Source organism: Elephas maximus, chromosome 17 (genome assembly GCF_024166365.1).
Source record: "Elephas maximus indicus isolate mEleMax1 chromosome 17, mEleMax1 primary haplotype, whole genome shotgun sequence".
NCBI lineage: Eukaryota > Metazoa > Chordata > Mammalia > Proboscidea > Elephantidae > Elephas > Elephas maximus.
Window position 1 is genome coordinate 21,724,027 of NC_064835.1, and position 72,089 is coordinate 21,796,115.

The following is a 72,089-nucleotide window of genomic DNA, read 5'->3' on the forward strand; positions in this document are numbered from 1 at the left end:
GCAAACAAACTGAGAAGGGTCACATTATTTGCATAAAAATATGCTTGCTTCTGGAGGATGTGCTGGGGATACAGGCCTTAATATGCATATGTGGAGGAAAATGAGGCATGGTCTTAAAGAAATGCTACCCTCTTTTAAGAACTGCCACGCAATCAGCTACTCTTAGCTTTCTGTTAAGGAGAGCATTTTCAGAAAGTCAGGTGGGTAAGATTTGGCAGCAGAGGACTCAGGTGATTTTATTTATAGTCTCAACAAATAGGAAATGGAAGTCCAAGCTTTGAGATTTGTTTTCTCCTCAGAGGATGCTCCTGCCCCAACTTGTCCTCCTTCTGCACTTTGTTCCCAAGTGCTCTCAGAACTGAGGAGGACTTAAAATCCAGTCACTGGTATGCTGGGCATCTGAAATTAGGCTCCGTTTGTTGGGGGCAACTTTTGAAAATATACTTGAAGCTGATTTAGTTCCATTTGCATGATTCGTGTATAGTGGTTGGCTGTCCAGGGTAACTGCCTTGGAGAAAACTAATGCTTACTACAGATCAAGACCTCTTTATTAAGACAGCATCATGCACATCAGTGACTCAACTCTTGGAAACGTTTTAGGACAAATTAAAAAACTGAAGTTAAAATAGCACATCCATTTTTAAAGGAATCCAAATCCAATGTTGCAAAGTTCCCTTTGTTTTTCTGTTACTGATTCAACTAAACGTAGTTTTCCTCAGAGATTACATAGCTAATTAATTTTGATCTCATTTTTAAAGGTAAAATCCTTTTGGGTTTTAATTATTAATTTTTTTATTAGTGAATCATTAATTAGTGGCTTGCTATTACCGGAGTAAGGAGCCCTGATGGTTCAGTGGTTAAGTGCTCAGTTGCTAACCAAAAGGTCAGCGGTTCAAACCCACCAGTGGCTTTTCAGGAGAAAATAAACAGAAGCCTGATTCCTAAAGATCGCAGCCTTGGAAACCCTAGGGGGCAGTTCTAATCTGTCTTATAGAGTCTATGAGTCGGGTTTTTCTTTCTTTTTTTTACTACCAAGGTAAAAACATGTGTTTAAGTCCTCATTTCTTCCAGTGTGCTCTGAGTTATGCTTGCTCTGCAAATCTCTGAGATAATTCACAGTCACAACAGAAAAGCCCCTATGGCCCTTGTTGTTATAGTTTGCTCAAAAGAGAGTGGCACAGGGTGCTTTAGTTCTTCCTCCCTTTTTATTAAAAACAAACTTTTCTATGGCAACCACCAGTTTGTCCCTCCTTTCATTTGAGCAGTTCTGATTAGTCAATACAATAATTAGTTTTGGAAGGAAAAATCAGGTCTAGTATAGTAACTCCCAGGGCTTTCACCCAATTCCTTTCCCCTAGGTACCCACGAACAATCTGAAAATTCTTTAAGTAAAAACAACTTTCATTTCAGAAATATTTAAAATCACATTAACAAAGAAAAACATTTATAAGACAAGTTCATCCAGCTTTTTCAGGAATTTTTTCTCAGAGCCCTCATATTAGGAGCTGCTGTGAGGCCTGAGGCTGACAGTCTACAATGTAAACAATAAAACCCAGCCTTCTTGTTGTAGTTGTTGGTTACTGTGGAGTCAGTTCCGACTCATGGTGGCCCCACGTGTGCTGAGTAGAACTGCTCTATAAGGTTTTGAAGGCTGTGATCTTTCCGAAGCAGATCTCCAGGCCTGTCTTCTGAGGTGCCTCTGGATGGGTTTGAACCTATAACCTTTAAACTAGAAGTTGAGGGCATAACTGTTTGTACCACCCAGGGACTAGCAATTTTCTTTAAAAAGAATTCAGACCCTGTCAACTCAGCAATATTCTTCTCATTATAATGACACCAGGAAGAGAAGCACAAAATGTGTATACCAAGTCAATCTTAATTATTTCCATAAAGGAACATTCTCAATCAACCTGGTCAGAACACTATTCCAAAAATATCTTTTCATGCCAGATATTTTGCCATTAAAAAAAATATGTATCTTTACACATTTTACATTCTTTTTTCAATAGCAAATTCCCTAGGAAGTAACAGAAATGAGATGATATCTGGCTGAGAACAAGAGATGTTTGTTTACGGTTGAGAGAAGTTAGAAGAAGGCTGATGACAAGGCACATAGACACATTTTTCTCTAGATTTCAGTTTGGCCAAAGGTCAGGCCTGATGTCCCCAAATCCCTTTTCCCACAAAGCACCCTGCAGAAATAATAATTCAGTCATTATTTATTGAATGCTTGTTTTGTAGCAGACACTGTAACTTATTGCAAATACTATAAGGATGAACCCAGCCCCTGCATTTAATGAGTCACCTCCTTCTACTAGGAGTTGACTCCCTCAAGTAGAGAGAGTAGATAGTAAATTCAGACATAATAGAGTTGTCCATCATAAAATGTGATAATAACAATAGAGTATACTTTTAAAGATTTACCATGTACCAAATATTATTCTTAAACATTTTTATTATATTAACCCATTTAATCCTCACCACAATCCTATGAAGTAACATTATTTTTATCCCCATTTTATACATGAAAAAATTGAGACACAGAAAGTTAAGGCATTTACCCAGCAAGCAGAAGCCCAAGGATGAAGAAATTGAAGATTTTTACCAACTTCCAAAGTCTGGAATTGATCGAACATGCAGTCAGGATGCATTGATAATTGCTGGTGATTGGAATGTGAAAGTTGGAAACAAAGAAGGATCAGTAGTTGGAAAATGTGGCCTTGGTGATAGAAATGATGATGAAGATCTCATGATAGAATTTTGTTTTCCTGACTAGATCTTTATTTTGTTTTCATTTTTTTAAGGATACTTTTACTGGATATAGAAATCTAGATTGACATTTTTTTTGAGCTTTTTAAATATATCATTCTACTGCCTTCTGTCATGCATAGTTTTGATGAGAATTATCTATTCTTTCTTATCTTTGTTCTGTATTCAATGTGTATTTTTTAACTTTGCTGCTTTTAAAATATCTTTCTCTTTATCATCATTTTTTTAAATTGGAATGTACTGCTACATTGCAAAATACAATTTTTTGTTTGTTTTTGAACATTTTATTTTGCTTTAGGTGAAAGTTTACATAGCAAATTAGTTTACCATTCAACAATTCATACACAGATTTTTCCCTGAGGTTAGTAGCTATCCAGGCAATATATCAGCACTCTCTCTATTTCCATCCCTGCAGTTTCTCTGCCCCTCCTTGCCTTCTCATCTTTGTTTTCAGGCAAATGTTACCCATTTCTTCTCGTATAGTTGAAGAAGCACATTCCTCATGGGTGTTATTGTGTACTTTAAAGGCAATCTATTCTTTAGCTGAAAGATAACCTCTGGGAGTGGGTTCCATTTCAGGATAAAACAGTGTCTTAGGGTGATAGTCTCAGAGGTTCCTCCAGTTTCTATCAGTGCAGTAAGTCTGGTCTTTTTTTCTGAATTTGAGTTTTGTTCTACATTTTCCTTTCATTCTAACTGGGACTTCTGTTGTGTTCCTGGTCAGAGTGGTTGGTAGTTGTAGCTGGACATCATTTAGTTCTCCTGGTCTCAGCCTAGAGGAGGCAGTGGTTCATGTGGGCTAACTGCTTCCTTGAGTCTTTGATTTCCTTCACTGTCTTTGCTTCAGGCAGGAAGAGATCAGTAGTATCTTACATGGCCGCTCGCCATCTTTAAGACTCCAGATGCTACTCACCAAGCTAGGATATAGAACATTATTTATGAACTATGTTGTGCCCGTAGACCTAGATGTTCCCTGAGACTACAGTCCTTAGTCTTCAAGCCCAGTAACTAAGTCCCATGAGGTGTTTGGGTATGTCTAAGAACTTTCCATAACTGACCCTGGGTGTTCCATTATATATATGAATACATATGCAGGATATACAAATGTGTATATAGAAATGTCCACAATTATACCTATATATGTATGTGCATGTACTCTTGTACACGCTCCCACACCTGTATAGATATGTATCTGTCTATGTAATTAACTACTCATAAATTTTTGGTTGTTTTAGAATTATGTATGTTATAGCATTTACTGTAGTTGTCCTTTATTCTTGTGTACCTCTTAATGGCTTCATTCACCTTGGCCACGTATTGCTGACATAAAACATACCCTTGATAGATATTTGTATACTAAAATTTTTGGCAGTACGATATTATGTCTTGCATATTCTTAACATTTATGCCAATGTGCATTTTCATGAATTTCTCTGGAGAATTTCTGTATTATGAGGAAAACATTGTCCACTTTATTTGAAAATGATGAAGCATTTTCTAAAGTAATTCTGAAAATTACACTACCTTTAGCAATGGGAAACCCTGGTGGTGTAGTGGTTAAGTGCTACAGCTGCTAACCAAAATGTCAGCAGTTCAAATCCACCAGGCGCTCCTTGGAAACTCCGTGCGGAAGTTCTACTCTGTCCTATAGGGTCACTATGTGTCAAAATTGACTTGACGGCAGTGGGTTTTTTGGGTTTTTTTTTTCGGCTTTAGCAATGTGTGAAAGTTCTGCATGCTGAGTAACGAATGATTTCTTTTTATTGTAGTAAGTATATTTATATATAAAACAGAACATTTACCATTTCATCTTTTTTTACATGTATAATTCCTTGACAAGTAATGGATGACTTTGACATCTACTTGTAGCAACATTTTATTGCAATTTTAATTTGTATTCCCTTAATTTTTAAAGTGATTGAGCTTTTGTTTATTGATTATTTGTGTTTCTTTTGTGAAGCCTTATCAAGTCATTTGCCTGTCTTCATATTGGAATGTTTGTATAAATTTTAGGAGTTCTTTATATATTTTTGATATGAGTCCCTGTTAGCAATGCTACATTTCATTTTTCTGATTTTCAATTTCCTCTTTTTGCTTTTTTATTATTTTAATGATATTCTCAATCCTAATGTAACCAAAATCATCAGTGATTCTCTTATTATTTCTATATTGGGTCAAAAGGATTCCCTCCCCACCAGTTGTAAAAGCGGTATTGTTTGCCTTAACAAACTTAGTTACAATACAGCTGGAATTGATTTAGTGTTGTGTGTAGTAAGAGATTAATGTTATTATTACTTTAATTTAATTTTTTCCTTGTTCATCCAGTTATCCAAGAACAATTTATTGAAAAAATATTTTCCCACGATCTCCCATGCCACTTCTGTCTTAAATCATTTATCCATATGTGCACAGGATATGTTTTTATGCACTTACTTCTGTTCTATTTTGTCTGTTTGTCCAACCCTATACCAACACCCCGTCGTTTTCATTGCATGGAGGAAAATAATAAACAGACATTTGTCAATATACTTAGCCTTTTTTTTTTTTTTTTTCCCAGTGTCCACCTGATTTAATTAGCTCTCTCTTCATCGGCATCTCTCTCCCCCCCACTGACCAGTCCTTTTCATGCCTGATGATTTGTCTTCGGGGATGGTTCCTGTCCTGTGCCATCAGAAGTTCTGGGGAGCATTGTCTCTGGGATTCCTCTAGTCTCAATCATACCATTAGGTATGTTCTTTTCATGAGAATTTGGGGTCTGTATCCCATTGGTCTCCTGCTCCCTCAGGAGTTGTCTGTTGTGCTCCCTGACAGGGCAGGCATCGATTGTGGCCGGGCACCAACTAGTTCTTCTGGTCTCAGGATAATATAGGTCTCTGGTTCATGTGGCCCTTTCTGTCTCTTGGGTTCTTAGTTGTCGTGTGACCTTGGTGTTCTTCCTTTGCCTTTGCTCCAGGTGGGTTGAGGCCAATTGATGTATCTTAGATGGCCGCTTGTTGGCATTTAGGACCCCAGGCACCACAATTCAAAGTGGGATGCAGAATGTTTTCATAATAGAATTATTTTGCCCATTGACTTAGAAGTCCCCTCAAACCAAGTTCCCCAGACCCCAGCCCCTGCTCTGCTGACCTTTGAAGCTTTCATTTTATCCCGGAAACCTCTTTGCTTTTAGTCCAGTCCAATTAGGCTGACCTTCCTTGTATTGACTGTTGTCTTTCCCTTCACCCAAAGCAGTTCTTATCTACTGATTGATCAATAAAAAGCCCTCTCCCTCCCTCCCTCCCTCCCCCCTTTGAAACCACAAAAGTATGTATTCTTCTCCGTTTTTTCTATTTCTCAAGATCTTATAATAGTGGTCTTATACAATATTTGTCCTTTTGCAACTGACTCATTTCACTCAGCATAATGCCTTCCAGATTCCTCCATGTTATGAAATGTTTCAGAGATTCGTCACCGTTCTTTATCGATGCGTAGTATTCCATTGTGTGAATATACCACAATTTATTTACCCATTCATCCATTGACGGACATCTTGGTTGCTTCCAGCTTTTTGCTATTGTAAACAGAGCTGCAATAAACATGGGTGTGCATATATCTGTTTGTGTGAAGGCTCTTGTATGTCTAGGGTATATTCCGAGGAGTGGGATTTCTGGGTTGTATGGTAGTTCTATTTCTAACCGTTTAAGATAACGCCAGATGGATTTCCAAAGTGGTTGTACCATTTTACAATCCCACCAGCAGTGTATGAGAGTTCCAATCTCTCCGCAGCCTCTCCAACATTTATTATTTTGTGTTTTTTGGATTAATGCCAGTCTAGTTGGTGTGAGATGGAATCTCATCGTAGTTTTAATTTGCATTTCTCTAATGGCTAATGATCGGGAGCATTTTCTCATGTATCTGTTGGCTGCCTGAATATCTTCTTTAGTGAAATGTGTGTTCATCTCCTTTGCCCACTTCTTGATTGGGTTGTTTGTCTTTTTGTGGTTGAGTTTTGACAGAATCATGTAGATTTTAGAGATCAGGCGCTGGTCTGAGATGTCATAGCTGAATATTCTTTCCCAGTCTGTAGGTGGTCTTTCTACTCTTTTGGTGAAGTCTTTAGATGAGCATAGGTGTTTGATTTTTAGGAGCTCCCAGTTGTCTGGTTTCTCTTCATCATTTTTGGTAATGTTTTGTATTCTGTTTATGCCCTGTATTAGGGCTCCTAGGGTTGATCCTATTTTTTCTTCCATGATCTTTATCGTTTTAGCCTTTATGTTTAGGTCTTCGATCCACTTGGAGTTAGTTTTTGTGCATGGTGTGAGGTATGGGTCCTGTTTCATTCTTTTGCAAATGGATATCCAGGTGTGCCAGCACCATTTGTTAAAAAGGCTATCATTTCCCCAATTGACTGACACTGGTCCTTTGTCAAATATCAGCTGCTCATACGTGGATGGATTTATATCTGGGTTCTCAATTCTGTTCCATTGGTCTATGTGCCTGTTGTTGTACCAGTACCAGGCTGTTTTGACTACTGTAGCTGTATAATAGGTTCTGAAATCAGGTAGGGTGAGGCCTCCCACTTTCTTCTTCTTTTTCAGTAATGTTTTGCTTATCAGGGGGTTCTTTCCTTTCCATATGAAATTAGTGATTTGTTTCTCTATCCCCTTAAAGTATGACATTGGTATTTGGATTGGAAGTGCGTTATATGTATAGATGGCTTTTGGTAGAATAGACATTTTACTATGTTAAGTCTTCCTATCCATGAGCAGGGTATGTTCTTCCACTTAAGTATGTCCTTTTGAATTTCTTGTAGCAGAGTTTTATAGTTTTCTTTGTATAGGTCTTTTACATCCTTGGTAAGATTTATTCCTAAGTATTTTATCTTCTTGGGGGCTACTGTGAATGGTATTGATTTGGTTATTTCCTCTTCGATGTTCTTTTTGTTGATGTAGAGGAATCCAAGGGATTTTTGTATGTTTATTTTATATCCTGAGACACTTCCAAACTCTTCTATTAGTTTCAGTAGTTTTCTGGAGGATTCCTTAGGGTTTTCCATGTATACGATCATATCATCTGCAAATAGCGATAGCTTTACTTCCTCCTTACCAATCTGGATACCCTTTATTTCTTTGTCTAGCCTAATTGCCCTGGCTAGGACTTCAAGTACGATGTTGAATAAGAGCGGTGATAAAGGGCATCCTTGTCTGGTTCCCGTTCTCAAGGGAAATGCTTTCAGGTTCTCTCCATTTAGAGTGATATTGGCTGTTGGCTTTGCATAGATGCCCTTTATTATGTTGAGGAATTTTCCTTCTATTCCTATTTTGGTAAGAGTTTTTGTCATAAATGGGTGTTGAACTTTGTCAAATGCCTTTTCTGCATCTATTGATAAGATCATGTAGTTTTTATCTTTTGTTTTATTTATGTGATGGATTACATTAATGGTTTTTCTGATATTAAACCAGCCTTGCATACCTGGTATAAATCCCACTTGATCAGGGTGAATTATTTTTTTGATGTGTTGTTGGATTCTATTGGCTAGAATTTTGTTGAGGATTTTTGCATCTATGTTCATGAGGGATACAGGTCTAAAATTTTCTTTTTTTGTAATGTCTTTACCTGGTTTTGGTATCAGGGAGATGGTAGCTTCATAGAATGAGTTGGGTAGTATTCCGTCTTTTTCTATGCTTTGAAATACCTTCGATAGTAATGGTGTTAAGTCTTCTCTAAAGGTTTGGTAGAACTCTGCAGTGTAGCCGTCTGGGCCAGGACTTTTTTTTGTTGGAAGTTTTTTGATTACCGTTTCAATCTCTTTTTTTGTTATGGGTCTACTTAGTTGTTCTACTTCTGAATGTGTTAGTTTAGGTAGGTAGTATTGTTCCAAGAATTTATCCATTTCTTCTAGGTTTTCAAATTTGTTAGAGTACAATTTTACGTAGTAATCTGAAATGATTCTTTTAATTTCATTTGGCTCTGTTGTGATGTGGTCCTTCTTGTTTCTTATTCGGGTTATTTGTTTCCTTTCCTGGTTTTCTTTAGTCAGTCTAGCCAATGGTTTATCAATTTTGTTAATTTTTTCAAAGAACCAGCTTTTGGCTTTGTTAATTCTTTCAATTGTTTTTCTGTTCTCTAATTCATTTAGTTCAGCTCTAACTTTTATTATTTGTTTTCTTCTGGTGCCTGATGGGTTCTTTTGTTGCTCACTTTCTATTTGTTCAAGTTGTTGGGACAGTTCTCTGATTTTGGTTCTTTCTTCTTTTTGTATGTGTGCATTTATCGATATAAATTGGCCTCTGAGCACTGCTTTTGCTGTGTCCCAGAGGTTTTGATAGGAAGTATTTTCATTCTCATTGCTTTCTAAGAATTTCCTTATTCCCTCCTTGATGTCTTCTCTAATCCAGTCTTTTTTCAGGAGGGTATTGTTCATTCTCCAAGTATTTGATTTCTTTTCCCTAGTTTTTCTGTTATTGATTTCTAGCTTCATTGCCTTGTGGTCTGAGAAGATGCTTTGTAATATTTCGATGTTTTGGATTCTGCAAAGATTTGTTTTATGACCTAATATGTGGTCTATTCTAGAGAATGTTCCGTGTGCACTAGAAAAAAAAGTATATTTTGCAGCAGTTGGGTGGAGAGTTCTGTATAAGTCAATGAGGTCAAGTTGGTTGATTGTTGTAATTAGATCTTCCATGTCTCTATTGAGCTTCTTACTGGATGTCCTGTCCTTCTCCGAAAGTGGTGTGTTGAAGTCTCCTACTATAAATGTGGAGGTGTCTATCTCACGTTTCAATTCTGTTAAAATTTGATTTATGTATCTTGCAGCCCTGTCATTGAGTGCGTAAATATTTAATATGGTTATGTCTTCCTGATCAATTGTCCCTTTTATCATTATATAGTGTCCTTCTTTATCCTTTGTGGCGGATTTAAGTCTAAAGTCTATTTTGTCAGAGATTAATATTGCTACTCCTCTTCCTTTTTGCTTATTGTTTGCTTGATATATTTTTTTCCATCCTTTGAGTTTTAGTTTGTTTGTGTCTCTAAGTCTAAGGTGTGTCTCTTGTAGGCAGCATATAGATGGGTCGTGTTTTTTTATCCAGTCCGTGACTCTTTGTCTCTTTATTGGTGCATTTAGTCCATTTACATTCAGCGTAATTATAGATAAATAAGTTTTTAGTGCTGTCATTTTGATGCCTTTTCATGTGTGTTGTTGGCCATTTCATTTTTCCACATGCTTTTTTGTGCAGAGACGTTTTTCTTAGTAGCTTGTGAGATCCTCATTTTCATAATGTTTAACTTTGTGTTTGTTGAGTCGTTACGTTTTTCTTGGCTTTTTTCTTGAGTTATGGAATTGATATTCCTTTTTGTGGTTACCTTATTATTTACCCCTATTTCTCTAAGTAAAAACCTAACTTGTATCCTTCTATATCGCCTTGTATCCATCCCTCTCCATCTGGCAGTTCAATGCCTCCTATATTTTGTCCCTCTTTTTGATTATTGTGATCGTTTATCTATTGATTTCCATGATTTCCTGTTATGTGTATTATTTTGTTTATTTATTTATTTTTTAGAATTAGTCTTCCTTTGTTTGCTTTTGTGCTTTCCCTATTTGAGTTGCGTTGATATCAGGATGTTCTGTTTTGTGACCTTGTATTGTGCTGGTACCTGATATTATTGGTCATCAGGCCAAACAATCTCCTTTAGCACTTCTTGCAGTCTTGGTTTAGTTTTTGCAAATTCTCTAAACTTGTGTTTATCTGTAAATATCTTAATTTCTCCTTCATATTTCAGAGAGAGTTTTGCTGGATATATAATCCTTGGTTGGCAGTTTTTCTCGTTCAGTGCTCTGTATACATCGTCCCATTCCCTTCTTGCCTGCATGGTTTCTGCTGAGTAGTCTGAACTTATTGATTCTCCCTTGAAGGATACCTTTCTTTTCTCCCTGGCTGCTTTTAAAATTTTCTGTTTGTCTTTGGTTTTGGCAAGTTTGATGATAATATGTCTTGGTGTTTTTCTTTTTGGATCAATCTTAAATGGGGTTTGATGAGCATCTTGGATAGATATCCTTTCGTCTTTCATGATGTCAGGGAAGTTTTGTGTCAGGGGTTCCTCAACTATTTTCTCTGTGTTTTCTGTCCCCCCTCCCTGTTCTGGGACTCCAATCACTCTCAAGTTATCCTTCTTGATAGAGTCCCACATGATTCTTAGGGTTTCTTCATTTTTTTAAATTCTTTTATCTGATTTTTTTTCAGCTATGTTGGTGTTGACTCCCTGGTCCTCCAGATGTCCTAGTCTACATTCTAATTGCTCGAGTCTGCTCCTCTGACTTTCTATTGCGTTGTCAAATTCTGTAATTTTATTGTTAATCTTTTGGATTTCTACATGCTGTCTCTCTATGGATTCTTGCAACTTATTAATTTTTCCACTATGTTCTTGAATAATCTTTTTGAGTTCTTCAACAGTTTTATCAGTGTGTTCCTTGGCTTTTTCTGCATTTATCCTAATTTCATTTGTGATATCTTTAAGCATTCTGTAAATTAGTTTTTTATATTCTGTATCTGATAATTCCAGGATTGTATCTTCATTTGGGAAGGATTTTGATTCTTTTGTTTGGGGGGTTGGAGAAGCTGTCATGGTCTGTTTCTTTATGTGGTTTGATATGGACTGCTGTCTCCAAGCCATCACTTGGAAACTAGATTTTCCAGGTAATCAGCTAAAAAAAAAATGCCGTCAGATCCCTATCTGAATTGTCCCTCTGACTCCAGGTATTCGGATGTTAATGGAGCCGCCTGGGGAGGGTGGGGGAGGGATCAGAGAGCTGGGAGTGTAGCACCAGAGAATATAGAGCTGAACACCGCGTTCACAGTCCGCCCCCATCTGCCAAAATCCGGGCGGGACGGCTTCCCGGCTAGGACACTGCTTTCCCTCCTCAGAGACCAGTCATTTCCTCCCGGGGACTACTCCCTCCTGTGCGCGGCACTGCTCGCGCGCACTGGGTGGGCATCTCCCACATGAATGGGTGGGCCCGCCCCCAGGGTCTATTCAGGAGAATATAATTGGGCCCCGAGCTCGTGCCCCGCCCACGCGCGCCCAAATCCCAGCGGGACGGCTCGCCGGCTGGGAAGCTGCTTTCCCCGGTCCGAGACCAGTCACTTCTGGGGGTTTCTCCCTCCCATGCGCCACGCCACAAGCGCAATCTGGGTGGGCATCACCTGCACGACCAGGTGGGCTCGCCCCCTGGGTGAATTCAGGGGAATATAATTGGACCCCGCGCTCACGCCCTGCCCGCGCACGCCCAAATCCCAGCGGAATGGCTCCCCGTCTGGGACGCTGTTTTCCCCACTCTGAGACCAGTCACTTCTGGGGATTTCTCCCTCCGGTTCGCCTCACCGCACGCGCGGACTGGGTGGGCATCCTCCCACACGAATGTATGGGCCCTGCTCCGGGGTCGCTTTAGGGAAATATAGGTGACCCCCCGCCTCGCGCCCCGCCCGCTTCCTGCCAAACTCCCGGCGGGACGGGTCCCCAGCTTGGACGCTGTTCTCCCCGCTCCAATATCGGTCACTACCTCCCGGGTGCTTCTCCCTCCGGCTGCGCCACTACACCGCCCGCGCCAACGAGCTAGACTTCTTCCCGGGATGGGTTCGGGGGGGAGGGGCTGGGCCCCCCGTCTGTGCCGTCTGCCTCCCTGGGCTCTACCCCAGATCGGGTTCCGAAGGTCACCTGCCTGGTACGCTGGCTCCTAGTTCTGAAAACGGTTGCTGTCTGCCCGTATTTGTTCGTTTTCCGTCTCTAAGTCTGTGCTTGTTGTTCAGAGTTCGTAGATTGTTATGTATGTGATCGATTCCCTTGTTTTTCCGAGTCTTTGTTGCAAGAGGGATCCGCGGCAGCGTCCACCTAGTCCGCCATCTTGGCCCCGCCTTAGCCTTGTTTTTGATGTTGTTGTGTGCCACTGAGTTGGTTCTAACTGAGAATGACCCTATAAGACAAAGTAGAACTCCCTGATTGGATTTCGTATGCTGAAATCTTTACGAGATCGGATTACCAGGTCTTTTCTCCCATGGATAAGCTAGTGGGTTCAAACTGCCCACCTTTCAGTTAGCAGCCAAGTGCTAAACCACTGCACCACTAGGGCTCCTTAAAAAAAAAAAAAAAAAAAACCTTAGGAGTGATAAAAAATGAATATAAAAAAATAGGTGTCAATTGCTTATGAAAAAAATCTTTAAAACCTTTTAATACTTTAATACATAATGCTGGTAAAATTGGCCCTCACAAACACTGCTGACCATAAAGTAAGTAATTTGACAATAATCTTCTAACCCACAATATTCATGGTTTTTGCTATAGTGTTGGTAAGTTAGGTGGGCTTATTGTTAAACCTTATTTATTAACTTATTGTTAATAAGTCTTAAATATGGACAACTATATGAAATAAAACTGTTTCCCTGAGATAATCTTTAAACCTTAAATCAAAAATATTCCCTGAAGTCTTTTTAAACTGAACAATAGTTTAGCTTAACTAGCAGAAAAATGTTTGCCTAGAGCATTATGCTCTTTTAAGAACTATTTGTATAGGATCAAATTGACAACAGCAACTGAAAAGATTAGGTAGGAACCTTAGGGGGAAAGTAAGTTTATGTTAATGAGGGAGTAACAACTCAGAGAAGAAGGGTGAGAATGGTCACACAACTTGAAGAATGTAATCAATGTCACTAAATTATACATGTAGAAACTGATGAATTGTATGTTTTGCTGAGTATATTCTAAACAACAAGAATATATATTTTTTAAAGGAGTCCTGGTGGTACAATGGTTAAGCACTGGGCTGCTAACCAAAAAATCAGCGATTCAAACCCACCAGCCAGTCTGTGGAAGAAAAGACCTGGCAATATGGTCTCATAAAGATTTCAGCCAAGGAAACTCTATGGGCGCAGCTCTACTTCTGTCCTATAGGATCACTGAGTCGGAATCTACTGAATGGCAATGAGTTTAAACCTATAGCTGTCTATCCATCTATCTGCACACACACACAGAAAATTTTTAACAAAATCAAACATGCAGAAAAATGAACATGAACTTCACTTGTAGGTGTATCTACTCTGTGGGACAAAAGCTACCATAAAAATGATAGTTTTGCAACTGAGCAAAAATTTTCTTAAAATTGTAAATTAAATTAAAAGGGAAAGATGCAAAAAGATTGTAACTAGTTAAAAATATACCATAATCATGTGGTGGAATGATTGGGAAGAACACCAAAACGGTAACACTGAAAATGTTAAGGTAGAGGAAATATATTTTCTCTTGCTTTTTAAAATTCTTAAAAAATAGTCTATAAGGTCGTTACTCTACTTTTATAATGAATATGCCATATAGTATGAAATAATGATGTAGGGGACTGACAAGGGGTTGGAGGAAAACAAGTCAGGCCTCTATTAATTAATTCCTTTGTCATCAGGCTTCTTGAGTCTGAGGACTGGGTCACTGGGGATGCTATCTCAAAAGAAATCCGGCCCATTAATACTCTTCAGTTTGGAAAACATTGCAAACCTGAAATTTCAAGACCAGACCACACAGCAGAGCTGAGTGTGTAATACATATATCTTGGATTCAAGAGGAAAAGGTGCAAAACCTTCACTCTATGCCATGACATTTGACACAAAATAAGTCTTGGCTTAAGGAACACATTCCTCTTGCCTAGAAACTTTATAAAATCTCTCTACGCATGTGATATGCATTTTCCATCAGCTGGTATGTGCCTCAAGCTTTACCTGCTGCTTTTTATCTCTGTTCTGCTCATATCACTCTTTCGTTTTCTTCCCCTCTTTCTCTTTCTATTACTCTCCTTTGGTCTTTATCCTTCCCCTTACTCAACCAGCTGAAGGAGAATCAGGGAACTTAGGATAATTCTTATATGTCTCTAAGTTCAGCAATCCATTATTAATTCAGCACTGAGGAAGAAATGAACACTTCTTGGGGATAAGCGTGTGTGTGTGTGTGTGTGTGTGTGTGTGTGTGTAAGTTCAAGGACTTGTAGGGGCAAGGTGAGTGATATTGAAGGGGAGAGATTTTTTTTATTATGAATTCTATGATTGGAAACCCCGGTGGCGTAGTGGTTAAGAGTTACGGCTGCTAACCAAAGGGTCGGCAGTTCAAATCTGCCAGGCACTCCTTGGAATCTCTATGGGGCAGTTCTACTCTGTCCTATAGGGTCGCTTTGAGTTGAAATGGAGTTGACAGCACTGGGTTTGGTTTGGATTTTATGATTAGTGTAAAAAGTAGGCCTTATCCCACTCTTAAAATCTACTCCTCTTAAAAAAACAAAAAACTACTCTTCTTATCAATATGAGAACTTCCTTTATTGAGTATATATATTTTCATTCTGAAACTAAAGATTCAGAATTAATATGCAACTATACCAGCTGCTTCTTGTAAACCCTGTGTGGCAGATCTACTCTGTCCTATACGGTCTCTAAGAGTTGGAATCGACCCGACTGCAACAGGTTTGTTTGTTTGTTTGGTATCAGTGTCACTGGTGGCAAAGCGGTTAAGAGCTTGGCTGCTAACCAAAAGTCTGGCAGTTCAAATCCATCAGCTGCTCCTTGGAAACCCTATGGAGTGGTTCTGCCTTGTCCCATAGGGTCACTATGAGTCAAAATTGACTTGACGGCAACGGGTTTGATTTTTGGTTTTTGTCAGTGTCATATAATTTATAAAAAGGTAATAATATGGAATTTTAAAATATAGAGTTGGAACAAAACATCTAGTTTACCCTCCTTAGCAGGAGAATAATTCTTTCTACTGGTTTACTAAGAGATGAGCTGATGGGATGTGCTGGAAAATCTTCTGTGGAGGGAATGCAATACTTTCCCAAATGACTCTTCATAATTAGGCAATGTTTGTTCCTAGAATTTTTCCTTAGACTGATATCAGATTCTTTTTTGAGAATAGGTTTGAATGGAGACAAGACATTGAATCATCATTGCAGAGGAGGAGTGAGAAGGGATTTGAAAGTATTTATAAGATAATTTGTCATATTTATACCTTTGCCTAAGACAAGTTTGGAGTGGACAATGGTGCCATTTAGCAGCATGAATCTGGATACTGAGCTAAAAATGGAAAGGTTTACATTAAAGGGAGTTTAAGCACTTCTAGCCTACAAAGCAATCTTTTATTTCTGCCAGGGTACTTACATAACACAGTATCATGGGTCTGGTGAAAATAACACTCTCCTAATCTGTGTATCTTCTCTGCCTTTTAAAATCCTACGCACCCTTCAAAGCACATATCTAATGACATCCTCATTACACCTGCAATGTTCTTGTTATTACTACGTCATTGCCCTTACCCCAGTCTTATATACATGAGGTTTAGTTGGTTAACTTTGTTGAACATTTACTGTCAAGCACTGATCAAAAATTTCATTTCATTGTCTTACTTAATCCTCACAAAGACACTATGTGTCAGATAATATTATCGCCCATTTTTCTTCTGAAGGATATGAAATTTAAAGAGATTAAGTAAGTTGTCCAAGGCCCCAGAGCTAGAAAATGATAGAATCAGTGTTAGAAACCAGTTTTGCATAATCTGGCTGAGCCCTTCAAGGTTTAGTATTTTGATTTATTCATCTTTGTATTCCTAGCAGGTAGCTAAGTGTCAGGCTCATGGTAGGTAGTGAATGAATGTCTGTGAGATTAAATTGATTTTTATGGCCCAAGCTCAATGTTTAAATTGCATTTTGGGCTAAAAAATGGTCCCTTTGTCGTCCTGTTTATATCTTTCTCAGGATCTCAATCTGTTCAAAACATTTTGAGCAGGACCAGCTTCACACAGGGCCTGGTTACATAGCTGAATTTTAAGAATGGTATGAAAAGCTCCTCTTTCCAAAATACCCCTTCTACCTCTTCATTCTTGCCTGAAATTCTTCTTAGTGAGCTTTTTCTCCTTGCATAAAACTTTATCCCTGTTAAAATGGAAACAATGCAGGAAAGAGTAACAGATCAGCAATTTGTGAATTATTTTGAAGAAATTTATTAGATTATTGCCCATGGATGAATATTAATCACAGGCAGAGGGAAATCAGTTATATTCCAGTGGCTGCACTTGGAGAGCTAACATAAAATAGGTTGCAAAAGAACAGAAGGAGAAATTGGGGCTTCAGGAAATACAATTCAGGTTTTCTTTTGGTTTCTCTGGGAGGCCTAGCACTGATTAAAAATGAAATAATATTGCCGTTATTGAAACTTGCATTTATAAGGTCTGCAGTATAGAAAGAAAACCCAACTGAGGAGAGACAGAGTTCTAGTGTGATGCAGTAGTTATTTCTCTTATCCATGCAATGCTGTATTTTAGGCTCAATCCAACTTCTGCCTGTATGTGTGTGAGTGTGTAGGTCATAAATATAAATTGTCGACTTTCCTCTGAAGGATGGAAAAATACTGTTAAATATTTAAAAAAATAGGTAAGTGTACACCATTTCTATTTAGGTTCAGAATTTTTATGCATATACTTAGATACTAGGCTTACCTACAAATTAATTATGACTTAAAAAAAAATGGGTCTGTCACCATGATGACACATATTCCATGGAGAAGGTGCTTCTGAAGTATGTCAGTTTGTGTAATAAACCAGAAAATAAACTGTATACAACTGGTAAGAAGAGTTGATGACTACAAGATTTTTGCCAGCTGTAAAGATAAATTTTTCTGCCATCTGACAGATGAAGACACTGAGGCCAAATGTGACCCACTGCTTGGTGGTGGGACCAGATTTATTGCTGGTCTCGTTTTCTGCTTCTGGCCTTTCTTTGCTTGCAGCAGCTGCCTTGGATAAAGCATTTTGTTTGGAAGATACTGTCTCGGTTACCTGTGGTCCCACATCATGATGGTTGCTTTGCTTCTCCAGGGCTGCCTGACAGCAGAAACATGAGAAATTGCACTTTCGTGGCAGAGTTCATCTTGCTGGGAATTCCTAATACCGAAGGGCTGGAGAACATGCTCTTTGTCCTGTTTTTGGGCTTCTACCTCTTCACCTTACTGGGGAACCTGCTCGTCTTCCTCACCATTCTGGCTTCCTCTAACCTCCACACCCCCATGTACTTCTTCCTGGGAAACCTCTCAGTGTTTGACATATTTTTCCCTTCAATAAGTTCCCCCAAAATGATGCTCTGCCTAATGGGGCACAGTTGCATCATCTCCTACCAGGGCTGTGTATCCCAGCTCTTCTTTTACCATGTGCTGGGTGGCACCGAGTGTTTCCTGTACACCGTGATGGCCTATGACCACTTTGTAGCCATTTGTCACCCCTTGAGGTATACTGTAACCATGAGCCACAGGGTGTGTACTGGCCTGACACTGGGCACCTGGTTGGGGGGTTGTCTACATGCAAGTGTCCTCACCTTCCTCATCTTTAAGTTACCCTACTGTGGCCCCAATGAGCTAGACAATTTCTTCTGTGATATCCCAGTGGTGCTGCCCCTGGCCTGTGCTGACACCTCCTTGGCTCAGACAGTGAGTTTTACTAATGTGGATGTTGTGACTCTGACATGTTTTTTCCTTATCCTCACTTCCTATAGTCCCATCGTCCTTTCCATATTGAAAATCAGCTCATCAGAAGGCAGGCGTCGAGCCTTCTCTACCTGCAATGCCCACCTGATTTCCATCCTCTTATTCTATGGTCCTGTGATGCTCATCTATCTCAGCCCTGTGTCCAGCCCTGGGCTGGATTCCGTCATTCAGGTGTTAAATAATATCGTCACTCCTTCCCTTAACCCTTTGATTTACACCTTAACAAACAAGGACGTGAAGATGGCTCTGAGGAAAGTGTTAACTCAAGTGTCCCACATTTCTAGGGTGTGAGGTGTAGGGACAATTCTTCTCTTTGAAGTTATTTGGGAAGCTGCTACAGACCAGCTACTCTTACAGCAGAATTGTTGCCAAATACCAAGCTAAGCAAAGTCAGTAGGAGGCATTTCTTTGGAGTCTTAGCAAGATCACATGGAAGGGAACGAGTGGACTGAGCCACTGGCTCAAGAAGACTTTTCAGATAAGCCCAGCCTTTTTGTTTTTTTTGATATGCCAAAATAGTATATATTTTCTGCTTCACACAGTCTGTACTTGTTCCAACATCGTTTTCATTGATTGCTATTAAACTGCAAGTTTTCCTGCATCCTTCCCCTCTCTCCCTCCCTCTCTCTCTCCTTTCCTTCCTTCCTCTCTCCCTCCCCTCCTTCCTTCATTCCTTTCTAAATTTATGCTATATGCTATTAATCTCTCTCTGGTCATTCAGTGAATCTAAGTAAGAAATTAACAAGATATAAACTCTAGCAATAGGATTGTACAGTTTGGTAAATTTAAGTTTAAACTTGGTTTATAACTTGGTTTTAACCATATGTTCCCATTTCAAAATAATTCCACTTGGAGCTTTATTCCTTTGACCATCAGAGAAGTTTGGAGTTGGACTTTATTCATTATGTTTTAAGTGACAAGCTGGTCAGTTATCTATTCCTATAAGATGGGAGAAGGGATTTCTATAAATTTGCAAAGAATATCCATTTTGAACCTTATTCCCCTAATTCCAAAGTTCTTGGATTCCCTGCACTGGCTATGGCATTGTATTAGCTATCTATTGTGGCATAACAAATTATGCTAAATTTTAGCAGCTTAACACAAGATCATTTATTGTCTCACACGGCATCTGAGAATCAGAGATCTGAAAGTAGCTTAGCTGTGCAGTCCTGGCTTGGGATTTCTCATGAGTGAAGCTGTTGGCCAGGGCTACACTCATCTGAAGGCATGACTAGGCCTAGAGTGTCTGATTTTAAGACGGTCTCCTCACATGGCTGTTGGTAGGAGGCCTTAGTTCCTCATAACTACCTAAATGTTCACCAAACCGAAAACCAAACCAAAATGTCCACCACCAAAAAAACAAAAACAAAAACTAAAAACTAAACTTATTGCCCATTGAGTCGATTCTGACTCATAACGACCCTATAGGACAGAGTAGAACTATCCCAAAGGGTTTCCAAGGAGTGGCTGGTGGATTTGAACTGCTGACCTTTTGGTTAGTAGCCAAGCTCTTAACCACTGTACCACCAGGCCCCAAAATGTCCACATAGCTACTTATATGTCCTCACAACCTGGTAGTTGACTTCCTCCAGAGTGAATGATCCAAGAGAGAGACTAAGCAAGAAGTCATGGAACCTTTAAGATTGTTTTTGTCTCTAAAATCACACATCATACTACTTCTATTTTCTATTTGCTAGAAGTTAGTCACTAAATTCAGCCCACACTCAATGGGAGAGTGGGGCCTGGTGGCCAATAAAACAAACGTCCTGGTCTACATGGTTTGACGGGGAATTCTACCAAACATTTAGAGAGGAATTGACAACTATACTGTTTGAACTCTTCCAAAATATAGAGAAGGAAAGAATACTACCTAATTCATTTTATGAAGCAAATATAACCTAGATAGCAAAATCAGAGAAAGACACCATACAAAAAATGAAAACTGCAGGCCAGTATCTCTTATGAGCATAAATGCAAAAATCCTTAACAAAATACTAGTGAACAGAACCCAACACCACATTAAATGAGTAATACCCCATGACCAAGTGGAATTTATTGCAGAAATGCAGGAAAGATTCAAATTAGAAAACAAACAATGTAATACACCACATCAATAGAACATAGAACCACATGATCATTTCTATAGATGCAGAAAAGCATTTGATAAAATCCAACAACCTTTCTTGAAAACCCTAAAGAAGCTGGGAATAGAAACGAAATTCCTCAATATGATTCAGGGCATATACGAAAAGCTAACAGCCAACAATATACTTAATGGAGAAAGACTGAGAGCTTTCCCCTTGAAACTGGGAATGAGACAAGGATGCCCACTCTCACCACTTCTACTCAATATTGTATTTAAAGTCCTAGCCAGAGCAATAAGACAAGCAAAAGAAACAAAATGTATCCTGATTGGAAAAGAAGAAGTAAAAATATCTCTATTATAGGTGATGTAATTCTACACATAGAAAATCCCAAAGAGTCCACAAGAAAACTTGTAGAGCTAAGAGGAATTTAGCGAAGTTGCAGGATACAAGGTTAACAAGCACTAGCAATGAGAGATCTGAAAGGGAAACAATTCTATTTGCAATAATATCTAAGAGAATAAAATACCCAGGAATAAAATTATCCAGGTACTTGAAGGACTTATACAATGAATATTATAACACACTGCAGAAGGAGATTAAAGAAGACAAATAAGTGGAAAGATGTTTCATGTTCATGAATTGGAAGACTTAATATTGTTGAGATCTCAATACCACCCAAAGTGATCTATAAAAAAAATAGATACAATGTAATTCCAATCAAAATTCCAACAGCCTTCTTTACAGAAATAGAAAAACCAATCCTCAACTTTATACAGAAAGGCAGAAAAAAAAACCAAAAACCCATTGGCATCAAGTCAATTCCGACACATAGTGACCCTATAGGACAGTGTAGAACTGCCCCATAGGGTTTCCAAGGAGCAGCTGGTGGATTTGAACTTCCAACTTTTTGGTTAGCAGCATTAGCTCTCAACCACTGAGTCACCATGGCTCCTATGGAAAAGCGAGAGACACTGAATATCTAAAACAATGCTGAAAGAGTAGAACAAAATAGGAGGGCTCATACTTCCTGATTTTGAAACATAATATAGAGCTACAGTTATGATAACAGCCTGGTACTGGTATAACAATAGAAACATAGAACAGTGGAATAGAATTGACAGTCCAGAAATAACTCACACATCTATTAATTGTTGTTGTTATGTGCCATCCAATCGATTCTGACACATAGGGTCTCTACACAACAGAACAAAACACTGCCCAGTTCTGAGCCATTCTCACAATTGTTAGGCTCGAGCCCACTGTTACAGCCACTGTGTCAATCTGTCTCCTTGAGTGTCTTCCTCTTTTTAGCTGACCTTCTACTTTATCAAGTATGATGTCCTTCTACAGGGACTGGTCCCTCCTGATAACATGTCTGAAGTACTTGAGACAAAGTCTCCCCATCCTTGCTTCTAATGAGCATTCAGGCTGTACTTGTTCCAAGACAATTTTTTTTTTTCATTTTGGAAGTCTGTGGTATATTCAATATTCTTTGTCAACACCATAATTCAAAGGTATCAATTCTTCTTCGGTCTTTCTTATTCATTGTCCAGCTTTTGCATGCATATGAGGCGAACGACACCATCATTGCTTGGATCAGGTGCACCTTAGTTCTTAAAGTGATCTCTTTGCTTTTTAATACCTCTAAAGAGGCCTTTTGCAGCAGATCTGCCCAGTGCAATAAAAAAGTTGTTCAATTCCTTGACTGCTGCTTCCATGGGCATTGATTGTGGACCCAAGTAAAATGAAATCTTTCACAACTTCAATCTTTTCTGCATTTATCGTGATGTTGCTTATGGGTCCAGTTGTGAGGACTTTTGTTTTCTTTATGTTGAGGTGTAATCCATACGGAAGGCTGTGATCTTTGATCTTCATCAGTAAGTACCTCAATTCCTCTTCACTTTCAGCAAGCAAGGTTGTGTCATCTGCATAACACAGGTTGTTAATGAGTCTTTCTCCAATCCTGATGCCCCATTTTTCTTCATAGAGTCCAGGTTCTTGGATTATTTGCTAAGCATACAGATTGAATAAGTATGGTGAAGGATACGACCCTGATGCACACCTTTCTTGACTTTAAATCACACAATATCCTCTTGTTCTCTTTGAACAACTGCCTCTTGATCCATGTACAGGTCCCTCAAGAGCACAATAAAGTGTTCTGGAACTCCTGTTCTTTGCAATGTTATCCATAATTTGTTATGATCCACACAGTCGAATGTCTTTGAACAGTCAGTAAAAAACAGATAAACATCTTTCTGATATTTTCTTCTTTTAGTCAATATCCATCTGATATCTGCAATGATATTCCTCATTACACATTCTTTTCTGAATCTGGCTGGAATTTCTGGCAGTTCCTTGTCCATGTACTGTTACAAGTGCTTTTGGATAATCTTCACCAAAATTTTATTTGTGTGTGATATTAATGATATTATTCGATAATTTCCACATTCTGTTGAATCATCTTTCTTTGGAATGGGCACAAATATGAACCTCTTCTAGGTGGCTTGCCGGGCAGCCATCCTAAAAATATCTTGGGAGAGATGAGTGAGCACTTTCAGCACTGCTTCTGCTTATTGAAACATCTCAAATGGTATTCTGTCAATTCCTGGAGGCTTGCTTTTCACCAATGTCTTTAGTGCAACTCAGGCTTCTTCCTTCAGTACCAGTGGTCTTGATCATACGCTACCTTCTGAAATGGTTGAACACTGAACAGTTCTTTTTGGTACAGTGACGCTGTGTATTTCTTCCATCTTCTTTTGATGCTTCCCTCATCATTTAATATTTTCTCTGTAGAATTCTTCAATGTTGCATCTCAAGACTTGAATTTTTCCTAAGTTCTTTCAGCTTGAGAAATCCCAATGTCTACCCTTTTGGTTTTCTAACTCCAGGTCTTTGCACATTTCATTATAATACTTTACTTTTTTTTTTTCCTTGGGCCACTGTTTGAAATCTTCTGTTCAGCTCTTTTACTTCATTTCCTCCTTTCTCTTTAGCTACTCTATGTTCAAGAGCAAGTTTTAGACATCCTTTTCTGGCACCTATTTTGGTCTTTTCTTTCTTTTCTGTTTTTTTATTGACCTCTTGCTTTCTTTGTGTATGAAGCATGGGTAGTGGGCCATTGGTGTTATTCCACAACTCGTCTGATCTTCTGTCATTAGTGTTCAATGCATCAAATCTATTTTTGAGGTGGTCTCTAAATTCAGGCAGGAGATACTTAAGGTTGTATTTTGGCTCTCGTGGACTTTGCCTAATATTCTTCAGCTTCCCCTTGAACCTGCATATGAACAATTGAGGGTCTGACTGATTTTTGACAAGGGTGCTAAGTCCATTTGATGGGGAAAGAAGAGTGTCTTCAATAAGCGGTACTGTGAAAATTAGACTTCCACATACAGAAAAGTGAAACAGGATCCTTGTGTCATGCAATACACAATACCCGATTCAAAATGGATTAAGGACTTACATGTGAAAACTAAAACCATACGATTCTTGGAGGAACAAGCAGGGGTATCGCTGTCAGGCCTAGCTTTAAACAGTGGATTATCTAATATAACAACAAAAGCACTAAGAGCAAAATACAAAATAAATAAACTGGACCTCATAAAAATTAAAAACTTTTGTTCTTCGAAAGACTTTCCCCCCAAAATGAAAAGAGAAGCTAATAACGCGAAGAATATCTTTGGAAACTATATATCCAGCAAGAATCTAATAACCAAAATATATATAAAACTTTGATAACTTAACTAGAAAAGGGCAAACAACTCAATCATAAAGTGAGGAAAGTACTTGAATAGACATTTCACCAGAAAGGACATTCAAATGGCCACCAAACGCATGAAAAGATGTTCATATCATTAGCCATCAGAGAGATGCAATCAAAATCTCAATGCGATACCATTACACTTGTACTAGGATGGCTAAGAAAAAAGAAAAAAAAAAGCAAATACCAATTCTGGTGAGGATACGGGGAAATTGAGAATTTTATCCATTGCTGGTGGGGATGCAAAATGGCATAGCCACTGTGGAAAATAGTATGGCAGTTCCTCAAAAAAAAAATAAATAAATAAAATAAATAAATAAAACTACCATATGATCCAGCAATTCCACTTCTAGGTTATATCCAAAATACTAGGAAGCAGAGACTCTGCTTGTACACAGTGTTCATTGCAGCATTGTTCACAGTAGCCAAAAGGTGGAAACAACCTAATTGCCTATGAACAGATGAATGGATAAACAAAACGTGGTACATACATACAATGGAATACTACTCAGTCAGTAGGAGAAATGAAGTTTTGGTACATGCTACAACCTGGGTGGAGCTTGAAGACAATATGGTGAATGAAATAAATCAATCACAAAAGAACAAATATTTCATGACCTCACTTATATAAAGACAAGAACAGGAAAATGCATGGAGACGAAAGAGTATAAACTTTGATCTCTATACATTAGTGGTTACCAGGAGTGGGAGTGAAGGACAAATGGAGTGTTACTGCTTATAGAGTACTATTGCTTTACACACACACAAAAAAAAACCTATTGGTTTACAGGAATGGAAAATTGCATTCTTCAAGGGTAGGGTTGCATAGCCAATTAATGTAATTGCTGTAAATAAGTTGTACACCTTTAAAAAGTTGAATTGACAAAAGTTGTGTGATACATACATTTACAACCATGACAAAAGAGTAGCTGTTTATGTAAAACCAAACTTAAAACTCAACGGTAGTTTAGGTGAACTTGTAAAAAAAAAAAGCTCTGCCTTGAGCATTTACATGATCAAACTGATAGCAGCAACTCAAAATATTAGATGGGAATCTTAGGGGGCAGTGTGTTTATGTTGATGAGAGAGGAAGAACTCAGAAAAGGAGGGTGGGAATGGTAGCAAAACTCGAAGAACGTAATCAAGGTCATGAGATTTTACATGTAGAACCTGACGAATTGGAGTGTGTTTTCCTGTGTATACTCTCAACCAAAAAAAAAGCCACCAGTTGCCATTGAGTTGATTCTGACTCATAGTGACCACATGAGACAGAGTAAAACTGCCCCACAGGGTTTCCAAGGAGTGGCTGCTAGATTCAAGCTTCCAATCTTTTGCTTAGCAGCCAAGCTCTTAGTCACTGGTCCACCAGGGCTGCATATTCTTAACAACAGTAAAACAAATAAAATTGGAAGAAAAAAAACCTGAATACACTAAATGCAGTGCCATTAATTATATTTTACTCCAAGAAGTAATGTGGTAGAGGCTATGGGGAAAAAAAAGGAAGGGGGGAAGAAAGGAAAGTCTCCACGCTAATTGGTCCCACTGTTCTGCAGGCTTTCCAGTCAGGGTCCCTAGGGGACAGGGTTCCAAATGAACAGTAAAGACTCTTATTCTCTCTTGAGGAGTCGATTGCTGCTCCTTCACTCAGGGGCCAGGAGCACTGCTGGGTCTACATTTTTCTGGCCTGAGTGACTGAGTGAAGCAAAGATGAGCAATCAGCTATGGCCTCAGAGATTGGTCCTCCTGTTCCAGAGCATCGAAGGGCAAAGGAGACAATGAAGGGGTGGAAGCGGGGTACGGCTCTCAGCCTGTGTCAGCCATGTCTCCACTCTGTAAGCAACTTTTCTCTAGAGCACTTTCTTCTTATCTTCCCTTTGTCTTTGGACAGGTTGTATGCACTGGAGGAGAGTGGGAAGAATATGAGAATTAGATCTATTTGAGTTTGGCCTGATGCTGTCTTACTTGACTCATGATATTTTCTTAAGATACTTCCTGGTTAATGAAGCCTAACCTCGAAAACCTTAATGATGATTGCGTGTTTTCGGAAACATCGCAGACATAATTGCTATTGAGAAACTGAATTTTGTATTGAAACAACCTGGTTGTTTTTAATATTGATACTTGCCTGTCACTTTTTTTCTCCAATGAATATTATTTTTCCATTTTGTTTTATTATATGTTCACTACAGAAATCATAATTACCAGTTTTTCCAGCTGGTAAGGAAGAAAGCAGGTTTGCAGATTATTTGAGTCAATAAGTTACCTCAGACACTATGAAGGCATTCACCTCAGTGAGGTCATTCTTTAATCTTCCAGGACTGACTGGCCATGAAGATGAGGAATTGCACTGCAGTTACTGAGTTCCTCCTGATGGGAATCCCTCATACAGAAGGGATGGAAAATGTGCTCTTTGTCTTTTTCCTGGGCTTGTACCTTCTCACTCTGGTGGGGAACCTGCTCATTCTGCTGGCCATCCTCACTTCCTCTAACCTCCACACCCCCATGTATTTCTTCCTGGGAAACCTGTCAGTGTTTGACATATTTTTTCCTTCAGTGAGTTCTCCCAAAATGATGCTCTGCCTAATGGGGCACAGACACACCATCTCTTACCAGGGCTGTGCAACTCAGCTCTTCTTTTACCATTTCTTGGGCTGTACTGAGTGTTTCCTGTACACTGTGATGGCCTATGACCGCTTTGCAGCCATCTGCCACCCCTTGCAATACACGGTCATCATGAGCCATCGGGTGTGCACCATCTTGACTCTGAGCACCTGGATGGAGAGCTGTGCGCTTGCTTCTGTCCTCACATTCCTTGTCTTTAAGTTACCCTACTGTGGCCCCAATGAGGTGGACAATTTCTCCTGTGATATCCCTGTGATGCTGTCCCTGGCCTGTGCTGACACCTCTCTGGCTCAGACGGTGAGTTTCACCAATGTAGGTGTTGTTGCTCTCATGTGTTTCCTTCTTATCCTCACTTCTTATAGTCACATTGTTACCTCAATATTGAGAATCAGCTCATCAGAAGGCAGGCGCAGAGCCTTCTCAACCTGCAGTGCCCACCTGACCTCCATCCTGCTCTTCTATGGTCCTGTGGTGCTCATTTATCTCCGGCCTGCTTCCAGCCCATGGCTGGATACTGTGGTTCAGGTGTTGAGTAATATTGTTACCCCTTCCCTTAATCCTTTGATTTACACCTTGAGAAACAAGGATGTGAAGCTGGCTCTGAAAAAAGTGCTAATCCCAAGAGGACATACTTGTTGAGAGTAAGCTTTTAGCTTTTATATTATTATCTGGCAGTTCAAATCCGCCAGGCGCTCCTTGGAAACTCTACGGGGCAGTTCTACTCTGTCCTGTAGGGTCGCTATGCGTCAGAATCGACTCGACAGCAGTGGGTTTTGTTTTGTTTTGTTTTGTTTTATTTTACCTTTCCAATGCTACCTTGCATTTATCTACCCAAATAAACCTTGCATTTATCTGGGGCAATTAGACATCCTTTATTTGTGATTGCTAGGTGGGTTTGACACTCAAAATATGAAGCTGAATAAGTTCTGGTGTGAATTTTGTTTTTATATTTACATAATTTTTTATTCAAAAAAAATCTCTCATAGTGCTTGCTACATGCCTGACATTATTCTATGCACTTTACAAATCCTGGCATATAGAATTATCACAACAATCCTAGGAAGTAAATAATACCATTATCCCAATTTTTCTGAGGAAGAAATTAAGGCACTGAAAAGTTAAGAAACTTTCCCATAGTCACAGAGTTAGAAAGTTGCCAGGCTGGGATGTGGACCTTAGGTCTTACCCTTGTACACATGCTGCCTCTGCGTTACAGAAATTGTAACATAAATACTCCTTCCAGGAACTTCTTTTCTATTTATACGGAGTGTTCTTCAACTTGCTTAAAAAAAAAAAGTACTTAACTAAATTTGTTCCATTTATTTCTTTCATTTTGTAGTCTGTACCTTGATAGAGGAAATGTTTTAGAGTCTGATATAAAGAAAATCCCTTACATTTTAAAATCCAGGTGATAATTTCTATATCTACCAACATGTACTTAGTATAGAGGTGATATTCTAGATGACTTGAGTTCTTTCTTTATGACAATGGTATGAATTCCTTAAGAAGGATTGCAAAATTCCATTCATTAAGTCAAGGGCTAAATTTGAATTCCAAAATTCAAGTCCTTTGAAAACCATAATGATGTTTTATAATATAAATAAATAGCTTTGAAGAAATTTAGGAAACTGCAAAAATGTAAAGTGAGTAAAAATCACTCATTAATCCTGTCACCCAAAGATAAACATTATTAATATTTTAATTAATAATTAAATTATTAATATTTAAAATTTATTTTGTTGCCCTTGTTGAGAATATACACATCGAAACATATGCCTTTTCAACCATTTCTGCTTCTTCAATTCAGAGACATTGTTTACATTCTTTGAGTTGTGTAACCATTCTCACCCTCGTTTTCTGAGTTGTGCCTCCATCATTGACATAGACTCACTGTCTTCTAAAGTTCCTATCTAATCTGTCAAGATGCATTATCACTTCTAGCCCATGTGGATAGTTCTTAAATGAGTTTAGTGTTCAAGGTAAACTTTTTATTAGTTAATCTAAATTATTGTTTGGTTTTAAGAAAACTTCAGGGGACATGTTTGGTTTAAGGTTTAAAGGTTATCTCAAGGCAATAGTTTCAGGGGTTCATCCAGCCTCCATGGCTGCAGAAAGTCCAGAGTACATAAGAATGTGAAATTCTGTTCTAAGTTTCTCCCCTTTTGATCAGGATTCTTCTGTAGAACCTTTGATCAAACGTTCAGTCCTGGTAGCAAGGCACCATCTTGTTCTTCTGGTCTCATGGCCAAAGAGGCAGTTGTTCATGGAGGCAATTAACTGCACATTCCATTTTCTCCACCTATTCCTGACTATTCTTTCTCTGTTGTTCCAGGTAAATAGAGACCAATTATTGTGACTTCGATGGCTACTTGCAAACTGTTAAGACCCCAAGTACTATGCAAAAAACTAGGAGGTAGAACAGAGCACTAAACCTGCTAATAGGCCAGTTAACTGGGATGTCCCATGAAACCATGACCCCAAATCTCCAAACCAAAACCCATGAGGGAGGCCACTGAAAACACCATGGCTTGGGTGAGGCACATGTTAGTCTTCAAAGAGACATCTTTGCTTTTGAACACTTCACGGAGGTCTTTTGCAACAGATTTGCCCAATGCAATGTGTTTTTTGATTTCTTGACTGCTGCTTCCATGGGTGTAGTTTGTGGATCAAAGTAAAATGAAATCTTTGATAACTTCAGTCATTTCCTTGTTTATCATGAAGTTGCTTATTGGTCAAGTTGTGAAGATTTTTGTTTTCTTTATGTTGAGGAATAATCCACACTGAAGGCTTTTGTCATTGATCTTTGTCAGTAAGTTCTTCAAGTTCTCTTCATTTTCAGTAAGCAAGGTTGTGTCATCTGCATATCACAGGTTGTTTATGAGTCTTCTTCCAATCGTGATGCCCTGTTCTTCTTCACTTAGTCCAGCTTCTTGGATTATTTGCTGAGCATACAGATTGAATAGGTATGGTGAAAGGGTACAGCCCTGATGCACACCTTTACTGACTTTAAAGTATTCTGTATCCCCTTTTCCTGTTCGAACAACTGCCTCTTGATCTACGGACAGGTTCATCAGGAGCACAATTAAGTCTTCTGGAATTCCCATTCTTTGCAATGTTATGCATGATTTGTTATGATCCACATAGTTGAATGCCTTTGCATAGTCAATAAAACAGAGGAAAACATCTTTCTAGTATTCTCTGCTTTCAGCTAGGATCCATCTAACATCAGCAATGATTTCCCTGGTACTGAGTCCTCCTCTGAATCTGGCTTGAATTTCTGGCATGTTCTGGCTGCAGCTACTTTTGAATGATCTTCAGCAAAATTTTACTTTCCTGTTATATTAGTGATATGGTTCAACAATTTCCCCATTCAGTTGGATCACCTTTCTTGGGAATAGGCATAAATATGGATCTCTTCCAGTACGTTGGCCAGATAGCTGTCTTCCAAATTTCTTTGCATAGACAAGTACTTCCAGTGCTGCATCCATTTCTCGAAACATCTCAATTGATATTCTGTCAATTTTGGAGCCTTGTTTTTCACCACTGCCTTCAATGTAGCTTGGACCACTTCCTTCAGTACCACTGGTTTCCGATAATATGGTATCTCCTCAAATGTTTGAACATCAACCAATTTTTTTGGTATAGTGACTGTATGTATTCCTTCATCTTCTTTTGATGCTTCCTGAGTCATTTAATATTTTCCCCATAGACTCCTTCAGTATTGCACCTCGAGGCTTGATTTTTTTCTTCACTTCTTTCAGCTTAAGAAATGCAGAGCGTGTTCTTCCCTTTTGGTTTTCCATCCCCAGGTCTTTGCACATGTCATTATAATACTTTGTCTTTTCGAGCCACCCTTTGAAATCTTCTGTTCAAATCTTTTAGTTCATCTTTTCTTCCTTCTGCTTTAGCTACTTCATGTTCAAGAGCAGGTTTCAGAGTCTCTTCTGACATCTGGTCTTTTTTTCTTTCCTGTCTTTTTAATGGCGTCTTGCTTTCTTCATGTATGATATCCTTGATGTCATTCCACAATTTATCTGGTCTTCGATCATTAGTGTTCAACCTGTCAAATCCATTCTTGAGACGGTCTCTAAATTCAGGTGGGATATACTCAAGTTTGTGCTTTGGCTCTCGTCGACTTGTTCTAATTTCCTTCAGTTTCAACCTGAACTTACATAGAGCAATTGATGGTCTGTTCCACAGTCGGCCCGTGGCCTTGTTCTCATTGATGGTGTTGAGCTTTTCCATCATCTGTTTTCATAGATGTTGTTAACTTGATTCCTGTGTATTCCACCTGGTGAGGTCCATATGTATAGTCACCATCTATGTTGGTGAAAAAAGGTATTTGTAATGAAGAAGTCATTGACCTTGCAAAATTCTATCATGTGATCTCTGGCATCGTTTCTATAACCAAGGCCATGTTTTCCAATACCAATATTTCTTCATTTCCAACTTTTGCTTTCCAATCTCCAGTAATTATCAATGCATCCTGATTGAATGTTCAATCAATTTCAGACTGCTGAAGTGGGTAAAAATTTTTAATTTCTTCATCTTTTGCCTTAGTGGTTGTTGAGTAAATTTGAATTATAGTCGTATTAACCGGTCTTCCTTGTAGGCGTATGGATCTTTTCCTATCACTGACAGCATTGCACTTCAGGATAGATCTTGAAATATTCCTTTTGACGATGAATGCAACTCCATTCCTATTCAAGTTGTCATTCCTGGAATAGTAGGCTATGTGATTGTCTAATTCAAAATGGCCAATGCCAGTCGATTTCAGTTCACTAATGCCTAGGATATCAATGTTTATGTGTTCCATTTCATTTTTGACAACTTCCAATTTTCCTAGATTCATACTTCCTACACTCTACTTTTTGACTATTAATGGATGTTTCAGCAATTTCTTCTCATTTTGACTTATGCCACGTCAGCAAATGAAGGTTCCAAAAGCTTTACTCCATCTATATCATTAAGGTCAACTCTACTTTGAGGAGGCCGTTCTTCCCCAGTCTTTTGAGTGCCTCACAACCTGAGGGTTTCATCTACTGGCACTGTGTCAAACAATGTTCCACTGCTATTCATAAGGTTTTTGCTGGTTAAGTCTTTTCAGAAATAGACTTCCGGGTCCTTCTTCCTAATCTGTCTTAGTCTGGAAGTGCAGCTGAAATCTGTTCTCCATGGGTGACACTGCTGGTATTTGAATACCAGTGGCATAGCTTCCAGTATCACAGCAACACGACAAACTGATGGACACGTAGGGACATAAAGCCTTAGGCTTCCTTAATCCCACCATGCATCCCATCCTGGCTTTTATCAATCATAACCATAAATACAAGTCCTCACCTAACTCCATCCCTAAGTTCTCTACTTTCTTACATGTTCAAACTGTCCTGTGCTTCGTTCATAGTGGCCTCCCTCCTTGTCCTTCATATTTGTCTTCTGCAAGATCTCTTGGGGCAGAGACAATGCTACAGGTATACCATATCCATTTTTAATTTTCTTTCCTAGGCACAGAATAAGACAGTGTTTCCCAGATTTCATGTTAATAGTGCCAGAATCATGTCAGTGTGTTGTGACTAACGGAATGTGGGCTGAAGTGATGCAAACTCTCTGAAGGGAGCTACCTCAGGGATAGCTCATAATATCATCCCAAGTGTCCTCGTCTTACTCTCTCTGACATCGAGACTTTGGAAGCCATTGAAACAGCCTGTATTTTCTAATATTCACCTGAAATACGCTGCCCTGAAGAATTTTCCATCTTCTTTAGGACTGTTCATGACTATGAATAAATATTTGTTGTCCTTCCCATTTAAATTTTGTGTTTAGTTGTTATGGCACAGCCTATCATACACTAATTAATGTAACTCTCTTACATTTTTTTGTAAATAAGATGTTTACGTACTTACTTTCTTTAGAATGTTACCTACAATTTCTTGTCTTAACTGAAAGGATGCTAATCCTTTTAGAAAATTTGCATTTGCTTCAGCCGAAAGTCCTTTATATAGAAAAAGACCAGGGGTGTGAGTGGCTATATTGTGCCTATGATGTCTCAAATAATGAAGATTTATAGATGTTTGCATAAAGGTTCCCAATTTTTAAATGTTGCAACTAATTGAATAGAAAATGTAAATCTGTAATCCAAAGACTACCTACGAAGTGTCAAGTTTGAATCTTCTGCAGAACCGTTTCTTAACTTGGAAGTCCATCAAGCTCATCTATCCTCTTCCTTTAACATCGGCTATTCCCATACCAAAAAACAAACAAACAAACAAACCCAGTGCCATCGAGTCGATTCCGACTCATAGCAACCCTATAGGACAGAGTAGAACTGGCCCATAGAGTTTCCAAGGAGTGCCTGGCAGATTTGAACTGCCGACCCTTTGGTTAGCAGCCGTAGCACTTAACCACTACGCCACCAGGGTTTCCACTATTCCCATAGCCATCCCTAAACATGCACTAAAGTCTTTGGTTGAAAAAGAAAATTCTTCCTCCAAACCAAGCTCCACTCCAATGTTAAGTGATTTAAAGTCTTCAGTGACGACCTATACATCACCCTAGTCTCAAACCTCTATCTTTTTTTTACTGCCACTTAATTTCAAGATCCCAACCCTGGCTACTGCTGTCATGTTTACCATCACTCTATTTGGCCCACTCCTGAAATATCAAACATGAATAACCCCACTCTGAATATAACCTCTTAGTGTTCCACATATCTATTTCCATTTTCCCACTAGACTTTGTCTTCTACCTCAATGGAATCTACTGTCCTTAAGTTTTTCTTTGTCCCTCTGTTTTTTCCTAATTCTACCTTCTTCTCTATTCAACTTTGAATTTATAACTCTTCTGGTTCTGCTTTCCTCTACATTCTGCATAGGCTTATTTGTGCCTATTCCTATCACTTTCAATGCTCTCTAAGACCTGATTCATGTATTGGAATTGTTGAATAGACACCTGGCTAAAGAAATTTAGAAAGACAAAAACGTGGGAAAAGAAGTCCAAGGCAAACCTAAAATATAAATAAATTCTAAGGTCTTTATTTTACAAGTCAGCTGCAACACAGCACTGATTGTGGGAACAAGTTTCATGTCAGGTTTTAAGGGTTAGGTATAGATTGTGCCCGAAGCTCTTTCACCTTTCAATTTTTCCCAAACACTAATTATGTTCAAAAACTCCTTGGAAACAAAAGATTCTAATTTCAAAATTACACTGTAAAAGGCATACTTCTGGAATTAGTACCCGATAGATAAAGTTGAAGAAAATACATACTATTTTTATCTTATCTTTATTCCGACACTTACTGGATGTGGGTCTTGAGTAAGAAATGTAACATTATGTTCCCCACTTTTAGTGTGACATGGTCTCTGGAAAATTGCATTTGTCAGCCAATGACTTTTTTTCATTGTGGTAAATATATGTGTAACAAGGCTTTTGCCATTTCAACATTCTTCATGTGTTCAATTCAGTATTCATCATGTTGTGCAGCCATCACCACTATCAATTTCCAGTTTTCCAGTACCCTTAACAGAAGCTCACTGTCCTAAGAGAGGAATCCCCCTTTCCTCCTCGCTCCTTCCTGTCTCCGATAACCACTAATAAACATAGGCCTGTGAGTCGGAATTGACTCGATGGCAGTGGGTTTAGTTTTATACACTTGCCTATTCTAGATATTTCAAATAAACCGAACCCTGTGCCGTTGAGTCGAGTACGACTAAGTGGGATCATAAAATATTTGTCCTTTTGTGACTGACTCATTTCCCTCAACATAAGGTTTTCAAGGTTCATTCATGTTGTAGCATGTATCAAGACTTCTTTATTCCTTATGGCTGAGTAATGTTTCAATGTATGTATATGCTACATTTTTTTAATCCATTCTCATCTATTGATGGACATGAGGCTGTTTCCACTTTTAGACGACTGTGACTAGTACTGCAATGAGCATTGTTGTAAAAATATCTCTTTGTGTTCCCGCTTTCAAAGCTTTTGAGTGTCAGCCACTGATACTGATTCACATGTTAGCTCTGTAAGTTTTAATAATTAGGAAACATTCTCCAAAACTAGTTGTCACTAGCATATATTAGTGTTCCCAGGTATTGTCTGATTTCTTTTTTCATAAATATTATATGGGAAATCAAAAAAGGCTGTTTTGGAGACTGCTATCCAAATATCATTTTAAATTACAAAGACATAATTAGCACAAGGAACAATAATCTATAGGATATGTTTTGTAGTCGTGTTAGTAGATCCAGAGAGAAGGTGAGAGGGAAGGAATATTTCCCCAGTGGAACAGGATGACTATACCTCCATGGTTTTGACTAAGAGGAAAAGAGAAACAAATTATTGTTCTGATGAAAATATTGCAGAAATGTCATCAAATATTTCAGGGCATAAAAACAATTCTGGTATTTCCTTCTACCTATTGTTAGCTTCTCATACAGCGCTCTTTCTTCAGCTCCTGCCTTCCCACTTAATGAACTGCTTTAAATCATATCCAAAGTTGAATGTTCACCATACAGCAAAATTGATTAAGATAGTTGACATTAAAAGGTTATTAAAGGCTGTCTAGAACATACTGCCTCCCAATTGAGAAACCCACTCTACTTCACTCTGCTATCTATTTAACTCCTTCAGAGAAACTGGCATCCTTGAACACCAGCCAGATTGTGCCAAAGTTTGCATATTCACTAAAAATCTCCATTTATTTTGGAAAAAAATGGAGTTATAAGTGAATTGGGGAGAAGGAGGAGAGAAAGGAAAGCCTCCATTCTAATTGGTCCCTCTGTTCTGGAGACTTTCTAGTCATGGCCACTAAAGGAGAGGGTCCCAAAGGAATAGTCAGGATACTCTTTCTCTCTTAAGGAGTCGATTGCTACTCCTTCACTCAGTGGCCAGAGGCACAGCTGGGTCTACATTTTCCAGGCCTGAGTAACTGAATCTAGCAAAGATGAATGTTCAGCTATAAGGGCCCCAGAGACTGGTCTTCCTGTTCCACAACATCTAAAGTCAAAGGAGGCAGCGATGGGGTGGATGCGGGTACTGGCTTTCAGCCTGTGTCAGCCATGCTTCCACTCTGTAAGCACCTTTTCTCTAGACCACTTTCTTCTCATCTTTGGACAGGTTGTATGCACTAGAGGAGAGTGGGAAGAATGTGAGAATTAGATCTATTTGAGTTTGGGCTGGTACTATCTTAGTTGACTTCATGATGTTTTCTTAAGATTTTCCCGGTTAAGGAAGCCTAACCTCAAAAACCATAATGATGATTGCATCTATTTAGAAACATTGCAAGCATAATTGCTGTTGAGAGACTACATTTTGTATTGAAAGAACATGGGCGTTTTAATATTGGTACTTGTCTATTGCTTTTTCCTACATTGAATAGTATTTTTCCATTTTTTTTTTTAATTAAATGCCCACTCCTATAAACCCTGGTGGCATAGTGGTTAAGTGCTACGGTTGCTAACCAAAGGGTCAGCAGTTCAAATCTGCCAGGTGCTCCTTGGAAAATCTATGGGGCAGTTCTACTCAGTCCTATAGGGGTCGCTATGAGTCAGAATCGACTCAACGGCACTGGGTTTGGTTTTTTTTGTTTACTATATACACTTTGTCAGTTGTTCCAGCTAGTGAGTAAGAAAGGTTTGCAGATTACTGGATTCAATAGGTTATCCCGGACACAATGAAACTATACCAACCCAAACTAAGAGAAATATGTGGAATAAAGGCCCATTAAAATCAGAATAATATCTTGGAAGAATTTTTAACAAGTGTAGGTATGAGCAGACATTACATAAGGCATTTTATATGTATTAAAAAATTGATCTTCGCAAGAATCATGAGACATGTTATCATTATTTAGACAGGTACAGAGGAGATTTAGAGATTTTGTTAGAATTATCTGAAGCCACAGGGTAAGGGACAGATACTGGATTTAAACTTGGATGTTTCTGATGTATAGTTTATTCTCTGCCCGCTATTCTATATTGCCTAGAGTATTATCTCCTTATTTTACTTATGAAGAAACAAATACAACACAAATATATGGCTTACCTAATGCCACTCGTGAATTAACAGCTGAATTGGATGGACTCTTGTAATTTTCTTCACAGCACAGAGGTATGATCAGTTTCAATGGGTTCTACGAAGGTAGTCACCTCAGTGAGGTCGTTCTTTGATCTTCCAGGACTAAGTGACCATGATGATGAGGAATCACATTCCAGTAACTGAGTTCCTCCTGATGGGAATCCCTCATACAGAAGAGATGGAAAATGTGCTCTTTGTCTTATTCCTGGGCTTGTACCTTCTCACTTTGGTGGGGAACCTGCTCATTCTGCTGGCCATCCTCACTTCCTCTAACCTCCACACCCCCATGTATTTCTTCCTGGGAAACCTGTCAGTGTTTGACATATTTTTCCCTTCAGTGAGTTCTCCCAAAATGATGCTCTGCCTAATGGGGCACAGCCACACCATCTCCTACCAGGACTGTGCAACCCAGCTCTTCTTTTACCATTTCCTGGGCTGCACTGAGTGTTTTCCATACACTGTGACGGCCTATGACCACTTTGCAGCCATCTGCCACCCTTTGCAATACACGATCATCATGAGCCATCGGGTATGCACCATCTTGACTCTGGGCACCTACATAGGGAGCTGTGTGTATGCCTCTGTCCTCATGTTTCTCATCTTTAAGTTACCCTACTGTGGCCCCAATGAGGTGGACAATTTCTTCTGTGATATCCCTGTGATGCTGTCCTTAGCCTGTGCTGACACCTCTCTGGCTCAGAGGGTGAGTTTCGCCAATGTAGGTGTTGTTACTCTCAACCTGCAGTGCCCACCTGACCTCAATCCTGTTCTTCTATGACCCTGCGGTACTCATATATCTCTGGCCTCCTTCCAGCCTGTGACTGGATACTGTGGTTCAGGTGTTGAGTAATATCATTACCCCGTCCCTTAATCCTTTGATTTACACTTTCAGAAACAAGGATGTGAAGTTGGCTCTGAGAAAAGTGCTAATCCCAGAAGGACCTACTTGTTGAGAGTAAGCTGTTGTATCATTATCTGCCTTTCCAATGTTGTCTTGTATTTCTCTGGGGCAATTAGACATTCTTTTTTTCTGATTACTAAATGGGTTTAACACTCAAAATACGAAGTCAAAGAAGTTCTAGTGTAAATTTTGTTTTTGTATTTACGTAATTTTTTATTCAACAAAATCTCTCACAGTAGTTACTAAATCCCTGGCACTATTCTATGCACTTTGCAAATCCTGACGTATGTAATTACTGCAACAATCTTATGAAGTAGATAATACCATTATCACAATTTTTTCTGAGGAGGAAATTAAGGCACTGAAAAGTTAAGAAACTTTACTAGAGTCACATAGGTAGAAAGTTGCCAGGCTGGGATTCTTTGTGCCTATTCAACCATTTCTGCCTGTACAATTCAGAGACATTGATTACATTCTTTGAGTTGCGTAACTATAATCACCCTCCTTTTCTGAGTTGTTCCTCCATCATTGACATAATCTTGCTGTCTTGTAAAGTTCCTATCTAATCTTTCAATTTGCTATTGTCGCTTCTGCCCCATATAGATAGTTCTTCAATGAGTCTAATGATCAAGGGAGACAATTTTTCCTAGTTAATCTAAAATACTGTTTGGTTTTCAGAAGCCTTCAGGGGATATTTTTGGTTTAATGTTTAAAGATCATCTCAAAGCAATAGTTTTAAGGGTTCATCCAGCCTCCATGGCTCCAGGAAGTCTGGAATCCAGGAGAATGTGAAATTCTGTTCTACATTTTTCCCCTTTCGATCGGGATTCTTCTGTATGATCTTTGATCAAATGTTCAGTCCTGGTAACCGGGCACCGTCTAGTTCTTCTGGTCTCATGGCCAAGGAGGCAGTTTTTCATGGGGGCAATTAGCCACGCATTCCATTTCCTCCTCCTATTCCTGACTCTTCTTTCTCTGTGGCTCCAGGCAAATAGAGACCAATTGCCCTGCCTTAGGTGGTGACTTGCAAGCTTTCTATGCAACAAACTAGAAGGTAGAACAGAACACTAATCACATTATTAGGCCTGTTAACTGGGATGTCCCATGAAACCATAACCCTAAACCTCTAAACCAAGGAACCAAATCCCATGAGGTGTTTGGTTGTACATAAGCAGCCTCAGCAGCTACTCTTTTTTTGTTGCGGTAAATATATGTATCACACAACTTTTGCCAGTTCAACTTTTTGTGAATGTAGAACTTACTGACAGCAATTACAATAATCAGCTGTGCAACCCTACCCTTAATCAATATGATGTTTCCATCACTGTTAACCCCTCCTTCCTCCCCCCCACCCCCACCCCTGGTAACCACTGATAAACTTTAGTGTCTATACGTTCTCTTTTTGTGTCTTTTTATATGAGTGAGGTCATACAATATTTGTCATTTTGTGATTGACTTATTTCACTCAGCATAATTTCTTCAAGCTCCGTCCATATGTAGCATGTATCAAGACTTTGTTTCTCCTCCTGGATGAGCAGTATTCCATTGTATGTATGTACCACATTTTGTTTATTCATTCACCTGTTGATGAGCATTTAGGTTATTTCTACCTTTTGGCTCTCTTCTAATGGCTAAATTGGAACTAGACTCCAGGGTCTGCCTGTTTAGAATTTTTTCATCTATGTCTATAACCACATCTTATCTCTATCATATATCTATGAGGTTGTAGATAGATCGATGGATCGATGGATCGATAGATCAATGATAGATCGATAGATCGATGATAGATCAATAGATCGATGATAGATTGATAGATCGATGGATCAATGGATTGATGGATCGATGGATCGATGATAGATCGATAGATCGATGATAGATCAATAGATCGATAGATCAATAGGTCGATGATAGATCGATAGGTCAATGGATCGATAGGTCGATGGATCGATAGATCAAGACATAAATCTCATCTATCTACATGTATATATGTTAAGAAGAATTATATAGTATGATCATATTTTGAATATATATTATCTTGTTTTAACATTCTTTGAAGTATTTCAGTTGCTGAATTTTTTGAAAACAGCTCTGTAATTCATGTAACATAAAATTGATCTATTTACAATATAAAATTAAATGTTTTTAGTATATTCACAAATACGTGCATGTATCACCACGGTCAATTTTTGAATATTTTCATCATTGCAAAGAGAAACCACATGCCCTAAAGCTATCACCCCTCTATGTTCCCATACCCCAGCCCTATAATAACACTAATCTGCTGTCTGTCTCTATAGATTTGCCTACTCTGGACATTTCATGTAAATACATATACATGTACATACATACAAAGATTGTAAGGATGGCGCAGGACCAGTCAGTGTTTCTTTCTGTTGTGCATGGGGTTGCTATGAGTCGGAACTGAATCGAGGACACCTAACAACAATATACATACATGTATATGTATATATATGTAGGTATATATATATATATACCTACATATATATGTATGTATATGTATTTAAATGAAATTTATGTATATAGTCTTTAACTCAGCATAATGTTTTCAAGGTTCATTCATTTTATAGCATGTATCAGTACTTTGGAAACCCTGGTGGTGTAGTGGTTAAGTGCTGTGGCTGCTAACCCAAGCGTGGGCGGTTCGAATCCGCCAGGCGCTCCTTGGAAACTTTATGGGGTAGTTCTATTCTGTCGTATAGGGTCGCTATGAGTCGGACTTTACTCGATGGCACTGGGTTTGGTTTTGGTTTTTATCGGTACTTTATTCATTGTTTATATCCATATAACATTCTGTTGTATGAGCATACCACATTTTGTTTATCCAATCATCCATTGATAGATGTTTGGGTTGTTTCTACCTTTTGGCTATTGAGAATACCGCTGCACTGAACATTTGTGATACTACTGGGTCAAGGAATGTGAGTTTTGTGTTTTTTAACCTTTTTTATACATATTGTCAAAATACTTTACAGTATTGTCTATAATCACTCCTAGTAATATAGTTTATTTTACCCTTTGCAGTGTAAAGCACTGGCCTAAAAGTTGTTAAATTAATAACTCCTGTTTGAATGCACATTTTTATTTCAAATGAGACAGGATATGTTTTACATATTTATTTGAATATCTTCTTTAATATGAATCAGTCATTGCTCTTTGTCCATGTTTAATGGGATCTTAGGTATTTTGTTATTATTTTGTGTTCTTCACAGATTTAGAGTATTAACTTCTCATATGTGTGCATTTTCCTTCAATTTTTAATCTGTCCTTTTGTGTCCTTCATGATGTTTTTACAGAAGTCTTTACTTTTTATGTAGCCAAATTTATCAATCTTTTCTTTCTGTTTTCCCCCCATTGCTTATAAACTTAGAAATTGCTATAATTCCTCTCTGATAAATATTTAATAATTATTCTAGTTTTTTTTTTTTTTTTAATAGACTCATTGATATACCTGAACTTTGTTTGATTCCAAGGTGGGAGCTTAATTTCTGTTTAACTTTGCAGTAGTCAACTTCTCATCTTATTTTAATGCCTTCCTGGTATTAAACTATCTGTGAATTCCTAGGATAAACTAGTCATTGAGATGAGGCTTGTTAATACTTGGCTAGATTGCATTTTCTTGGACTCAATTTAGTGGTTCACATAAAGTTTAATTATGGTTTGGTGGCATATTTTGGATTAATTTTTAGTCTTAAATTTATTCTCTTAAGAAAACGAATAACATAAATACACTGTTTAAACTTAGTATACTTTAGAAAAGAACACAGAACTCTCTGTGTCTTGAAATAGTCTGTAAAGCCATCTGACTCTAAGTGGTTTTTTCTAAGTGTTTCTTGGAAAATGATTTTCAGTTTTTTTCATGACCATTAATCTATTTGGATCTTTTATTTATTTATTTTTTCCTTGAGTTCCTCTTGCTGATTAATACTTTTCTAGTGAAATTTCTATTTTCCCTAAATCAGTAAATCTCACATTTTAGTGTACACAAAATCATCTTAGGTCCTGGGAATTAGAGGTTGCAAATTAAAAATGTGGTTACACATGTATAATCATCCAGAGGTCCTGACTGACAAAGTCTGAAGAAAGAACCAGAAATCCATATTTTTAACAAGCCTATTCGGGAGATTAGGCTTTCAGGTTTATTAGGATAAGTACATTAGTTTTTTCTTTGTATCTATGTCATAATCCCATTCTCACTATACACTTCATTTTGAGTTTTGGCTGTTCTTACATAATTAGATATACTGAATGTGTAACTTTTATTCAGATCTTTCCTGAAAGAAAAACTTCTGAATTTATTTATCAATTTTCTTGATATTTTTCAGTGAAAGTTTTCTGGTTGTATTTTTGCTACTCATTCTTTCCAACAATATCCTTGATATTTATTTGTTTACTTCTTCTTGGGTCTTCTCTCTTGTTTTGAATCAACTAGTAAGTGCATTTATACTTTCTTCATTCAAGCGGTTAATTATAAGGAATTGTACATTTAAAAACACTTTTAAAATTATTACCTTATTCCTTGATTGTTAGAAAATACAGATGATGTGTTTTACATTTTAGAGTTTGAAATTTGTGGGGGGGTGTGGGTGGGTATGTGTGTGTGTCCTGATATATGATCAAGTTGTATCATTGTACCTAACAGAATTGAAGAGATTTATAATATATCAAATTTAAACAATCACTTTAAACAATCACTTTAGGTTTCTTAATTAGAATTTTTTAGACTTCACCACTTGTTTCTTGGTTATTGTTCCATCATTTATCAGAGAACAACAGTTTTAGCCACCTAAAATTTGATAATATGTAATTTGGAGCATAGAGATTATTGACACATATAAGCTCATTGAGGAGAAAAGAAGTCTTTAAATTTTACTATTGGATTTCTAGATGTGCATTCTTTTTCACCTCAACCAACTCCTTTTTCCTCCACACCTATTCTCTCTAAACCAAAAAACCAAACCCACTGCCATCAAGTCGATTCTGACTCATAGTGACCCTATAGAACAGAGTACAACTGCCCCAAAGAGTATCCAAAGAGTCCCTGGTGGATTCAAAATGCCAATCTCTTGGTTAGCAGCCATAGTATTTAACCATTATGCCACCAGGGTTTCTGCCTAGTCTTTAGTGACTCCTTTTTCCTGTTACTAGGGACCCTGGTTTTCTGCTCTTTCTCACCTATGGTACATTATTTACAGATGTTTTCTCTCCTTTCTCCCTTTATCTCCAGCTATCCAGCTGTGTTGCATATTAAGAGCTGTCTCCAAGGAGTTGTAGAAAGGCACATTGATGGAAAAGTGTGTGTACAGGAGGATGCATAGTATTGGAGGGCAATTGGGGATAGACAATAATGGGGAGAGATGATCTTATACTTCCTCACTCTTCCTTCTTCTTCAACCTGAATTTTTGATCACAGATCAATTTATGTTTAGGCCATGCTTTCTTTTTTTCTCTGTCTCTTAAATAATCCTCATCTGCATGCGCAATTATTGAAGTTTTTACAAAATTATAACATTTTATTAAAATTTATTTTCAAATTATTGGATTCTGTTGTGATGACAGGTTTTGAATATCCTACGGACATTTTTATTAGGAAAGATTGTATAAAGTATGACTAGTATGACACCAGATCAACTCAATTTTAATATAACCTCCATATATAGAATGGTATTATTAGAAAATTTACTTCCTCCTCATGGAGTCTCAAATGTGGATGTATTTAATCTTAGTTTTGAGAGGTAACTTGCCCATTTTCACTACCAGGGTGTAGGAAGCTTACTATTGGTCATATTTAGAGAGTTCCTTTCTGACATACCACCATATCCCTTATGTACATGTATATGTACATATATATACACATAAAAAAAAAAACAAAACCCAGTGCCGTCGAGTCAATTCCAACTCATAGCGATGTATGTATATATACGTATACATTGGGGCCCTGGGGGCCCAGTGGTTAAGAACTTGGCTGCTAACCAAAAGGTCAGCAGTTTGTATTCACCAACCAGTGATTGGAAACCCTGTGGGGCAATTCTACTCTGTCCTATAGGGTCATTAGAAATTGGAATTAGTTTGATGGTAATGGATTTGGTTTTGGTTATGTGTATACATTATCCATTTAAAGAAAATGCAAAACAATCTATTTTTTTCTGCTTTTTTAATAATTTTTTTTTTTACTTTTTTAAAATAAAAGTAAAAAAATTAATAAAATATCTCCATATTTTTCATGTTTAGGTTGAATTTCAACATATTAATGAATTAAGTGCAATAAATGAAATTAAGCTCACTATAAAAGGTCTGTCATTGATTAAAATGACATTGAAAGAGCTGTATAACGTAAGCTAGATTAGTTACCCTCTCTCAATCTGTGAGTCTCGATTTGTAAGATAAGTAAGAATCTCTGCCATTTATCACTTATAAAAAGTTTTCGCTTATTTTCTTCCTTTTTCAATAATAATAAGCAAAAAGTTTCTGCATATAAAAGCAAATATATTTTCTTCACCCAATAGTATTTAAAACCTCGACCGTTTTCAGGACTATACACTTCACTGTAAATAATGTTGGAGTTAAACTGATACGTTTAGCAACATACATACAATTATTCTGCAAGATGTCTATGCATGAAAGGAAAGATTTCTATATTTCAGAATCTCCTAGTCTTTGACACATTCTAAGGAATTCAGCTTCTGTTAACTTTAATATTTCACAGGCCAAGCTGTTTTAGTCTTATTAGACTCTAAAACCATCTGTTTGTGGGCTACATAAAGCCTAAGGTTTCCTTAATCCTACTATGCTTCTCACCCTGGCTATTCTCAATCATGACCATAAATCAAAGCCTTCCCCTTACTCTATCCCTAAGTTCTGTACTACCTCACATATTCATACTGTCCTATGCTTTCTTCAAAATAGCCTCCCTCCTAGTCCTTCCTATTTGTCTCCTGTAAAAACTCTTGGAGCAGAGACAATGTTATATGTATACCATATCCTGTATTATTTTTCTTTCCTAGGCACAGAATAATAGAGCATCTCTCAGATTCATATCAGTTGTGTCAGAACCATGATATTGTGTTATGACTAATAGAATGTGGGCAGACATGATGCAAACTCTCCTTTGTATTGAAGTGAGTTATCTCGGATATCGCTTATAACATCATCGTGAGTGACCTTCCTCCTCACTCCCTCTGACATGGAGATTTTGGAAACCATTTGATGTAGCCTGGATTTCTTAATATCCACCTGTAGTAGAGCTGCCCTGAAGAATTTCCATCCCATTTAGTACTCATCATGACTAAGAATAAGGGTTTGTTGTGTTTAACAATTGAAAGTTTGGATTCAGTTGTTATTGTGACATAGCCTATTGTCTTAGTTATCTAGTGCTGCTGTAACGGAAATACCACAAGTGGATGGTTTAACAAAGAGAAATTTGTTTTCTCACAGTCTAGGAGGCTAGAAGTCAAATTCAGGGTGCCAACTCCAGGGGAAGTCTTTCTCTCTCTATTGGCTCTAGGGGAAAATCCTTGTCTGCAATCTTCTCTTGGTCTAGGAGCTTCTCAGTGCAGGGACCTCGGATCCAAAGGGCATGCTCCCCTCCTCGTTCTTTATTCTTGGTACTAGGAGGTCCCTCTCCTTTCTGATGGATTCTCTCTTTTATATCTCAAAAGAGACTGACTCAAGATAAAATCTAATCCTGTAGATTTTGCCCTGCCTCATTAACATAACTGCTTCTAATCATGTCTCATTAACAACATATAGGTAGAATTTACAACACCTAGGAAAATCACACCAGATAACAAAATGGTGGACAATCGCACAATATTGGGAATCATGGCTTAGCCAAATTGTCACATATTTTGGGGGGACATAATTCAATCTCTGACACCTATCCTATACTAATTAAAATAACTCTTTTATATTTTATTGTAAATAAGACTCGTACATACTTACTCTCTTAAGAATGTTACCTACCTTTCCTGTCTCAACTGAAGGCATACTATTCCTTTCAGCAGATTTGTATTTGCTTGATCTGAAAGCTCTTTATATAGCAAAAGTCTAGGTCTGTGCATTGTTATTTTGAAAGGCAAGTGAATTGTTGATCATGCCTTTGAAATTTCAAATAACCAAGATATGTAGATGTTTATGTAAAGTTTCCCAATTTTTTAATGTTTTAAGGAATTTAATAGAAAAAATAAATCTATAATTGAAAGGCTACGTACAGCGTGTCAAGTTTGAATCTTTTGCAGAACCTTTTCTTGCTTAGAAGTTCATCCAGCTCTTCTATCTTCTTCCCTTATCATCAGCTTTGTTTTTTTCAGTCATGCCTAAATATTCACTAAAGTCTTTGGTAGAAACAGAACGTTCTTCCTCCAACCCGAGGTCCATTCCAATGTTAGGTGATTTAAAATTCTTCAAAAATGACCTATACCTCACCCTAGGCTCAAAGCTCTATCTCAGGTGCCCTTACCTCCACTTAATTTTAAGATCCCAACCAAGGGTTTTTCCCTGTATCCTGCCATCACCTGTACCATCACTCTATTTGGCCACTCCTGAAATATCAGACATGAATAATCCCACTCTGAATATAGACTCCTTGTCTTCCACTTTCGTCATTCTGTTTTCCCACTAGACTTTGTCTTCTACCTCAATGGAATTGACAGTGCATGTTTTTCTTTGTCACTCTATTTTCTCCTGGTTCTACTCAACTCTGAATATTTAATTCTTCCGGTTCTCCTTTCCTCACATTCAGCATAGGCTTATTGATGCCTATTCTCATCACCCTCAATGCCCTCTAAAACCTGATTCACTCATTGGAACTGTTCAAAAGACACCCGGCTAAGGAAGTTTAAAAGACAAGAACATGGGAACAGAGGCAATCCTAAACCATAAATAAATTCTAGGGTCTTTATTTTACAAGTCAGCTATGCCATAATACTGATTGTGGGAACAAGTTTTTATGTAAGCTTTTAGGGACTCAATATAGATTGTGCCCAAGGAGATAGCTCTTGCACCTTTCAAAAATTTTGAAACACTAATTATGTTCAGAAATTCCTTGAAGACCAGACAAAGATCCTCATTTCAAAATTACATTATAAAATGCATTTTTTCTGGGGTTAGTAACAAATAGATAAATTCTAGTCAAAGAAAATACATGCTATTTTCCATTATCTTTATTCCAACACTTAGTGGATGTGGGCCTTGAGTAAGAAATATAACATCATGATTCCCACTTTTGGTGTGATATGATCTCTGGAAAATTGCCTTTGCCATCCAGTGATTTTTTTTTTCATTGTGGTAAAGATATATTTAACAAGGCCTTTGCCATTTCAACATTCTTCACATGTACTATTCAGTGATACTGTGTTCACTGATATTAATTATATTCATCATATTGTGTAACTATCACCACTGCTTGTTTTCACATCTGTTGATGGACTTGAAGTTGTTTCCACCTTTTGGCTACTGTGAATAGTACTGCAGGAACATTGTTGTAAATGTAGCTGTTCCTGTTTTCTGCTTTCAGTTCTTTGGAGCATCACCCACTGATGTTGACTCACAGTTTAGCTCCGTAAGTTTTGTAATCAGGGAACACTTTTCCGTACTCTGGCAATAATTGAGATGTCACAAGCATATATATATATGTGTTCCTAGGTATTGTCTGAATTCTGACTTTTCATAAATATTTTATGGGAAATCAGAAAAGGCTAATTCAGAGACTGCTATACAAATATGATTTTAAATCACAAAGCCATCCTTATAATTAACACAAAGAAGAATAATTTATGGGATGTGATTTGTAGTCCTGTAAAAAAAAAAAAAAAAATTTTTTTTATGATAGATCCAGAGAGAAGGAGAGAAGGAAGGGATATTTCCCCAGTGAAACAGGTTGACTATACCTCCACGGTTTTGAATAAGAGGAAAAAAAAAAAAAGAGGAAAAGAGAAATAAATTATTGTACTGATGAAAATCTTGCAGAAATGTCATCAAATATATCAGGGCATAAAAACAATTATAGCATCATTTTTTTCTGCCTATTGTTGATTCTCATATAGCACTCTTTCATCAGCTCCTTCCTCCCCACTTAATGAACTGCTTTAAATCATATCCAAAGATGAGTGTTCACCATACAGGAAAACTGATTAAGATACTTTGCATTAAAAGGTTGTTAAAAGCTGTCTAGTGCATATTGCCTGCCAGTTGAGAAACCCATTCTGCTTCATCTCTGATATGTATTTAACTCCTTCAGAGAAGCAGGCATCCTTGACCACCAGCTAACGTGTGCCACAGTTTGCATATTCACTAAAAAGTTGCATTTATTTTGGAACAAAATGGAGTTACAGATTGCATTGGGAAGAAGGAGGGATGAAAGGAAAGTCTCCGCTCTAATTGCTCCCTCTGTTCTGCAGACTTTCCAGTCAGGGCCCCTAGGGGAGAGCATCTCAAAGGAACAGTAAAGATACTTATTCTCTCCTAAGGAGTTCATTGCTGCTCCTTCACTCAGGGGCCAGAAGCTCTGCTGGGTCTACATTTTCCAGGCCTGAGTAACTGAGTCTAGCAAAGATGAGTGTTCAGCTATTATGGCCTCAAAGACTGGCTCTCCTGTTCCACAGCATTTGAAGGCAATGCAGTCAGTGATGGGGTGGAAGTGGGGTCTGGATCTCAGCCTCTGTCAGCCATGTTTCCATTCTGTAAACAGCTTTTCTCTAGAGCACTTTCTTCTCATCTTCCCTTCATCTTTGGACAGGTTGCATACACTAGAGGAGAGTGGAAGGAATGTGAGAATTGGATCTATTGGAGTGTAGGCTGATACTATCTTAGTTGACTTCATGATGTTTTCTTAAGATATGCCCTGTTAAGGAAGCCTAACCTCAAAAACCTTAATGATGATTGCATCTATTCTGAAACATTGCAAGCATAATTGCTCTTGAGAGACTAAATTTGGTATTGAAAGAACACGGTTCTTTTCAGTATTGGTACTTGTCTCTTCCTTTTTCCTACATTGAATATTATTTTTCCATTTTGTTTTATTATGACTGCTATTTTTTTTTTTTTTTTACAGAAATCTCCATTGTCAGTTGTTTCAGCTGGTGAAGAAGAAAGCAGGTTTGTAGAATATTTGGTTCAGTAGCTCATTCCAGACACAATGAAAATATACCAAGCCAAACTAAGAGAAATATGTGGAATAAAGGCCCATTAAAATCAGAATGGAAGAAGTACAACCAGAATGCTCCTTAGAAGCAAGGATGGCGAGACTGCATCTTACATACTTTGGACATGTTGTCAGGAGGGATCAGTCTCTGGAGAAGGACATCATGCTTGGCAAAGTACAGGGTCAGTGGAAAACAGGAAGACCCTCAAAGAGGTGGATTGACACAGTGGCTGCAACAATGAGCTCAAGCTTAACAACGATTGTAAGGATGGTGCAGGACCGAGCAGCGTTTGTTCTATTGTGCATGGGGTTGCTATGAGTTGGAACTGACTCAACAGCACCTAATGACAACAACAACAATAGAATTAGAATAATATCTTGAATGAATTTTTAACAAGTGTAGGTAGGTGCAGGTATTACGTTAGGTATTCCTACATATTAAATCATTAACCTTCACAAGAATCGTGAGAGATATTATGAACATTATCTATGCAGGTACGGAGGAGATTTAGAGATTTTGTTAAAATTATCTGAAATCACAGAGTCAGGGGGGCAGATACGGCGTGTAAACTCAGATATATTTGACTGTGTAGTTTATTCTCTGCCCTCTATTCTATACTGCCTTTAGTGTTTTCCCTTCATTTTACTTATGAGGAAACAAATGAAAAACAACTGTATGGCTTACCTGATGTCACCCATGAAGTGACAACAGAATAGGACTGATTCTTATTTAAATTTCTTCACATTACAGAGGTATCATCAGTTTCAATGGGTCCTATGAAGGCATTCACCTCAGCGAGGCCATTCTTTGATCTTCTAGGACTAAGTGGCCATGACGACGAGGAATCACACTCCAGTTACTGAATTCCTCCTGATGGGAATCCCTCACACAGAAGGGATGGAAAATGTGCTGTTTGTCTTTTTCCTGGGCTTATACCTTCTCACTCTGGTGGAGAACCAGCTCATTCTTCTGGCCATCCTCACTTCTCCTAATCTCCATAAAAAAAAAAAAAAAAAAAATCTCCATACCCCCATGTATTTCTTCCTGGGAAACCTGTCAGTGTTTGACATATTTTTCCCTTCAGTGAGTTCTCCCAAAATGATGCTCTGCCTAATGGGGCACAGCCACACCATCTCCTACCAGGACTGTGCAACCCAGCTCTTCTTTTATCATTTCCTGGGCTGCACTGAGTGTTTCCTGTACACTGTGATGGTCTATGACCACTTTGCAGCCATCTGCCACCCTTTGTGATACACGGTCATCATGAGCCACCGGCTATGCACCATCTTGACTCTGGGCACCTAGATAGGGAGCTGTGTGCATGCTTCTGTCCTCACATTCCTTGTCTTTAAGTTACCCTACTGTGGCCCCAATGAGGTGGACAATTTCTCCTGTGATATCCCCATGATGCTGTCCCTAGGCTGTGCTGATATCTCTCTGGCTCAGACGGTGAGTTTCACCAACATAGGTGTTCTTGCTCTCCTGTGCTTTCTTCTTGTCCTCACTTCTTATACTCGCATTTTTATCTCAATATCGAGAATCAGCTCATCAGAAGGCAGGGGCAGAGCCTTCTCAAACTGCAGTGCCCACTTGACCTCCATCCTGCTCTTCTACGGTCCTGTGGTGCTCATTTATCTCCGGCCTGCTTCCAGCCTGTGACTGGATACTGTGGTTCAGGGGTTGAATAATATTGTTACCCCTTCCCTTAATCCTTTGATTTACACCTTGAGAAACAAGGATGTAAAGTTGGCTCTGAGAAAAGTGCAAATCCCAGGAGGACATACTTTTTGGGAGTAAGCTTTTATATCACACTGTTGCCTTTGTTTATCTGGGGCAATTAGGCTTATACTATTTTGTGATTGCTAAGTGGGTATAACACTCAAAATACTAGGGTGAATAAGGTCTAGTGTGAATTTTGTTTTTATATGTATACAATTTTTTTTCAGCAAAACCCCTCACATTGCTTACCACACGTCTGGCACTATTCTGTGCTCTTTACAAATCCTGACATATGTAATTACAACAACAATCCTATGAAATAAATAATACTATTATCCCAATCTTTTCTGATGTGAAAACCAAGGCACTGAAAAGTTAAGAAACTTTCCCGGTGTCACAGAGTTAGAAAGTTGCCTAGCTGGGATGTGAACCTTGGGTCTTACCCTTGTACTAATGCTGCCTGTGTATTACAGGAATTGCAACAAATATTTATCTCAGGAACTTCTTTTGTATTTACATGGAATGTTCTCCAACTTGCTAAAAAGAAAAAAAAATCTGGAGCTATATGACGTAAACTAGATTAGGTCTCTTCTCAATCTGCGAGTCTCAATTTGCAAGATAAGTAAGAATCTCAGTCATTTGTCACTCTTTATCAGCAGTACTAAAAGTTTTCTCTTATTTTCTTCCTTTTTCAATAATCTTAAGCAAATATTTGCAAAAACAAATGTTTTCATAACCTAATAGTATTCAAAACTTCAACAGTTTTCATGACTATATTTTCTATAAATAATGCTAGAGTTAAATTGATACTTTTAGCGACATGCATAAAATTACTCTGCATGATATCAATGCATGAAAGGGAAGGTTTCTATCTTTCAGAGTCACCTAGTCTTCGACACATTCCAGAGATTTCAGCTTCTGTTAACCTCAGCAAAATGGAGTTATAAATAAATTTATTTATACAAAAAATGAGGCTTAGTTACTCTTTGTTTTTAATTCTATTTAGTTTTGAGATATTTATTCACTGAAGACGATAGAGAGTTCTTGTTAGAATAGAAAAAGTTTGAAGTAAAGATGATAATTATTGTTTAATAATTTTTTTCATAGGTTCTCCAATTTTTAGAGTATTTCATTTGTTTCGGGAAGGTTTCTGATTTAAGAACACTCTTTTGTGACAATGTGCATGTGTGTGTCTGTGTGACTTTACTGCTCCTAAAGCAGAAGGGTGTATCCTATTTTTATGCAAATAAGGCAGGCCTTCTACATTTGTTTGCCAGCCTCTCCCTCTACCCCCAGCAAGTATTTTTGCAAGTGTACTATCCTAATATTTTACAGCAACATATAAAAAAGTTACCATGGCAGCACTTATGCAAATGAGAGGAGGAAGCATTTAGCAAGCAAACATAGAAGACATGTGCTATTTGCATAAAATATGGTAATAGTAACAGTGATCTTTTATAGTGGTCTCAGATGAGAAAGTGAGAAAGAGTAGAAATGTCTTTTCCCATGAATAATTAAGAATCAGTTTTACCTTCTATGAGCCAGCAGTAGAATGGGTACTTAATTGATATTATCTAAGCCTATCCACAGGAAACCCTGGTGGTGTAGTGGTTAAGTTCTACCGCTGCTAACCTAAAGGGCCGCAGTTCGAATCCTCCAGGCGCTCCTTGGAAACTCTATGGGGCTGTTCTATTCTGTCCTATAGGGTCGCTATGAGTCAGAATCGACTCGACAGCAACGGGTTTTTTTTTTTTTTTTTGAGCCTGTCCACATCTAGATGAGGGGGTGCTATTACTCAGAACTGAAGAGGAGAAAACTGAGGCCCAGGATGTAATAAGCTCAATTTCCCAAAGCCAGTAAGTAGTGTCTCTGGGAACTAAATGCAGGTCTGTATTTCTCACTATCTTTAGAGTATGCTGCTGAAGGAAGACCGTCAATAACAATGTATATGGGCTAGACAGACTCAGAGGAGAAGTCGCTTCTCCAGTATCAAGATCATGGAAAAAGTGCCATTCAAGAAGAGTCTGAATTGGAGAATTTATGCTGGTTTATCAAACCTTCTGAGACCCAGAGCACAGGATGTTCCAGGAAACACAACTCAGCTTCATGCCTTTGAAGTCAAGAGGATGAAGAGTGAAGTAGCAGGGATGTGAATAGTAAGGGTTGCAGGAGTTAGGCCATGAAGGCCTTAAAGGATTTGCTGTCAAGTTTGCACTTCATACTGAAGGCAGTAGAGAGCCATTGTTGAGCAGCATGATCAGATGGTGTTCTAAAAGGTAATATGAATCAGCGTGGACAGAGGCTGGAGTTGGAAGAGAGCGTGGTAGGGATTCCATTCAGGGACCATCGTGTGATGAGGGTGTGATATCTAGGGAAGCAAGTGATAGTTAAGAAAAAATAGTTTAAGAAATAGTTTGTTGTGTTTGTTAGTTGCTCTTGAGCCAGCTCCAACTCATGGGAACTCAGTTGCATGCCTTTGAAGTCAGGAATATGAGGAGAGAAGTGGCAGGGATGTGAATAGAAAGGTCTGCAGGGATTGGGCAATGAAGGGCATTACAGAGTGTGCTATCAAGTTTGCACTTCATACTGAAGGCAGTGGCGAGCCATTGGTGAGCAGCATAATCAGATGGTTTTTGTTCAAAAAGGTAATATGAATCAGTGTGGACAGATGGCTGAGTTGGATGAGACTGTGGTTCCATTTAGGGGACCACTGATGTGTGATAAGGGTGTAAAATCTAGGAAGGGCAAGCGATAATTAAGAACAAATAATTAAAAAATAGAGTTTGTTGTTTTTTTAGTTACCGTTGATCCACCTCCAACCCATGGCAACCATATGTATAACAGAATGAAAAGTTGTCCAGTCCTGCCCCATCTCCATGATTTTTGATATCGAGCCCACTGTTGCATCTATTGTGTCAATACTTCTCAGTGAGGATTTCTTTCATTTTTGCTGATCCTGTACTTTACTAATGATGATTTCTTTTTCTAGCTGTTGGTCTTTCCTGCTAATGTGTCTAGATGGAACTTAATGGATGACCTGCTAAGTGGAAGAGTGAAAAACTTAAGGCAGGTCCTTAGTCCCTATCTGAGCATGTTGTAATGGAATTACTCAAAAGGTGGAAGAGAGGAGGAAAGATGCTCATTTCTCATGGGCAATAGCTTCTATCACTTAAAGAGGCTCTGATGATTGATGGAGAATTACTCTCTGTTGTTAGGTGTTCAGTATACAGCTTAGCTTGATGTGTACTACGGGAGTATTTGTGATGTCTCTTTATACATATTAGGCTGAGGTTAGGAAAAGTTTTAAGTAAAGTTTTTGAATTGTGCTTCATAAATCCTTCCATTTGCTTGTAAATAACTTTGCCTGGTGTGAAATATCATAACAACCTGAGGATAGGATGATATAATAATGTATACTGAGGAAACCTTATCGCTTCTGGTCCATTTCCTCATCTCTGAGTACTAACAATTGATAAGCAAATATAAGGATCCTACTGAGGATCAGGAAACTCTGGTAGCGTAGTGGTTAAGTGCTACAGCTGCTAACCAAAGGGTCGGCAGTTCGAATCCACCAGGTGCTCCTTGGAAACTCTATGGGGCAGTTCTACTTTGTCCTATAGGGTCGCTATGGGTCAGAATCGACTCGACGGCACTAGGTTATTGAGGATCAAAATATGATATTAGTTTTATTACTAATAAAACTGGGTTAAGAATGCAAGAGTATATCCTGTTTCTTTCCCTCTAAAATCCTAGAACCAGTAACATCTTGACTTGCCCTCCCCTCTTCTGCTGGGGGAGAGTGAGAAACCAACTTCCGCCAGCTTGTTGCCAAGCAACTCAGAGACAGCTGAGTAGATTTGAGATCATTGAAGAGAAGCAGACAGTCCTGCATGGCTCTTCTTAGAAAAGAATGTGCATTGACTTAACGTAAAGGTCATGCTTCACCCTCAGTCAAAAATGCGCTCTCTAATCTATTTCTCATCACATTTTGTCTAGCCATGGTATTCAGTATAGCTCAACAGAACAAGCTATAAAATGAGTACTCACAACACTGTTAAAATATGCCAAATATAAGGCTAACAACATTAGACTGCATATGACTATCAACTCTGAATATGATTTTTATTATTAAATTTTCAGAAAAAATTAAAATGCAAATGTGAAATACCCTTTTGTTGTACATTAAAGTATAAAGAAATTAAGAGCCCCAAATCCTGCCTGCATAATCTCATAGTCATCTTTTTCTAAGATAGAGTCACTTTTTTCAGAATCATGGGCACGTTCTTTTTCTGTGGCTAAATTCTGAGCTCTCCATGATGGAATGGGTGAGTCTCCTTTGTTATTGTTGTTAGGCGCCAGCAAGTCTATTTTTGACTCATAGTGACCGCATGTGTCAAAGTAGACTACCTCCTAGGGTTTTCTAAACTGTAATCTTTGCGGGAGTAGATTGCCAAGTCTTTCTCCTGTAGAGCTCCGCAGGGGTTTGAACTGTTACCTGGTAGAAACCCTAGGTTCTTGCCCGTCATGGCTCTTATTGACCAATAAATGAGAGACATAGGTGGGAGAACAGGAAAGGCACCTTTATTTATTTACATAAGGACAAGGATTCAGTGGGAGCTGCTGCTTCCAAGACTGCTCCTCAAGGGTGGGCAGGCAAGTTACTTTTAAAGGGATTACAGGTAGGGAGTTCATAAAGTTATGGCAGAAACATTCTTAATTATACTATGAAGACACAATGGGGTTACATGTAACCTCCAAGGGAAAGCAGGATTCAAATGCAAAGCTATGGGGTGGGGGGGGCAGGGAGGGAGGGAACCAGTCAGTGAAGGAAATAGGGTTTTTAATATAACACTGTAGGGGTGAAAGCCAAGCAAAGAAAACAGGATTTTTAATACAGCACTGTGAAGGCTCTGCCTCAGAACAGCCAATCTTTAGGTTAGCAGCTGAGTGCTTAACTCTTGCTCCACCACGTCTCCTTGAGGCTCACAGAGGCTTTTAATTAATTTCCACTTTCCCAAGTGGACATACGCCAGTTTCAAAATACCTGTTCGGTATCTTAAAAAAACAAAAAACTCCTTCTTGTTGAATCTATTCCAACTCATAGCAACCCTATAGGACAGAGTAAAACTGCCCCAGAGGGTTTCCAAGGCTGTAATCTTTATGGAAGCAGACTGCCCCATCTTTCTCCCCTGGAGCAGCTGACATTTAGTTTAGTAGCCAAGTGCTTAACCAGTGTGTTACCAGGGCTCCTTGTTCTGTATCTAAAGCATTAAAAACAAAGGCAAATTCTTAGACATATAACAACATCCTAAAGAAAATAGTATTTTCAGGATCCAGTAGGACCCTATAGGGCAGAGTAGACCTACTCCATACGGTTTCCAAGGGGCAGCTGGTGGATTCAAACACTTAACCACTATGTCATCAGGGGTCTGACCCAGTATATGGCACTATTTCAACCCAGTTGTTGGGGCAACCAAAAACTATGTGAAACACATATATGTTTGAGAAAGGAGAAAATTTTTTATGTCAACCTATAAAGAGTCCAGTCAATCTCTGCAGTTTCCATGGAGCCCATACACTGTGAATTTGAAATTAAAATCCAACTGGGAGAAATATCCACTAAGAGATGTATCATGGTATTAGGCTACCAATACTCTGGGGAAGAATCCACCTATAGGTCTTTCTGTTTTGGGGAGGGGAATTTCAGATTCCTATATATTGCAAAATTTGGGAATTTGCAGTGGTGGCAACCTTCCCTTAGACTAAGAGCTTCTCTGAGGAGGAACCCCGGGTCCAAAGGACATGCTTTGTTGCTAGTTCTGCTTTCTTGGTGATATGAGGCCCCCCTTCTCTATGCTCATTTCTCTCTTTTATATCTCAAAAGAATTGGCTACAGACACAATCCATTCTTACAGACAGAGTCCTGCCTCATTAACACAACTGACCTCTATCTAACTGCATTAACATCATAGAGGTAAGGTTTACAACACATGGGAAAATCACATCAGATGACAAAATGGTAGACAATCACACAATATGGGGAATCATGACCTAGCCAAATTGATACATATTTTGGGGGGACACAATTCAATCCATGACACTCCTTCCCTAGTGAAAAATGATGTCCGAGTACGGTCATCTTATTCTATGATTCTAACTGACAGCCTGCCTCAGGGCAGGTATCACATGCTTTATTCAGTTTATTTGTTAGAATACCATTTTAAATGTAGATCAATAAATAAACAAATAAATAAATAGGTGAGGAGGAGAAGCTCCTCCTTAGAGTGAAAGTCAGTTAATAAATACAGAAGGAATGATGAAATTGGAAAACCACCATTTGGCAACTGTCATAATAATAATGAATTCAGGTTAGAATCATTCATGGACGCTAAAAACTAAAAAAAAACAACAACAACAAAAAAAACTAGCAGGTAAAAATTCAAGGAGTAACAGAATATTTATTTAATATCAAAATACCTCCCCACGAAAAAGATTATTATTAATTAAAAAAAAAAAAACAAAGGGTAAAATAGTAGCTTTGTGGTTGAGAAACTTGGCAGATCTCACCTTAACTAAAAGAACGAAGTAACCTCACTAGTAAGGGGGCTGATCTACAGAAAGTACCTCCTAATATGATGTACTGAGAAAAACAGCATCATTTCTGAGTTAATTCTGGAAAAAAAATAACCATAACCCGAATCTAATCAGGAGGAAACATCAGATGAACTCAAACTGAGGGATTTTCCACAAAAAGAAAAAAAAATCTCATTGCTCTTGAGTTGATTTCAGAGTAAAACTGCCCTACAGAGTTTCCAAGGATCAGCTGGTGGATCAAACTGCTGACCTTTTGGTTAACAGGCATAACTTTTAACCACTGTGCCACCAGGGCTCCATTCTACAAAATACCAGGAGTAAACTCCTCAAAAACATCAATAACATGGAATATAAAGGATGAAACAGGAATTATTGTACATGAAAGGAAATCAAAGAGAAATGACAACATTATTGCAATGTATAATCCTTGAATTTCTTTTACCATAAAGGGCACTATAAGGAAAACTGGTAAAATCTGAAGAAAGTCTATAAGTTAGATAAGAGTATGGTATCAGTGTTAATTTTCTATTTTGACATTTGTAAGGGTGCCCTTATTTTTTAGGAAACACTCTAAGTAAAGTATGTAAGGAAAACCAGCATTATGTTTGCAACTCATCATGTCTACAATTTACTCTAGTTCAGAAAAAAAAAAAAAAAAAATGAGAGGGAATAACCCTATATAATATAATGTTAACATTTTAGGAATCTGAGTAAAGGGTACTGTCATGGATTGAATTCTGCCCCCCACCCCCCAAAAATGTGTGTATCAACTTGGTTAGGCCATGCTTCCCAGTATTGAGTAGTTGTCCTCCATTTTGTGGTTGTAATTTTATGTTAAAAGGATTAAGGTGGGATTGTAACACCACCCTTACTCAGGTCACCTCCCTGATCTAGTGTAAAGAGAGTTTCCCTGGGGTGTGGCCTGCGCCACCTTAGGGAAGTAAGCAGAGAGTTGGGGACCTCATACCACCAAGAATGCAGCACCAGGAGCAGAGCGTGTCCTTTGGATCTGGGGTCCCTGTGCCTGAGGAGCTCCTTGACCAGGGAAAGATTGATGACAAGGAAAATTCCTCTAGAGCTGATGGAGAGAGAAAGCCTTCCCCCTTGAGCTGACACCCTGAATTTGGACTTGTAGCCTACTGGACTGTGAGAGAATAAATTTTCTTTGTTATGGCCATCCACTTGTGGTATTCCTGTTACAGCAGCAGTAGATGATTAAGACAGAATTTGGTACCCAGAGAGTGGGGTGCTGCTTAACAGATACAAAACATGGAAGCAGTTTTGAAACTGTGAATGGATAGAATTGCAACAGCAGCAGAGGACCAACACAGCAGAGAACCCACAGTGGCAGAGAAGCAGCAACAGCAGGGAACCAGCAACAGCAGAACCAGGAGACCAGTGCAAGACAGTGCTGGAGCCAACCCACAGAGTGAGAGCTGAGTGCCTGTGCACAGGAGGCTTCCTGGTAGAGTGGGGTGCCTTCAGGCACTTATCAGTGGAGCTACAGAGTTTTGGAACACTTGCCCCAGCAGGGCAGATGTGAGCATGAGGCCCGAGGAGTTTAGAGGCCAAGAAACCAGGAAGCAGAAGCTAAAGAGACAATACAAGAAGCCAAGCTGCCTCAGTTTCAAAAGGTATGGCAATGGACTCAGAGGTTTCAAAGGGTAGAGCCATGGCCTCTGGTGTTTCTAAGGGTGGAGTTGCCACTCAGATGGACTAGGAGGATGGTGCACCTAAAGTCAAGGGAGCTGAGTAGCTGTCCCAGTGGGCCTGGAAGGCAGAGCTGAAGCCCACGGCCAAGGGGCCTCCACTCAGAATCTGGAGAGTGTGGCCAATACCTAGAGTCTGGAGGGCAGGGCCATTGCATAAATTGACTCAGAGAACAGAGGATTATTTTCAAAGCACTGAGGGCTAATGTAATGTTCTGCTGACTTGCTTGGTGCCTGTTATCCCCTTTCCCTCCAGTTTCTCCCGTTTGTATTGGAAATGTCTAGCTTGTGCCTGTTCTGCCATTGTACCTTTGGAAGCAGGTAACTTGTATTCTAGATTTCACAGATAAAGAGGAATTTTTGGATTCTGGACTTGGAGTTAAGACTTTTGCTATGATATGATGGGATGAATATATTTTGCATATTGCAAGGATGTGATTTTTGTTGGGGCAAAGGGTGAAATGTCACGGATGAATTATGTCCCCCCCAAAATATGTATATCAATTTGGTTAGGCCATGATTCTCAGTATTGAGTGGTTGTCCTCCATTTTGTGGTTGTAGTTTTATGTTAAAAAGATTAGGATGGGATTGTAACACCATCCTTACTCTGGTCATCTCCCTGATCCAATGTAAAGAGAATTTCCCCAGGGTGTGGCCCGCAACACCTTTTATCTCTCAAGAGATAAAAGAAAAGGGAAGCAAGTAGAGAGTTGGGGACCTCACACCACCAAGAAAGCAGCACCAAGAGCAGAGTGCTTCCTATGGACCTGGGGTCCCTGCGCCTGAGGAGCTCTTTGACCAGGAGATGATTGATGACAAGGAAACTTCTTCTGAAGCTGATGGAGAAAGCCTTCCTCTTGGAGCTGACACCCTGAATTTGGACTTGTAGCCTATTGGACTGTGAGAGAATAAACTTCTCTTTGTTAAAGCCATCCTCTTGTGGTATTTCTATTATAGCAGCACTAGATGACTTAGATAGGTACACATAGATTTTTTTAACTACTTTGGAGCTTTTAGGTCTGAATTTATGTCCAAATTAAAAGAAAACACGATTTGATGAATTTTCAAGGATGCTTCATCAGAAAAAAAAGTAGCCATTATTAATAAAATTATTCCTTTGTAGTATGTATATTTTGACATATAAAAGCTTTTGCATATTAAATGTGAGAAGCAATAAAACTGTTTCAATAAACACGACACTTCTGCCACGAAATTATGTTTATTTATTTATTTAATACTTTTATTTTTATGATGACTTGTCTGGAGAATAACCAGTTTGTAGCAGAAAGTTCATCAATAATTTTCTCACTTGGCAATGTAAGTGTGTGGAGAAGAAAGAGAACTAAAATTCAAACCAGAAGACTTGAATTCTAGTTTGGTTTCTGCCATTACTAATTAAATAAATTTCTGGGTCCAAGGTAAACCTAACCCTTGGATGGAAGGTGCAGACTTTGGAAGAGATGAGGAAGTCAGGACCAGATGGAGCTGCATTTTAATACATATCATAGAAAAATTATTAGGGTAAGATTTGGAGCGATTTTTCTAAACCACTGTAATTTTATGAGTATTTATTATTCTTTAGTATCACCATCTGTTTCTTTGTACTGAAAAGTGGCAAAATGCTTAAAGCGAAAAATGTGTGTGTGCGCTATTGAAGAACAGAAAAGTGGAAGTTGTGAAATGTGTCTACTTCAGCATTTGCCTGCCAAAAAGCAGAGTACAGCAAAGAAAGCACGGGTGTTTACATTTAGAAAGATAGAAGGCAATTAACATGAATCCTTGGAGTCTAGAAAAGGAAAGAAAGAGATGACTAGGCACCAAAACAAGGGATAGCATTGGCTGTTGTGTTTCTCATCTAGTGGAACATTTAAAATTATAACCACCGTGCTCTAATGATAGTTATTAAATTGTTTGACATGTACATTAAAGAGATAAGGTAAAATTTAACCTTTAGTCACATTTTATCCTTTGATATTTGATGTTTAATTTTTCAAACTAACTATTCTATCTGGAAGGATCTTCAGTGTCACTAAGGTTGCTTGCAATTGGTTTAGTGTCCATCTGATTTCTAGCAGGAGTGACTACCTGTTTTCTTGTGTAGCAATTACAGTATCTCACATTAGAGATTCTTATACAGCAAACCAGAACACACTGATGACTACCATCTCCTGTCATTGGAGCCTGTTTAGTATTTTCTAGTAGCTCACTCCACACTGAAGTGTGACATCTCATAGTTTCCACACCATGAACTGATTTTTCAGTCACCTGCATTAATAGACAGAAAATGAAGGTAAGAGAAGAAAGGCAACAAGAATTCCATTATGGAACATTTTGGTTTAAATCTAAAATATAGGTTTTTTTGTTTTGTTCTGTTTTAGTGCATTATTTATTCCTTGCTTATTTCCAAATTGGACTTGGTATGGCTCACAAAAAAAGCCATAAGAAACATATTAGTCACATGTAAACAGAAAGAGAAAACAAAGTGAGAAAAGGAAGAATGAGAGTAGGTTAATGTAAAATTTAACACCATTTCTATAAATGTATATATTTTTTTCCACTCAGCATCCTGGAACACAGAGTATAAAGGAATAAAAATTAATTTATATAGATCTTATTATAAGTAGACAAAATTATTATTGCTATATGAATTTAAATGAAAACTGCAACATGAGCTTTCTATGATAGACTCAGAAGTGTATCAACTTTTCCACTAAAAAAAATGCAATAACATAGTTAAACTCAATTGTTTTTTTCTTGGCCACCTTTTACCAAAGTTAAGCACATGATATTAAACCAAAGCAGATTCTTCTAGGAGTTAATAAGAAGTGACCTCAGTTAATAGCCTTCCAGGGGTCTCGTAATCCAAGGAGTATCTAGATTCCAAATGAATGAAAAGGTAACATGGACACTAGAAAAATCTTACCTTAAACATTAAGTCAGTTTGAGTATGGGTATTGATTGACAGGAAATGGGAAATTATACTCTCCAAAAGAAAGGATCCAGAATTCTAATATTCTGTATTAAGCTAGGCTTTCTTGATTTTTTTTTTTTTTTTTTTTTTTTTGCTCTTTCCATTCTCTCTTCCCTCTAGATATACACGAATGTACTTTTAACAGAGATTCAGAGAAAACAAATGCCCTCTCAAGTTTTTCGAAAATTGAAAGAACTAAGGAATATGTTCGGGAAATGGTGGTGCTGGGAGAGAATTTCCATATACAAGAATCAATTCAATGTCTGCTAAGTGATTCTATGGGATGTATTTCATGATAAAACACAGGATAATATAAAAACAGGTGTGTTTTTTAAAACTTAGCAAACATAAATTGTAGACTGATTCATGGCACATTTCATTTCAGCATGCCTTGGGATCTCCAGATGGGAATTTGTCCTAAGAAATTTAGAATCAACCTATGTCCAGCAAGGATTGAGGTTTTCTTATGTATTCTCCAAGGTGAAGCTTCTAGTGGAAAATACATTCCTCAGGGCTGATTTTACATCCTTATTTCTCAGGCTGTAGATCAGTGGATTCAACATGGGGGTTACAAGATTATTCAGTATCTGAATTGTAGCACCAAGCACGGGACTGGGGTTGGGCTGTAGATAGATGATGATGACTGGCCCATAAGCACAAAGGATGGCAGTGATGTGGGCACTGCAAGTAGAGAATGCTCGCTGCCTTCCCTCTGCTGAGCGGATTTTTGATATAGAAATCCCAATGCGAATATAGGAGACAAGGATGAGGAAAAGGCAAATGAGAGACAAAAGACCAATATTTGTAAAACCTACCCTCTGGGCTAGAGACGTATCTTCACAAGCTAGCAGTAAGACTGCAGGGATGTCACAGAAGTAGTAGCCCACCTCATTAGAGCCACAGTAGGGTAACTGGAAGGTGAGGGAGGTTAGGATGATGGCATGGATGCAGCCACTCATCCAGGTCCCTGTGGCCAAGACAGAGCAGACTCTGTGGTTCATGATGACCATATATCTCAAAGGGTAACATATGGCCACAAAGCGGTCATAGGCCATCACAGTGTATAGGAAACCCTCAGTGCACCCCAAGAAGTGGTAGAAGAAGAGTTGGGCCACACAGCCTTGAAAAGAGATAACCTGGCTCTGCCCTGAGAGGTATAACAGCATCTTGGGAGCAGTGGTTGAGGAGAAACCTAGGTCAAACATGGAGAGGTTTCCCAAGAATAAATACATGGGAGTGTGAAGCTGAGAGGAAGAGAGGATAGCTGTAAGGATGAGCACATTTCCCAAGAGGGTACATAAATATAATGATGAGAACAGGAAAAAAAGAACTGTCTCTAGTCCCTTTGTCTCAGGAATTCCCAGCAGGATGAATTCAGTCACCATTGTGTGATTTCTCATTTTTCTGGAAGAATCAAGTCTTATGTGTCTGTGAAAAAAAGTTTGATTAAATTCAGTATGTATTTAAATGATCTATGTTTAGATCAATGAAGTGGGAAAGCAAAAAACGATCTAGATATTTGAATAGCAATATAAAATTTAAAAATTTTTTAATGTAATAATTTGAATCAGAGTAGTGCTTCCTGATACATTTGTCTTGATCTGTCTGTCTCTGCATATTGGCTATCTCTCTGCAGTGTGGTCTCCAATTACAGATGTCTTTCATTAACACTCTCACCCAGAAGCTTTACTTTATCACATTCAAGATATTTGGTCCTAACCATTTATCTCACATTCTTCACCTATACTATTGAATTACATTATTTCAAATGCTACTTTGTAATTCTGAAGGAACAAAGAAAATGATTCAATGTCTTTATAAAAAGGTCTCATTCCAGTTCTTGTATTCATCTAAGGCAATTTGGTTACATTCAAAAGCCAAAAACCAAACTCCTTGCCATTGAGTCGGTTCTGACTCATAGCGACCCTATAAGGAAGAGTAGAACTGCTGCAAAGGGTTTCCAAGGAGTGCCTGGTGAATTCCAACTGCCGACCTTTTGGTTAGCAGTTGAGCTCTTGACCACTGTGCCACCAGGGCTCACTGTTTACATTAACCATCCAAAAATCATTTATGATCATATAAGCTACATATGCAAAAATACAGTATCTTTCGGACATTCTCCCCTTAGGTGTGAGGGTGAACAATGAGAAACTAGCCAAAAGAAGAGTCTTAGATAAACCCTTAATCTTAATAAACAGAAAACTAGATAAACAGGGTCCCTGTGCTCCGGAGTAACCTGAATTTAGCACACTTGGGTAACTGGTAGCCTCCCTCTAGGTCTTCGAAGTCAGCAATTGTCTAACCGGATCTAAGTTAAGCAATATCCTCATTTTATGGCACCAGAAGACACAGGGGCAGGGATAGTAGAAACTCTCCCAATTCTCGTATTTTAAAATAGTCTGGCATCTTTTCTACCTGTTTTAACTGGTCCGAAACAGTGAAATTGTTAAATTATAGATCAACCATGAATCCTACTGTCTAAGACCTCATCTATATCCATATATATATATATTTTTTCTTGTTATTGTGAGTGGAGGAGAGAGTGAGAGCTAAAGTGGAAAGTGAAGAACACAATTTGGGCACTTACATGGCAAACAGAGAGCACAGCTGCTTGGTGCTACTGGGTGGTGTTTTCCTTTCCTTCCCCAGCAGAAGGAAGGAGCCCACATCTGCCTAAATCTCCATCAGCTTGCACTCTGCAGGTAGATATTCTGAATTTTTTTTTCAATCACTTTGAAATAGAATATCACAAACCCAAGTGTGCTTCAGCTCCCTTATGATAATTTCTTTCTCCAACCCCGGAACAGCAACAATCCCCAAACACAGGAGATTTTAATCAACCAAGGAAGACCTTTGGGTATAAACCCCTCAAGTCAGGGACCTTACTGAGCAAAAGACCAATTAACTCCTTGGTGTCACTGCACCTTAGAAATAAGACAGAAAGACAGAAAAATAAGAGAGAAAGAGAGGAGAGAACAAGATTTCTGATTTCCTTTGTGAAATTTCTTCAGTAAAATAATCATTTTCAAAAAATTCATTTGACCTACATATCACAAGTATTTGATGTGCATTTTCGTGATTACTAACTTTTCAAGTGCAGGTACTATCTTTATTAATAAATTATGTTATTTTACTACACTGTGCCACTTAAAAAAAAAAAAAAAACCCTGTGCCACTTAGTGTTGACTTATTGCAAGCAATAGTAACTGAGGTAGCTCAGAGAATTGAAGAAATTGAAAAATTCAGCCCATAGAAGGGTGGGAGTTGGGCAGCTCCAGGGACCTCAGCAATAAGAGTTTATAAAGTAGTGTCAGGGCAGTGCCATCCAATGATTCAGCCTCAGCTGCCATTTGTTTCTGAGTGCCTCATCTCCAGATTCAAATCTGATTTCCTCACTGAGTCATATGCTTACCCCTGGGGCCAGGGTACAGGGCACAGTGGAATGGAGACGGGCAGTGCCCCAGTGGGTCAAAGAAAGGACTATTGCAGGAGAAAGGGAGAAGAAATAGACTGAGGGGCCAAATATAATTTTCAGCTATTATTTGAAGTATCTGTCTTATACTTCTTTAAAAAAAAAAAATGCTGTAAAGTCCAACCTATAGCCATCTTATAGGACAGAATCGAACTGCCCCATAGGGTTTCCAAGGAGTAGCTGGTGGGTTTGAATGCTGCCCTTTTGGGTAACAGCCAAGCTCTTAAACACTGTGCCATCAGGGCTCCATAGATTTATACTGCTTAGTGTCTGTTAAAGCTTCCATGTTAAATGCCTTGCATACTCAATTTTTTTTTTTAAATGGTAGTGGTTTACCAATTTTTTCCATGAAGACATTAATTCTTTTATTTATGTATACATGTATCCATTTATTCAAAAAAACGTTGAGTACCAATTATATGCCAGGCACTAGTTACTTGCCAGGAGAGAAAAAATGGTGGAGAGGGGGTGTTTAAACATAGTTCCTCTGCTTAAAAAATCCTAGAGTCCATCAGGGAGAAAAAGGATGTTTTATAATCTTATTTAAACCTCAAAAAACTCTGAAGAAATCTTCTACAAATGAGAAAAGTAAGAATCATAGAAGCTGAATAACTTGCCCCAGATCATGGGGCATACCTTAGAGGGAGCTGGGATTTGGCTGCCTCTTTAGGACTCAGAAGCCTTTGTTTTTTGCAGTAACACAGGACTGTGATGAGAGTATCAAGTCGTTTGAGGCCCAGTGGTAGCAAAGAGGAAGAACGGATCTGCTTTGCCTGGTATGAGAGAGCTGTAGACACTTTTCATAAATAGGTTACATTACAACAATATCTTGGAGAATGTGTAGGGTTGTTATCAACAGAGAAAAGAGAAGACACAATGAATTTACCAGATTCAGGAACAGAAGGTTAAGGTGCACAGCAATGAGTGGATATTGAAGTTTGTGTGGGGTAAGGTTGGATGGAAAGAGCAGGGTAGGGGAGGGGGTATAGTGAGAGCTAATGATTGAGAGTCCAGAAGGAGAATGGCCTAATTTGCCTTTTACACCTAGAGCGAGATAAGCTGGGGTGTGTGTTTGCAGTGATGGGGGGATCATAGTTTCATGTAAACATTATCACACTAAAAGCCATGTTAAACACACCCTTGAGGAGAAAGACTGAAGGCAGTTCGGAAACTGAGAGGTCCAGTTAAGACACAGTGAAAACTTGAATTAACTGTGAGGAGATCTGAGGAAAACTGAGAAGGGGTTATAGAGATCTTTTGGAGATTATTTAGAAATTGGAATCTTCTTGTTAGATGATTCCTAGATTTCTGACTAGGGTAATAGGTATCATTTCATGAGATTAAGAATGAAGCATGAGTTTATCAGTAAACTCTTAAAGATTAAGCTTCAGGCCCTTCACTGTCAGGCCCCACCAGAGGCTCAGGAATGAGCTGCTCCCAATGTGTTTACACGACTATATGAATTTATAAATTTTGCAAAATTAAGATGCTTTCATATTCTTCCTCTTTTTTTTTTTCCTCGAAAAAGTTCCAAAATTAAACAAGCTTTGGGCTCTATAAAACCTGAATCTACCATTCAGTTACAGAAGAAAGAACAGGCTCAGTTTGTTTTCTCCCTATAAAACAAAATTGCTCAAAAACAAGTGCAAAACAAACAGAAAATACCAAAGGTATCTTTTGGTCAAAGTTTATGATCTTTCTGTTTATCAAGTCCCATTGTTTAAGGAGCGTGTAGGTAGTTATGCTGCTCCAAATTCACCTGGAATTTTTATTTAAAAAGAGAGTTGATGTTTTTGGTACACATCTAACTAACGATAAGAGGATATGAAAGGTTTATAATACCACCATCCTATACATCCTTAATGGAGTCTCTGAGTGGCTCCAACAGTTAAGTACTTGGCTACTAACTGAAAGATTGGTGCTTTGAATACACCCAGGGGCTTCTCAGGAGAAAGATCTGACAATCTACTTTTAAAAGATCACAGCCATTGCAAACCCTATGGAGCAATTCTGTTCTGAAACACATGTGGTTGCCATGAGTCAGAATCGACTTGACAGCAACTGGTTTGCTTTTTGGTTTTATTTATCCTTGATTCTCTTCAATGTTTTGAATCAAACTCACTGGCTTAAAAGATATTATGTGCAAGTAAAAAAGATGATAAATGTTCTTTTTAAGAAATATGTTGTTGTTGTTAAGTGCCGTCGAGTCGGTTCCGACTCATAGCGACCCTATGCACAACAGAAGGAAACACTGCCGGGTCCTGTGCCATCCTTACAATCGTTGTTATGCTTGAGCTCATTGTTGCAGCCACTGTGTCAATCCACCTCATTGAGGGTCTTCCTCTTTTCTGCTGACTCTCTACTCTGTCAAGCATGATGTTATTCTCCAGGGACTGATCCCTCAGGGATCATACATGCCCAAAGTATGTAAGATGCAGTCTTGCCATCCTTGCCTCTAAGGAACATTCTGGCCGCACTTCTCCCAAGACAGATTTTTTCTTTCTTTTGGCAGTCCATGGTATATTCAATATTCTTTGCCAATACCACAATTCAAAAGCGTCAACTCTTCTTCTTCTGTCTTCCTTATTCATTGTCCAGCTTTCACATGCATATGATGTGATTGAAAATACCATGGCTTGGGTCAGGTGCACCTTAGTCTTCAGGGCTACATCTTTGCTCTTCAACACTTTAAACAGGTCCTTTGCAGCAGATTTACCCAGTGCAATGCATCTTTTGATTTCCCGACAGCTGCTTCCATGGCTGTTGATTGTGGATCCAAGTAAAATGAAATCCTTGACAACTTCAATCCTTTCTCCATTTATCATGATGTTGCTCATTTGTCCAGTTGTGAGGATTTTTGTTTTCTTTATGTTGAGGTGTAATCCATACAGAAGGCTGTGGTCTTTGATCTTCATTAGTAAATGCTTCAAGTCCTTTTGACTTTCAGCAAGCAAGGTTATGTCATCTACATAACGCAGGTTGTTAATGAGTCTTCCTCCAATCCTGATGGCCCATTCTTCTTTATATAGTCTAGTTTCTCATATTTTGTTCAGCACACAGATTAAATAGGTATGGTGAAAGAATACAACCCTGACACACACCTTTCCTGGTAAAATATATGGAAACCCTGGTGGTGTAGTGGTTAAGTGCTACAGCTGCTAACCAAAGTGTCGGCAGTTCGAATCTGCCAGGTGCAGTTCTACTCTGTCCTATAGGGTTGCTATGAGTAGAAATCGACTCGATAGCACTGGGTGGGTTTTTGGGCAAAATATATATAAAATAAAATTTGCTATTTTAATTATTTTTAAGCTTATAATTAATTGGCATTAATCACATTCATAATGTTGTGCAACCATTACCATTATCTACCTCCAAAACTTTTTTATCACTCCAAACAGAAACTCTGATAAGTGCACTTTGACAGGCAAGCACAATCTCAATTAATTACCTTGGTCTGGTAAGCTTTTACTCACCAAAGGCAAATATCATGGGCTATGTTAGACATACAGGCAGAACTTCTTAGAATGTAGGCAGACACGCTAAGTTAATTTGATGGTCACAGTGAAAACACTAATATTCTACATTCCCAAATCTGAAATGTTTTCAGTGATGATATCAGTTTCAGAACAAATCAGTGATCATAAGTGCAGACTTTAATAAAACAGCTCAAGAAATTTTCTTATTCTTCTTTATGCTTCCTTTCCTCCATAAAGTATAAATATGTACAGTTTCCAGAATTATAAGAAATGGAAATATAATTACATTAAGAAGGATTGTGATAATGACCATACAGCATGATAAGTGTAATCAATGTCAGTGTTATATATGTAAAAATGGTGGAACTGTCAAATGTTTTGTTAAATATATTTTTACCACAAAGGAAATAGTGTAATTATAAGTTGTATTTTATCTGCATCTTTTGAAGCAAATACTAAAGACTTATTTTTGATCAGTTATTTGTGTTAAATATAGATTTTATATGTGTTTCAAATATATCATGTATTTATATTTAATGAAACAACTTTTTAAATTAGTGTTTTATTTACATTTTACTCAGAAAAACTATGTACTAAGGATTTTTATTTTCTTCAAGAGATGAAGAACAAATTAAGGAAATGATCATGGAAAAAAAAATTTTACCCTTTAGAAGACTGAATATATTAAACACTACATTTGTTCAAAAAGGCTTAACATACGTATGGCATGGTGCTTGATAGTAAAGTTTGGATACAAAACTAGAGGGTAGAATGGCATATTTGAACTAGGTTCTCAATATGGGATGCAGAAAGGGTAAGGAGCAAAAAGCACTAGGCAGGGAAGAAAGCCATTCCTGCTTTCACTCCTTGTTTCATGTATCAGCTTTTCCTTCTGTGACTGGTAGCTCATTTACTATAGGTCCTACTGTCTCCAATTCCATCAGGAAAGTGGAAGGGTCTTCACAGGGACTCAAGTTTAAGTCACATTCTCCAATCAACCTACCAGAGAAACATGTGAGTGTGGGAGAGAGAGACTATGAAGACATGAAATTCTAGCTGCAGTGGGGAGAGTAGTTGGGGGAAACACTAGTGCATTTAGGGATACAAATAAGGAAGATCATTGTACTACAGAATATTGAAATAATTGGTCAAGGAAAAAGGAGAAGTGGTAGCTACTAGGTCAGACAAAAGTTACTGAGAATCTATGTAGATTAAGGCCTGGTTTGACAACATGAGGCTACAATTTATTTTATGCTTTCTAAGATTCTATAACTGAATAGGAGCACTGGTGGTACAGTGGTTAAGATATTAGCTCCTAACAAAAAGTCAGCAGTTTGAATCCACCAGCCACCCACTGGAAACCCTACGGGGCAGTTCTACTCTGTTCTATAGGGTCACCATCAGTTGGAATTGATTGGATGGCTAGTGGCTTGGTTTTAACAAGCTATACTTGAATATACACTGAGAACCAGACTTCAATTCTAATAATCAGGTGAGGACCACCACACAGATGCCTTCTGGGAAGACCCAGGGAATTAGATCCTACACAGAGTAGCAATACGAAGAGAATGAGGGTATTCGAATCTCACTTTGTGGAATTAGATCATTGTATTATAAATTAGTTGAGGCAGGATTTATAAATAATATATATAAATACCACACCATTGGGTTTAAAAATGACTGTCCAGGTTTTCATAATGAATTGCTCTGGATTTTCTTTCTTTTTTCCTTAAACTTCTTGATTCAGATACTATATTTTCACACAAAAAATGCAGTCATTATTATTATTATTATTATTATTATTATTATTATTATTATTATTATTATTATTATTATTATTATTTGCCAACTGCACGACCCCCTCTCACCTTATTTCCTTAGGAGCACTAGGTGTGTTATATGTGTGGGCACATTATTTACCTGGACACGTTATTTGCCAAAAATATGGTAAACTGCCTCACTATATCCCACAATGAGGTGTTCTTTTTTCCTCTTGAAAATAGCTTTTAAAAATTAAATGTTATGAGATCATTATAAAAGAATGACAGCTATATGGAAAAGTACAATGAAGAAAGTGAAAATCACCCAAAACCAGATTACTCATTTTTAACATTTTGGGTAAACAGTTTTTAATCATCCATTTATATACACGCACACATTTATATGATGACAAAAAAAAAAAAAAAGCCTAAGTGTTCACAGTTTTTTGTTTTTTTTTTTTTCCTGCTTCCAGCTGCTGTGGGAATTTTGTCTTTGACTGTCACTTTGCCTGGGCCTTTATTTTGTAAGATACATATTGGGTAAAGAGAGAATTGAGTAAGTTAGGAAGCAAAAATTCATGTAAAATGGAAAAGGCCTAGAGTAAGTTGTGGAAAATAAAAAGAGTTACAGAGAGGTGGAGCCAACATGGATCCCTGGACAGACATACCATGCTATCCCTCTGCAGCAAAAACCCAAAAACTAAGTAAAACAGATACAAATGTCAATCCTGGAACCCTAAGCATAAAATGAAGGAATAAGAACTAGATGAAACACTGAATGAAAGAAGAAGCTGAAAGAAAACAGAGAACGAGGGGAGATATGGAGTAGAGGTCCCCTGCCAACTAATACAGCACAGCCTGACCATCTTAAAGCACAGCCAGCAATGAACCTAGACAGGGAGTATGGAAAGGCAACTTCCTGGAGCTCCCATAAGGAAACAAAGAACCCAGTAACCAAAGAAATGTGCTTTCCCACTGTCATGAATTGAATTGTGTCCTGCCAGAATTTGTGTCAAGTTGGCTAGGCCACAATTCCCAGTATTGAGTAATTGTCCACCATTTTGTCATTTGATGTGATTATCCTAAATGTTATAAATCCTACCTCTATAACGTTAATGAAACAGGATTAGAAGCAATTATGTTAATGAGGCAGGATTTAATCTACAAGATTAGGTTGAATTTTAAGCCAATCTCTTTTGAGATATAAAAGAGAGAAATGAGCAGACAAGGGGATCTCATACCACCAAGAAACAAGAGCCAGAATAGTGCATCCTTTGGACCCAGAGTCCCTGCTCTGAGAAGCTCCTCTACTGGGGAAGATTGATGATAAAGGCCTTGCCATATAACTAACAGAGAAAGAAAGCCTTCCTTTGTACCTGACACCCTGAATTTGGGCTTCTAGCCCACTAGACTGTGAGAGAATAAACTTCTGTTTATTGAAGCCATCCACGTGGTATTTCTGTTATAGCAACACTGGATGACTAAGAAA

General features: G+C 38.3%; 3 protein-coding genes and 2 pseudogenes across 3 annotated transcripts; 4 read left to right on the plus strand and 1 right to left on the minus strand.

Moving 5' to 3' along the window:
- Positions 1-17,660: 17,660 nt before the first annotated feature.
- On the plus strand, positions 17,661-18,593 carry LOC126061067 (olfactory receptor 958-like). The gene has a single exon (XM_049857433.1). It carries the CDS (start codon positions 17,661-17,663, stop codon positions 18,591-18,593), a length of 933 nt encoding a protein of 310 aa, XP_049713390.1.
- Positions 18,594-26,474: 7,881 nt separating this feature from the next.
- On the plus strand, positions 26,475-31,136 carry LOC126060672 (olfactory receptor 958-like; the record flags this gene model as incomplete). Its single annotated transcript, XM_049856901.1, has 2 exons — positions 26,475-27,377; positions 31,107-31,136. Coding segments are annotated over exons 1-2 (933 nt in total), but the record flags the coding sequence as incomplete, so codon positions are not given.
- Positions 31,137-36,951: 5,815 nt separating this feature from the next.
- On the plus strand, positions 36,952-37,792 carry LOC126061068 (olfactory receptor 958-like; annotated as a pseudogene).
- Positions 37,793-49,730: 11,938 nt separating this feature from the next.
- Positions 49,731-50,696, plus strand: LOC126061069 (putative olfactory receptor 10D4; annotated as a pseudogene).
- An 11,660-nt stretch (positions 50,697-62,356) lies between these two features.
- Positions 62,357-63,292, minus strand: LOC126061070 (putative olfactory receptor 10D4). Its single transcript, XM_049857434.1, has one exon. It carries the CDS (start codon positions 63,290-63,292, stop codon positions 62,357-62,359), a length of 936 nt encoding a protein of 311 aa, XP_049713391.1.
- Positions 63,293-72,089: the final 8,797 nt, after the last annotated feature.

Bases quoted from the DNA above. Each gene is read 5' to 3' on its own strand.
- LOC126061067 (XM_049857433.1), top strand. From the start codon at position 17,661: ATGAGAAATTGCACTTTCGTGGCAGAGTTCATCTTGCTGGGAATTCCT.
- LOC126061070 (XM_049857434.1), bottom strand. From the start codon at position 63,292: ATGAGAAATCACACAATGGTGACTGAATTCATCCTGCTGGGAATTCCT.